Source organism: Urocitellus parryii, chromosome 4, assembly GCF_045843805.1.
Source record: "Urocitellus parryii isolate mUroPar1 chromosome 4, mUroPar1.hap1, whole genome shotgun sequence".
Taxonomy (NCBI): Eukaryota; Metazoa; Chordata; class Mammalia; order Rodentia; family Sciuridae; genus Urocitellus; species Urocitellus parryii.
The window spans coordinates 10277773-10349861 of NC_135534.1; the positions used below are offsets into that span (position 1 = coordinate 10277773).

General features: G+C 36.6%; 1 protein-coding gene across 1 annotated transcript; it reads right to left on the reverse strand.

Annotated features, from left to right (window-relative positions):
• Positions 1-308: 308 nt before the first annotated feature.
• Positions 309-57467, reverse strand: LOC113177698 (organic anion transporter 7-like). The gene is made up of 10 exons (XM_077797443.1): positions 57066-57467; positions 56312-56415; positions 54757-54911; positions 54489-54657; positions 11101-11224; positions 5600-5715; positions 4706-4920; positions 3069-3177; positions 1530-1733; positions 309-617 (listed from the first exon to the last, which is right to left on the reverse strand). Exons 1-10 carry the CDS (start codon positions 57465-57467, stop codon positions 557-559), a joined length of 1659 nt encoding a protein of 552 aa, XP_077653569.1. The 3' UTR covers positions 309-556.
• Positions 57468-72089: the final 14622 nt, after the last annotated feature.

A 72089-nucleotide genomic window follows, 5' to 3' on the forward strand; every position in this document is an offset into this window, starting at 1 on the left:
TCCCCAATATAATACTTTCCATTCCCATAGACCCAAGGCAGCAGGGCAAAGCAAACATGGAAAGAAACTTCTGAAACCATTGCCAATATAAATTTTTCCTTGAATTAAGTCATTTAACTCAATTTATTTTGTTGCTGAGACAGAAAGCTGACTCACATACTGGTATTTACATGTATTTGGAACTACTAAGATTCAAGTCTTTTCAAGAGTGTTGGATTCTTCATTGTAATTATACTCTTAAGAGTATTCTTAAGTAAGAATACTCTTTCTATAAATTCAGAAAGAAAAATGTTTTAAAGCTAGTTCTATCTCCCTATTCAGAAACATTTTAGGTATCTACACTATATAAATATTCTCTCATGTATTTCAAAGTACTGTAGTTTCTTTCAACTTCTTGTGATTCATAAAGTATCTTGTATACAATAATTTAGATTCACCATTATAAATGGGAATTTTCTGTTGCTTCTATTTATTTTAATTTTTGCTGATGTCTTGGAGTAATCTATATATTTCTTCTTTTTCTTGCTCTTGATCAGTATCCCATTTGTGAAATTCCTTAGAAGTGTGTCACTTTGATGGAGGTATCTTCCTGCTCTGTTCTTCTTGAGGCTTTCCCACTAGAACAGATATGGAAAAAAATACATGATGAAAGAAATACAAACAAGAAAGGACATGGAGAAAGCATTATCTCCTGCATTCTTTACAGCAAGCTGATCCTTTCCCCACCATCCTTGGTAAAAAAAAAAAAAATGACACCTGCCCATGGATTTCGGTAAATATTGTGAAGTAAAATTCAAATATTCCTATAATATTTGGAAGGAAGCTTTGATGGTTTCTATTCCATCCTTGGCCACCATGTCATTCTCCACAGAAGTCTTTGGAAAAACCAGGGAAGTACAAAAAATTTAAAAATCTTTCCAATCATTCATCATTTTAAAATTCCTTTATTTACCATTGCATTTTTCTCTTTTCTGAACACTTTCATTCCTGGTGAAAACAAGATAGTCTGAATCTCACAGGCAACACAACAAGACTCCTCCCCTAAAATGTATTGTCAGCTATGGAAGGGACCCTAGTCTTGTAATGATCACCCCTGGGTTCTTCAGTGACCAGGGAAGAGCTCAAGCCTATAAGAAATGACAGTGCCAGACAGCTACCAGCTGTCATTGGGCTACAGGATAGTAGGACATAGAGAGTGAGATTTGTCATTTGTATATGTGCATGTTTGTGAAATACCTTCAGTTACACTGTAGCAGCAAGGACTGAGTAGACCTAATTGTGATGTATTTACTACTAAACCTACTGGGGCAGTTTGGGAAAAACTGGCTGGCATGATCTAGAAATCTTCAGGGGAACATCTGAGATCACTGGTTAAAGCCTATTGCTTTTACTAAACCAATGGTACTGACCACATGGAAAGAGAGTAAATCTATAATTTCCAGAGACATATGGCCCCAGTAGAATCTGTCTTCTCATCTCAGATCTATGGTACATAATTCTTCTAAGGGACCATGAAAGGGTTCACTCACTCATTTTCTATATCTTGGAGGGAATCAGGCAGTTGATGATTCCTAGTTTCTGGAAGGAGGAAGACAACAAGGCCAGCAAAAAAGCAGGAGGCTCCATAGATGATCCAGGGCAAGGGTTCAGCATATGTTTCCAGGGTCATCAACAGGGGAGCCACAGCTGCCCCCAAACTACTGCAAACTCCAATGATTCCAAAAGCTGTTGCCCTTGGAGCACAAACAAAAAGGCATAATAAATCTGTTGAGAATGCACATGGGTTTGTGTCACCTTCATGCATTAATTATGGGAGACAATAAGGGATGTGCTTTGTCATGAGAAGATTGATGATATGCTCTTGTGATATACCCAACCTGATCTTTTCTTAAAATTGGGAGCCATCTTGCCACAAAGCCATGGAAAGATAATTTTGGCTTTACTATAAATTACTGCAGATTCTGAACCTACTTGGAATACCTTCCCGTGCCTTGAACTCACCGATGCCTGGCTCTCTGACCAGATAGCAGCCCTCTCTAAAACTTTAGTGATGCCTCACAAATCTTGGCCTTCCCTGGCCAGATAAAAACCCTCTCTGAGACTCTAATAATCTTCATAAATTCTGGATGTCAAGGCCAGCAAAAATGTAAACTACGATTAGTGTTATGCTCCTTAGAGTTTTCTTATCTGTAACCCCCCTTTGTGTAACTTTCAGGGCTATAAAGCTGGGCTGCAGGAAAGCTGTGGCTGCTGTCTTGTTCTCACGGTTTTCTGTGGGAGAGGCAGCCCAGCCGGTCAAAATAATAAGTTTGCTTTAATTTGATTTTAATTGGAGTCAGTGGTCTTTTCTTGTGTCATGGTCTAACACTTGCTTTTGAAATTTTTGTTGGTTTGCTAGCAAATTTTCTCAAGTTTACAAAGTATTAAGACATGTTTTATCATTTAGAAGTACTATTGTTCATTTATTTAATTTTGCTTTATTTCTCATTTATTTTATTTTCTTATTCATTTACTTTGTTTTTTTTTGCTACTTTTCAATTATACAAATTATACTATTGTGATACAATTGTATATGAACATAATTTTGTCAAGTTCATTTTACAATTCCTCCTCTAGCCTGTCTCTCTCCAATATGAGAAAACATTTCAACCCTTCAGTTCCTGAGTCTGGCTTATTTTACTCAGCATGGTCTTCTCAAATTCCATCCATTTACCTGCAAATTACATAATTTTCTTCTCTTTATGCCTGCATAAAACTCCATTGTGTATATTTACCATATTCTCCTTATGCACTCATCTGTTGATGGACACCTGGGCTGGATCCATAACTTGGATATTGTCAGTTGCAAAATAGCATCTCAAATTTAGGTGAATCCAAAGAATACATGAGATGTACGTTGGTGGTATATTACCACACCTAAAAGTACCTAGCAAAAAGCTAACTTTGAGTAAACTGTGGCTGTAATTGTTATCATCACCATTGATCATTTGTGTTTTCTTTGCTTGAAAAGTCAATGATTTGGAAATAGGCCCTTTTTACCCTGATAGAGAACCTGTGAGATTTTTTACCTGATGACAGTGGGGAGCAGTTCATTTGCCTGGGTCAAACAACAGGTAATAGAAGCAAAACAAATTCCTCCTCCCAAAGTTGTCAGAACCATACGCACAGTCGACATTTCTGGAAAGATGATCCAGGAGAGTCAGGATTTTAGATGAAGATATCGGCATCCCCCAAATCCAAATGGAAAACACCCTTATTGGAGATATTCACAGAGTAAAATATACTATAGATAAACTGCACAGAGGTGAAGTTTGTGACCAACCTAAGGGACTTACCTGAATGTTTTAAGTTATGGTGAATAAAATGTTTTCAATAATTTAATTTATTCTCCTTGCCTTCTCAAGTTTGTTAAACAAGGAGAGAGGATGCTGAATGCAGAAGGAACTCACATTCTTTTTCTTTCCAGTGTCTCTTGTACCATTTATGTGGCAGATAGGACAATCATATAGGAATTACTGAAGGGTGTCAGAATTACTGAAGGGTGTCTTGCTCTTTTATAAAACACAGTTATAAAAGAACAAGAATATTATATTAATGGACAAGCTGCAGAATAGCCTGATCTAGTAAAATTTATCAAGACTCAAGAAAAAGGACTTCTCTTATGGAAAACATGTCACACTTTGGAAACCACTGAAGGAAACTTTCATAGATTCAGTTACCTACTCTAAGAAGAAAATCTCATGAGAGCTTGAAATCTTGGAGAAGGTTTTCTTGCAGAGCAGCAAACTGACATCATTGTCCACATTCAAGAGAAGTGGAGCCTATACATGGGTGTGATGGCACACACCTGTGATCTTATTTTCTCTGGAGGCTAAGACAGAAGGATGGAGAGTTCAAAGCCAGCTTTAGCAACTTAGCAAGACCCTAAGCCATTTAGCAAGACCCTGTCTAAAAATAAAACAGGCTGGGGATGTGGCTCAGTTGTTAAGTGCCACTACAGTCAGCTCCTGGTACGTACCAGAGAGAGAGAGAAAAAAGAAGGAGGAGGAGGAGGAGGAGGAGGAGGAGGAGGAGGAGGAGGAGAAGGAGGAGGAGGAGAGCCCAAAATTGTAGGATTTGTAAAACACATTACAACACAAGGAGTTCAGCAATGCATGATGATGGATATATAGGTGCTGGTGTACACCTCTTCTCTACTTGAACACAAGGAGTTTTATTTCCTTAAGTCAAGACAACTCTCCAATCCAAGGTTGCATTCTGGTGACCTACCATGAGACTCATGTATAGACACACAGAGTTCGGGAATAAATTGTCACTGAAGGTGAAGTAATAAGACAGAGCCAGGCAGAGGAAGTGATAGTACAGTGCGGCTCATGATGGTAAGTCTAGACCCTTCATGTTTGCAAGAAAATGTAATTGGCCAATGGGTAAATGTTGTATTGCTGACCTAGAGAAATTCAGAACTCAGTGGCACCATATTCCAGGTACTTAACTGACAATAATGAAGAGAAGCAGGCATCTGAACAAACTTTACTGACCTTTGGCTGTTTTCCTAGCAACCTAATGGCAGAATCTGTCCTAAATGCCCAACTTGTGTAAGGGAGACCTTAGAACCCAGTTTTTCTGATTCCTGTAGGGGCTACCTGAAAAATCCTGAGGGAAGTGGGTAATATATTTCCTTTTTCACCCTGTGCTCTTTCCTCACCTGCAGGCACAAATATGATGGCCAGAAAAGTGATTCCCATCATGGACATGAAAAAAAATATGCTTATACGACGGCCCCTGTGTTTCAGTGCCCAAAGTGAAACATAATTGGCTGGGAAGTTGACTACACCAAGGAGAACCTGGACCAGGAAAACATTGCTCCCCAGGTGCTGGAGGTGGAGAGTCAAGCCAAAAGTAGGCATCATTGTTGCAAATCTGTAGCAAACACACAGGAAAGACACATGCCACAAGGGTTAGCACTTATATCCTTTAGATAATGGTAATACTGGCTCAGTCATTTGTTGGTGTTGAAACATACAGGCATATCTCTTCTTTGGAATATGTGCCTATGGGTGATTATTTTAATTATTAACTGTACTAAAACAAATATATGATGCTGGAGGCCATCAGTGATGTTTAGTTTGGGGAGATGTGAGGGATATTGTGGAAATACAATACAATCCTTAAGGGTCTTTAGGATTTTAGAGTTTTTTTCAGCTCTTGATCTGAGTGTTGGAAATATCTTTACATATGTAAATATACAGTGAATTACATATATTTATGCAATTCACTCTTTGAAATTTTACCTCCATTAAAGCAAATAATGAAAGCAAGCAATGAAGAAAATCAGAGACAACGTCTGTTCATAGTTGGAGTTTGCAGCATCAGTCTCTGGTGTGAGCCTCACTGTGTGATATGATAAACAGGACTCCTCACTGTGCAATGGTTCTGTGTCAGTCTTTACATGACCCTCTGACTCTCCACAGCCATCGTGGTGCTCTTTATGTCTTCCTCATCTTTTATCTCCAAAGCTGTGCTCACCACATATTGTACACTTTGAAGGAAGGAATAAATACTTTCTCCACTCTTTCTGTAAGCATGGTGTGAAGCCTACCTCACCAAGGACAGGAGACAGATCCGTTTACACAGGTTGGGTGTGTGGAACAAGTCGCACAGAGTAGGTTTTGTCTGTGTTGCCTTCAGCTCCTCCTTCATGGCGGATCTCACAGCCTTCAGTTAATAACAGAGACAACAAATTGTTCCCTTGTCAGAAAATGATGGGTATTGAGGAAGCACTAAGCAAACACAGAAAGCAAGTTCAATAATTTCATTATCTAGTGGAAAATATAGACATTGAAATAATAGAAGGTATAAAAGCAGTGTGCTAGGCGAACTCAGTAGTTCACAGAACCTCAGGGAACTTGTGCAATGAAGACACATTAGCAGGAAACTGGAGAGGATTATACAGCATTGAAAAGAGAGTGTATGTTAGAGATTTATATGAGGAAGGAAACCAAATGATGAGTTAGGCTACAATCCTACAATCCAAAGCCCCATTCATACTAGATGGCTATAGAAGTGTAGGTAGTAGAGTTTTTTCTCCATTAGTTACTAATGATGGGGAAATAATTCTTCTGTCTCAGGAAGATGAATTATTTCCTGGCAATTTATTTCTTTATTTTTATTTCTTAGTTTTTTAGTCATCCTATTTTATAAAATAACTTGGATGGTGTGTCCCCATGAAAGAGGGACCTGTAATTAAACTTGAGTTGGAATCATGGATGATGTTGGTTTAAATTGATTTAACCTCAGGCTGAGTTTTATACTGAAGTGCTACATTGGACTTTCCAATTGCTTGTTGTGTACCCTGGGCAAGGTGACTGATATAACTTTACCTCAATTTCTTTGTCATTGAAAAGATGAAATAAAAGAGTCAGGATCAGGAAAAGCAGGGGAAAACGCCCTTCTCACAAACATTTTCCAGGCTCTTTAGTAGTAATTTATAAATATACATAACAAACTACTTCTACCAGAACTCTTGTACTTATTAATTTATTAGTTATTTGGAGATATTAATTATATTGCCATGTCTCCTTTACAAATGTGATAATACTATAAACGTCATCAGAAAACTTTAGAGAAGAAGGAAATTCAGAGAATTGGATCTACTCCCGTGACTGGGGAATTCTACACCACTGGGAATGGCCCGACAGCTTTCAGCCCTAGCTTCAGTAGTGGAAACAGGATTTATGCTTGTGTTAGAGAGGCATCTGTGGTGATACCCTCTGCACCAAACACATAAACCCATGACCACTGGCCATTGTTCTCGTGATATTAATAAGAATTAGCTGCAAGAAGACCTTAAATCTGTCTCACATGAGAGCTACAATGCCTGAGAGTGACTTTCAAACTCTTTCATTTTCCAAGTCAAACATCAGGGCATGCTGGCTTAATTTGGTACCAGTTACAAATTTTTGATGAGCTTACAGAAATGAGTGGAGTTTCCAGAGATATTTAGGTGGGCAATGCTTGCTGACATTGGGGCCTTTACAAGTGTGTCCTTCCTGGTAAACCTTATTTGGGGAAGAAGCAGCACCTATTCAAATGGGGGTATGCTGGTTCTTCACATTTTATGAATGTATCTTTCTCTGTGACTTCCCTTCTATGCCCATCATCACACCATGATTTGGGGAAAAGCCTAAAATTGTCTCAGTTTTCCCTATGTGCCAACATAGGTGCCTTGAAGTCAGTTCATACTGATTTATAAGAGCTCTCTGTTAAGTTTTTAATGATTAAGAGCCTGTTGACATCATAAGGTTAGCTTGAATTTGACTCTGGTGGAATTTAGCAATCCACAGAAAGTAATAATTGCTACAATTCTGGACTCTAGGATTTTTTCAAACCTTTGAATGTTGGAGTTAAACATTTACCAGGACACCAGTTTGCCCTTCTGAAGTCATTTGGACTCTACTCAAATGCAAATAACCATATACCCTGACTGTTGAAACCTGGATGGTTCCACCCTAATCTCAAAGACACATTTCAGACACTAAAATTTTCAAGATGCATTCAAAGCCTCCATCTCTACATTGAGGTTAGGTTTCCATCTTTGGGATTCACTTTGCCGCATTACTTGACTGCTCAAAGGCTGCATCAAGCCCACTGACCTGGTGAGGATGGGTGATCCTTCTGAAGACAGGAGCTGGAAATGCTTCTGTCCCCTATCTGTCAAAGAATTTGTCACAGGGAGTTATGGAACATGCTCAGAAAGGAAGTGCAAGAAAGGAAAAATGCAATGGGGAAAGAGGGCAAAACAGAGACCCAAGGCAGGATGCATTTGGAAGCTGACATTCCAGTGCCAGTTGAGTAATAAAACAAATCATTTGAGCTTTGGGACAATGTTTGTGAACTTGTTCATAGATAGAAGATGATGATAACTATTTTCTGCTTCTCAAATTTCTTTTTAATATATGATCAATATTGAAAAATCTGCCCATATTTAACAATGCATCTTAATGATTTTGGAAGTAACTGCATACCTGTGAAGTTGTCACCAAAACCTATCAATATACTGAGTCCCTTCAAAATTTCTTCCTCCCCTGTGTATTCATTTTTATTGTTTATTTTGGTAAGAACAGTTAGGACAAGATCTGACCTCTTGGACATTTTGAAGTACATAATATAGTATTGTTTATTATTGTCAGAATGCCATACAGTGGATTTCTAGAACTTACTTATCTGATGTATTTCCACAATGAATATGGGAATTCAGAGATCTCCTCGAGATCCAAATTTGAATTCCTTTGGATATATACCAAGTTGTGGGATTGCTGGATCAAATAATTCTATGCAAATTTTTGAGGAATTTCCATATTGTTATCCACAATGGTGACATCAATTTACATTATTATCAGCAATGTGTATAAGGGTTCTTTTTTATCCACATTCTCATTATTAGTTGTCCTTAATCTAATAAAAGCTCTCCTAACAGGTACAGGTAATATCTCAATGTGGTTTTGATTTCTACTTCCCTGATGCTTAGAGATGCTAAGCATTTTTTACATACCATTTTGTCATTGTGTCTTCCTTCACACATGTCTACATTTCAAGACAAAAGAAACAGAAACACAAAAAACAACTTACAGAACACAGTAAAATCTGTATTAAGGACGTACAGGAAAAGCATCAGATGAAATTCAGCATCCTTTCATCATAAAACATCTCAACAAATTAGGTATTCAAGGATCATATCTCAACACAATAAAGCCCATTTGACATGCTGGAAAAAAGTCAGACCTATGTCTTTACTACATAGGCAAATTGATCCAAAATAGACTGCAGACTTAAATGGAATTCCCCCAAACAATTACACTATCAGAAGAAAACTTGTAATAAAACTACATGACTGTGGTGTGGGAAAGAATTTTTAGATGAGACTGCAAAAAGGAACAAGTCAAAATTGACAAGAAGGATTAGAAAAAAATTTCTGCACAAAAAGGAAGCAAGGAACATATGGAAGAAACAAAATACACAGGGAGGAAGATATTTGTCAACTATGCTCTGATAAGTCATTGTTCTCCAAGATGGATGTATGAGAAACTCAAATGACTCAATAACGAAAAATTAATTAAAATACCAAAAAAATCTGAAATTAAGATAGGAAGACAATCTTCAGAATCACCTGGAACACTTCAAAATACAGATTCCTAGGCTGCAGCATCCACCTCCCTAACACTTACACACAGGGATCCTTATAAGCAGTAGTGGGAACCGTTGATTTAAAAAAAATGGGCAAAATATCTGAACAGACACCTCTCAAAGGAAGACCTGTGAATGGGCAATAGGTAAAAAAATAAATACTCAATATCACTAAGCACACAGTAAATGTACAACAGTTCTACAATGAAGCAGAACATGGTGGCATGTGTTTGTAAGCCCAGCTACTTGGGAGACTGAGGTAGGAGATTATAAATTTGAGCCCAACTTGGGCAATGGAGTAATTCCCCTCTCCCAAAATAAGAAAGTGGAGGAGATACTGGGGATGTAGCTCAGTGATGGAGCAATCCTGGGATCAATCCCTAGCAAAAGAAAAAAATATTACAATGATATATTTACTTCTTCCCGCTTGGAAAGGCTATTATTTAAAAAAACTACGAAGGATTACAAGTGTTAATGAGAATGTGAACAACAGAGAACCTTTGCACACTATTTATAGAAATTCAAATTAGTACAATCATGGGAAATAATGTGAAGTTTCTTCAATAAGTAAAAACAGAATTGCTATATTCAGTGTATATAAAAGAGCCAAGTTATGGAACCAACTCAAGTGTTCATCAACAGATAAAGTGAATAGGTTGGGCTTGATGGTGCATGCGTCTAATCCCAGCAAATCAGGAGGCTGAGGCAGGAGCATCACAAGTTTAAGGCTAGCCTCAATAACTTAGTAGGACCCTGTCTTGATATAAAAAGACTGAAAATGTAGTTCAGTGGTAAAACACCAGGAGGTTCAATTCCCAAAATTAAAGTTAATAAATAAATAAAGATGAGTGTGTAAATAAACTTGATTATATCACAACTAAAGATTATTTAACTGTACCAGAGTAAAAGTACAATATACTTTCTACAGAAATACATTTTGAATTTTGATCATTTCCTGTGGGATTCTGCATGATATTCTTTCAACATGTTAGGCAGCTGCAGGGAGCCATAGTTCTCATCAACATGATCTTTATGGTAACAACATACACTCCACCAGGTATTGTGTGTGTATATATACAGTAGATTATGCATATTAAATGCACTTTTGACTTGTAACATTTAAATTTATTATTGGTTGTTATGGTTTGGATATGAGGGGTCTCCCCCAATGTTCCACTGTTATTGGGGGAGGTGAAATGATTAGATTATGAGTATCATACATAGTGAATTAATCCTTTTGAAGGATTCAAAAATTTGAATGGGTTGCAAAGTGGTTTACCATAGGCAGGTGGGGTGTAGATGGAGAAGTGGGTCACTAGGGAAATACCTTGGGGATTATATGTTTGTTTCTGTTTCCTTCTCCTCTATTTTGGTTTCCTGATTACCATGAAGTGCACAGCCTTTCTCTACAATGCACTCTGCAAAAAATGGTTCATCTCACTTCTGGAGTTATAGAGTCAAATGACGATGGACTGGGACCTCCAAAACTGTGAGCACAAAGTAAAATGTTCCTGGGCAAAATCATTCTTCTCAGGTATCTTGGTCACTGACACCAAAAGCTAACTAACATGTTGGTTAGTTGGTTATTGAGACTTTTATTAATTAGTTTACTTAATTGATTTAATTGGCTAGACTTAACCATTCCACCTTGTAGGCCTCAAAACATTACATTGTAAAGATAAAAACATACAGTGTTATCTGTCAAATTAAAGACTAGTCAAATAAAAAGAATAAAATCCTGTGAAGGCAGTTGTGTGAATTAATTTTGAGGACCAAAAGGAAGAAAAAATTGGAACTCTTTGCCTCCTCTGAATAAAATCTCTGTGCCCAGTCTTTTCAATTACACCACATTGCATCTTTGGACACCTATTAACAGTGTGTCTTCCCTGTCTCATAAGTACCCCCCATACTGCTCACCTCTATGGTTAGGGCATCTGCAGAAGTCTTCATTCCATTCACCCGTGCAGCTTTTTTAAGTTCCTGTAAGCCCGCCTCGGGTTTGTTGTTGATAATCAGCCACCGAGCTGACTCTGACATCCACCTGATCAAAGATGATGGAAGTGTAGTCAACTCTCACATGGTATTTACCACATCACCTTCATTCTCCTTCAATCTAATACCTACCAGTTACTCAATTAAGCCAAGAAACACACTGTCATGTTGCCTGGTACCATAACTAGGCAAATGGGAAATGATGCCTGCATGCAGTACACCTGCACAGCTGGGATGGTGCACATGGAGTCCTTCCTATTCGCAGCCTTCTTGGGTGGACACACCTTGACTATGGCACCCATAGCACTGGAGCACGAGGGACACTTGGCTGTTCAGACCTTCTTCAAGTTACTTGTAAGGGCAAAAGAAATGCTGATTTATAAAGCGTTCTTTTCCTAAAATAAGCACCCCCAAAATATTTTTGCTTACTGAAGGTCCCATGCAGACTGAAAGCACTCCTACTTCTGCCACTGTGGTGGAATCTGATACACAAACAGCTCAGTCTGCCTGGACACTCTCATCTATGTAATGGGAACAGCAACGTCACCAGTTTGCAGATTTGTTATGAGAATGAATGACATCATGGATGAGTACACCACAGGGTACACCCTCTTGTCTGCCAGAAATCGTCTCACTCTCTTAATCTGTAATCATCTGTCTGAGAGTCATTCCTCACCAAATGGGCCTCCTCCACTGAGCCAGCTTTTTGGGAGGAGGAACACCAAAGCCTATCTTAGGCTTTCTAAAGACAGGAAAGGAAGGGGCTGGGGATGTGGCTCAAGCAGTGGTGCGCTCGCCTGGCACGCATGCGGCCCAGGTTCAATCCTCAGCACCACATATAATCAAGGATGTTGTATCTGCCGAAAACTAAAAATAAATAGTTCTTTCTCTCATCCTTTATCACCTCCAAAGTTGCAAATCCCCCAAATATTCTCTGTTGGGCATTTTTCTTTTAAAGCTACACACAAAAATACGTGACATAGTTGTGGCTATCTAATCTTCAAGTGCTTCTTGATGTGATGGAAAATGTTTTATTGTTTTGTCATTTTATGTTTATTAAATACATTTAGTTTTCATTAAGCATCTTCATAATCACTAAGTATTTTAATTTTTAAAAAAGTACAGAGAGAGAGCATAACAGTGGTTGTTACCACAAATTGTACTAAAAATCATACTAATTTTGTCAGATCCCTAAAATAAGAAATAACAGAATCAAATTAAAACTTAGTTTTAAAAATTTTTATTAATCTATTACAACTATATATGATACTGGTATTCATAGATGCACACAGCATAATTTGATCTACCTTATTCCCTAGTATCTCCCCTTCTCTATTCCCTGCTCCCTCACCATGATCCTCTTCCTCTCCTCCACTGGTCCTTCTTCTATTATATTTTAATTAGTGATTTTAATTATATATATATATAAAATGGAATCATTGTGGTACCTTTTATCATGGCAATATCATAATTTGGTTGATTTTATTTCCAACTACATACATCTCCTTGTTTACTTTTACATTTCCTTTCACTACTCTATTGGTCTCATTTAAATTTTTGTGGATCCCTTTTTTATTTCTTTTTTCCTCTCCCATTTCTGCATATGAGAAAGAACATTTGACCATTGATCTAAGGATGGTTTATTTCACTTAGCTTGATGTGCTCCAGATCCATCCATTTCCCAGAAAATGACTTAATTTCATTTTTGTTGTTGTTGTTGTTGTTCAAGTAAAACTCCACTTTGTATATGTATCACATTTTCTTTATCCTCTTATCTGTTGATGGACATCAAGGATGGTTCCATAACTTGGGTATTGTGAATTGTGTTGCCATAAAGATGGGTATACATGTATCACTATAGAATGCTGATTTTAGTTCCTGTGGATAGATAGAGAAGGGTGGAATATCTGAGTCACATGGTGATTCTTTTTCTAGTCTTCTGAGTGATCTTCATACTGGTGTCCACAGTGGTTGTAGGAATTTACAGTTACACCAACATTGTACAAGTATACCTCTCCCCCTCATTCTCATCATCATTTATTGTTATTTGTATACTGATGAATGCCATTCTAACTGGGGTGAGATGAAATCCCAGTGTAGCATTGATTTGCATTTCCATGATTGCTAAGGATATTGAACTTTTTTATGTACTTGTATTTCTTCTTTTGAGAAATAAGCCTTATTTGTTTTGCTCAGTTATTTATCATGTGTTTTTCTGATTTTAAGGTTTTGTGGGTTCTTTATGTATTATGAATATTAATTCCCTGTAAGAAGAGCAGTTGGCAAACATTTTCTCTTATTCAGCAGAATCTCTCTTCATGTTCTTGTTTCCTGTGCTCTGCAATTTGTTTTTAAAATTTCATACCATCCCACTTATTGATTCTTTGTTTTATTTTTTATGCTATAGGATCAATACGTGCACTAATATATTGGAATGTTGAACTAATGTTTTCTTCTAGCAGTTTCTGAGTTTCTGTTCTAAATTCTATGTCCTTGAGCCACTTGACTTGACTATTATGTCAGATGAGAGGTAAGGATATAATTTCATTCTTCTACATATGAATATTCAGCTTTCCCAGCACCATTTCTTCAAAAGAATATCTTCTCCACTATATGTTTTCAGCACCATTGACAAGGATCATGAGTGTATCTTTGCAGATTTTTCTCTGTGTCTTCTATTCTGCTTAATTGGTCCTCATGTCTACTTATATGCCAGTTCCATACTGGTTTTGTTACTATAGCTCTGTAATATAATTTGAAGGACATTTTGATGCCTCCAGCATTGTGCTTATTGCTCAAAATTTTTGGCTATTCTACATCTTTTATTCTTCCAAATGAATTTTAGGACTGTTTTCCCAGTTCTGTGAAGAATTTCATTGGCATTTTGATGGGGATAGCATTGAATCTGTAGATTCCTTAAGCAGTATGAACTAGTCTTCTTTGTCTCTTCTGATTAATTTTGCTTTTCAGTCCTTTTTATCTGCCATGATACACAGCAAGGATGTTGGCCTGCAGTTTTTGTTCCTTTATTTGTCGTTATCTGGTTTTGGTATCAGGATGTTTCTGCTTTCATAGAATAAATTTGTAAATATTATCCCCTTTTTATCTCATGAAACAAGTTAGAGAGTCTTGAGAAGTTTTCTTCTTTAAAGGTCTTATAGAATGCAGCCAAAAATCCAACTAGTACCAGAATTTTCTTTGTCACAAAGGTTTTTATTGTTAATTCAATATTACTGCTTTTTTTGTCCACTTAGCTTTTCTATACCCTTTGGCTATCGTTTGTGTAAGTCACATGTTTTTTTACAAATATTTAAATACCATCTGGATTTTCCAATTTATAGGAAAATAAGTTTTTAATTTTCCTTAATGGTCCTTTGTATTTCAGAAATGTCTGTGGTTATATTGTCCATGTAGCACTAATTTTCTTTAGATGGTTCCTACTTTTTTTCTTATAATTAGTTTGGCTAAGAGTTTAACAGTCTTATTTATTTTTTCCAAGAATTAACTCTTTGTCATATTAATTCTGTGAGTTTAGGGGGGGTTCATTTTTTATTTCATTGGTTTGTATTTTGATTATTTACTATCATCTAATGAACATAGAAGTAGTTTGATCCTCATTGTCTTTGGCCTTGAGATCTAATATCAGATTTTTTATTTAGGATATTTCTATCTTAAATGTAGGCACTTACTACATTATATTTATTCTTAGATCTGGTATGCTGTATCATTATTCTTGTTTGTTTCTAAGAATTTTTAATATTTCTCTTGATTTTTTCTCCTATCCCATCCTTGTCCAACAGTGTGTTGTTCAGAGGCTCCCAAATGGTGGGAAGAGGAAGGAGGCACTTCCCACTTGCTCTGATGTTTGGAATTGAGGAAACAGTATTGCTTCTTAATTACAAGGTGGGTGTATGAAGAAAATCATTAAAAATCAGTATTTGTCTGTCAGAGATTCAGAGAAGCCCAGAAATTCTGGTGTTGTGAACGAAGGATATAAGGAAACATACCAGAGCCTGCACCACCACAAAGGGAGGGACCACACAAGGGGAAAGAGAAACACAGTGAACAAATTGGACACATAAACACCTTTAAAAGGCAGTCTAGACTTGGCAGACACAAACACCCCTGAGTGAACTGGTGTTTAAATGTGCTCCATGTTTCTCAACATGTAAATGAAGAACAGAAATGGAGATCTAACTGTAGGAGTTTAAGCTGAATCTTGTTCCTGTAGGAACTTGAGAGTTCTTTACAAAAACATCCACTTTTGTCTCAGCCAGTGCTTACTGTGTCATCTCAAGTTCGCCTGAAAAATCATGATCCCAACATGATCATAGTGAATAGCAGAACCAGGGAATTCAGGACAGAAACAGAGGAGAGTACAACCTACTCTCCCTTTGGGCCCTGTGGTGTGAATGATCAGTTGAAAAGGACAGGAAAATTAAACAGGTGGGCAGGATACACTTAGGGATGGAGAATTTAAAGTTCATATTTGGTGATCAGTGGAGGGGGGCTACAGAAATCTTTCCATTCACCATCTACCCATAGTGGTCTGCTACCAGGACCTATGGGTAGAACTCTTCAGTGATGTTGGAAATCCCCATGCCTACCCGAGAACTTCATCTACTCAATCCTAGGGGCATGAGAATTTAGCATGCAGGATAAGACCCCCCACAAAGGTTAGAAGCCAAATACAGTTTCAAAACATTTTTATTTTCTTATTAACTAATTTATCAACCAATTAAATAAAATCACCCCCATTTACCACTCAGACTAGTGGATTTCTGGAGAACATTTGTAAGAAGTTCTTAAAAGATTTATTAGTATGAAATTGTTCTGAAGTGGTTGTAACTACTTGAAATTAATCTCTCTCCTCTCAGTGTACTGTTAGAGATTAGACCTAATAGGAAATTTAAATTGAGTGAAGATGTGGAACTCAAGGCATTCACCCAACCCACAGCATAACAAGAAAATGTCCTTTATATAAAAGTAAAAGAGATAACTATCCCTTAAGGAATACTAACAATATGGAAAGCAATGAATCAAGTCATTCCAAATACCTCACAATACAACTAATCCCGTTGATATCATAATGGAGGAAATGCCAGAAAAAGAGTTTAGAAAATTTATGTATGATTTGGATGTGAGGTGCTCCCCAAAATATTATGTGTGAGAAAATGAAAAAAGGTTCTGAGGAGAAATGATAGGGTTGTGAGAGTCTTAACTAACCAGTGAATCAATCCCTTGATAGGTATTGACTGAGTGGTAACTGCAGTGGTGGGTTGTAGCTGGCTAAGGTGGGAATTGAGGACATGGTTTGGGGGTATATATTTGTATCTGGCAAGTGGAGACCACTCTCTCTGCCTTTTGTTCATCATGTGAACTGCTTACCTTTGCAATGATGAGTAGTCTCACCTTGAGCACTGAGGATGGGAGCCTGCTGTCTATTGATTGAGACCTCTGAAACCGTTGGCCCCCAAATCAAGTTTTCCTCCTCTAATATTTTTTTTTGATGGGTCTTGAGTTCACAGTAGCAAAATAAGCTGATTAAAACAGCTGCTAATTAAATTTTTCAGTGTACTAAAGGCATAACTATGAAATGAACTAAGAGATAATATACCAGAAATGATATAATATTGAAATAAACAGAAATTTTTGAAAATAACAAATTCTGGAACAGAAATAATAAATCAAATAAAAAATTCAGCTGAAAACATCACCAATATATTAGACCACACACAAGGCAAAGTTTCTAATATCAAAGATGAAGTATACAATTTTAAAAGCAAAGTCAACAATAAATAAAAGGTAACAAATCATGACCAGAATATACAAGAAATCAGAGATAGCATTAAGAACTCAAATCTAAGACTCTTTGTGTACAAGGCACCAAGACATAAACTAAAGAAATGTATAAAATTTTCAGTGAAACTATATCAAAAAGTTTTTCAAACTGTAGTAATGAGGTGGAAATCCAAATACAAGAGGAATTTACAACCCCAAATAGATAAGATGAAAAAAATCCTTCCCAAGACACATCATAATTAACCATCTACTATACAGAACAAAGATAGAATTTTAAAAGCTGAAAGAGAAAAATGGCAGCCCACATTAGAAGTAAGTTGAGATTATTTTTAAATTCTTCTATGGGTAGTATTTTTTTAAGTATTTCATGTAGTGCTACCTTGTAGTCATGAATTCTTTTAGTATATTCTCATTTTTGGAAGTTTTTATTTTTTATCTGATTCTAAAAGATGGTTTTGCTGTATATAGTGATCTTGGTTAGAAATTTTCTTTCAGAGATTAGATTACCTCATTCTATGCCTTCCTGGATTTAAAATGTTGTGAAGAACTGAGGAGTTGTCTGCACCGGTTTACCTCTAATGTGTGCCGACATGTTTCTCTCTCTCTCTCTCTCTCTCTCTCTCTCAATCTCTCTCTCTACTGGGGATTGAACTCAGAGGCACTTAACCACTGAGCCACATTCTCAGCCATTATTTGTAATTTTTTAAGAGACAGGGTCTCATTAAGTTGCTTAGTGCCTTGATAAGTTGCTAAAGCTAGATTTGAAGTAGCGGCCTCTTGAGCCACTGGGATTAGAGGTGTACCACTGTGCCTGGCTCTGACATTTTTCCTTGCAGTTTTAGAATTCTATTCTTATTCACTATATTAGGCATTTTGATTATGATGTGTCAGAGAGGTTTTTTTTTTGCTATTGTATATGTTTAGTTCTATATGACTCCTACATGTTCACCAAATACTTAAAGTTTAAAAAATTTTCTTCTGTTATTCGACTGAAAAGTTCTTAGTACCATTAGCTTGTATCACCATTCCTTTTTCAATTCCAGAGATGTTCTTTTCCTTTGTTCTTTTAAAGTATACATGACATTAGAATATATTTTGACATATTATACATACATATAATATAATTATTCTAATCAAGAACTCATCCTTTTTGTTGTACATGATGTGGAGTTTCACTGGTCATGTATTCATATATGAACATGGGAAAATTATGTCCAATTCATTCTACTGCCTTTCAGATTCCTATCTCCTCTCCCTTTTCTTTATTCCCCTTTGTCTAACTGAACTTTTATTCTTCTTTCCTTGTTGCATGTTTCCATCTGCATATCAAAGAGACATTTGAGTTTGCAGTTTGGGGGACTGGCTTATTTAACTTAGCATGATAATCTCAGATCCATCTATTTATCATCAAATTTACAAAGTCAGTTTGGTCCCTTAATGCTTTCCCATAGTTCTTGTATATTCTGATAGTGATTTTATTTCTATTTTAGTGCCTATAAGTATTCAAGTTCATATAAACTCTCTTCAAGGCCTGAAACTCTGTTTATACAAAATCTAATCTGTTGTTGATTCTTCCAAATTAATTTTTATTCTATTTATTGTGTTTTTAATTTCCAGGAGTTCTGGTTGGGTGTTTTTCTTAGTCAATCTCCCACTGAAATGGTTTTTCACCTCCTGAATTTTCTCTCACTCTGTTCCTTAGATCTTCATTTAACTCATTAATCATTTTAATAATCATTTTATTATCTCCTTCTGGAATTTCATCCTTTTAAATATGTGTGGGTTTTTTTATTTGGGAAATGCAAATTCAGATGGAGACTTGCTGGCATTATTCCTCACATGTTCAGAAGTCCTAGACTTGTGAGTCTGTTGAGATAAACTCCTCTTCCTCTTTGATATGGAGGATATTTTGGTGAGTAGTTATCTTTTTGTAATAACTCTTAATCTGCAGATATATCTTAGCTTTAGCATATAAGCTCAGAAAAATTCCATTGTTAATTTTAACTTGTAAAGCAACTTTGAAAGCAGAAAATAAGAGTGATAGATTTAAAGTAAGCCATATGTCCACATCTACTAAAAATGTAATTTCTAAAGATCTCTATGACTCTGCTTCTTCCTGAAGACTGTCTATGAATGGCAAAAGAGAAGAGCATGAGAGGGCTACACATTCATAATTATATATTCCACTAGAATCTAAAATGTGATACAAAAAAAAGAAATAGAAAAAAATGAGAAGTCAATGAAGGAAGATGGTGGGTAAGGGAGAAAATACAGAGGTTCAAATGGTTACAGTAAAGTTAGAGCACAAAAGAAAACTACAGTGGAATAGTTATATGGTGGAGATATTAGGTATTCATTATTATCAGTCAGTTATTACATAAATTATCATAGAGAAGTTAAGATTATTTGTTGATGAAGTTTTAAAAACTTAGTTCTTTTGACATATACATAAAAGAAGAGTGTATTTTGACATTATAAATACATAGAGTGTAACTTATCCTACTTAGGATCCATTTCTTCTAGTTGTACATGATGGGCAGTTTCACTGGTGGTATATTCATATATGAACACAGAAAAGTTATAACCAATTAGAAATTATTGAAACATACTTTTGTATCTGTTTCAAATGTTAGAACCTACAAACTGTGAGAATATTATTCAAATGCAAATCTAAGGCTTTATACTGATTTTGACTCTAACTCAAGCCAACCAAACTTGTTAAATCACACATAAAGGCCAATGGAAAAAAAAATAGAAGACACAGAGATAAACCCATGCACACACATCTGATTATTGCCAAAGTTGTCAAAAACATACACTGGAGAAAAGACAACATTTTAAACACAATTTTCTGGGAAAATTAGATATCCTTATGTAGAAGAATAAAATTATATTTCTATCTCTCACCCTGCACAAATGCAACTCAAAACGATCAAAGACCTAGGAATAAGACCAGCAATGTTGCAACTGAGAGAATAAACTATAGGGTTCACATGGCAACATTCAAGAGCAGGCAGTGACTTCCTTAATAAAGCTGTAGGTTTCGGTTCTTGGCTAACATGAGTTGGGCCCAGTAAACACATACTACACAACACAGTGTGTCCTTAAGTGTCCAGGAGAAAATCACACATGGAGAGAGGTTTACACAGAGGACAACTGGTTGGGGAAACCCACCTGGCTCTACCCCTCACCTTCTGCTGGCTGCTTGCAGAACTGGCTGCTTGCAGAACTGGCTGCTTGCAGAACTGGCTGCTTGCAGAACTGGCTGCTTGCAGAACTGGCTGCTTGCAGAACTGGCTGCTTGCAGAACTGGCTGCTTGCAGAACTGGCTGCTTGCAGAACTGGCTGCTTGCAGAACTGGCTGCTTGCAGAACTGGCTGCTTGCAGAACTGGCTGCTTGCAGAACTGGCTGCTTGCAGAACTGGCTGCTTGCAGAACTGGCTGCTTGCAGAACTGGCTGCTTGCAGAACTGGCTGCTTGCAGAACTGGCTGCTTGCAGAACTGGCTGCTTGCAGAACTGGCTGCTTGCAGAACTGGCTGCTTGCAGAACTGGCTGCTTGCAGAACTGGCTGCTTGCAGAACTGGCTGCTTGCAGAACTGGCTGCTTGCAGAACTGGCTGCTTGCAGAACTGGCTGCTTGCAGAACTGGCTGCTTGCAGAACTGGCTGCTTGCAGAACTGGCTGCTTGCAGAACTGGCTGCTTGCAGAACTGGCTGCTTGCAGAACTGGCTGCTTGCAGAACTGGCTGCTTGCAGAACTGGCTGCTTGCAGAACTGGCTGCTTGCAGAACTGGCTGCTTGCAGAACTGGCTGCTTGCAGAACTGGCTGCTTGCAGAACTGGCTGGGAGAGACCTATCTGTCTAGGAACTTAGAAGGGCAGGGGCAAGAGTGATTGAATTTGGAAACTGAGACCAAGACAAGAAAATGCATTATCTCAAGGTGACATAATGTACTAAGAATTTGCTCCCTGCAACACACATGTGGAACCCAGGGGAGTTCCCTGGGTTACAGTCCCCCAGATATAACAGCCATTGCTGGACACTGGAGGTGTACTGTTTAAATCTCTGGACAAACTGGCATTCAGTGAAGAGCCCGAAGCCTACCTAAGCTTAAAGCCTCTCTCCAGGCATTCCACCTGTGGGATTACCTCTCTCACTCCAGCAGTTCAGAGGGTGGACTATAACACTCCAGATGACCACCTAAAACTGCTGAGAACAAAACCTGAGAATATTCTGAAGTTCAATTCTTTAACTTTTTAAAACCTTTCATTATTCTTTTCTTTCTTTTTTCTTTCGTTATTTATGTGTTTGTTTGTTTCTTACTTTCTTTCATTTTTTTTCCTCTGTTTAATACTGACCTTAATGGTTCATGGACATATATACATATTTGATTTTCCTCCTTATTCCTAGCATTTTTTTCCTTTTACTTATTTATTTATTTATTTATTTATTTATTTATTTATTTATTTATTTATATTGGTTATTCAAAACATTACAAAACTCTTGACATATCATATTTCATACATTCGATTCAAATGGGTTATGAACTCCCATTTTTACCCCAAATACAGATTGCAGAATCACATCAATTACACATCCACATTTTTACATAATGCCATATTAGTAACTGTTGTATTCTGCTACCTTTCCTATCCTCTACTATCTCCCCTCCCCTCCCCTCCCAACTTCTCTCTCTACCCCATCTATTGTAATTTAATTCTTTCTCTTGTTTTTTCTTACTTCCCTTCCCCCTCACAACCTCTTATATGTAATTTTGTATAACAATGAGGGTCTCCTTCCATTTCATGCAATTTCCCTTTTCTCTCCCTTTCCCTCCCACCTCATGTCTCTGTTTAAAGTTGATCTTTTCCTTCTGCTCTTCCTCCCTGCTCTGTTGTTAGTTGTTCTCATTATATCAAAGAAGACATTTGGCATTTGTTTTTTAGGGATTGGCTAGATTCACTAAGCATAATCTGCTCTAATGCCATCCATTTCCCTGCAAATTTCATGATTTTGTCATTTTTTAATGCAGAGTAATACTCCATTGTGTATAAATGCCACATTTTTATCCATTCAACTATTAAAGGGCATCTGGGTTGGTTCCACAGTCTAGCTATTGTGAATTGTGCTGCTATGAACATCGATGTGGCAGTATCCCTGTAGTACGCTCTTTTAAGGTTTTCAGGGAATAGTCCAAGAAGGGCAATAACTGGGTCAAATGGTGGTTCCATTCCCAGCTTTCCCAGGAATCTCCATACTGCTTTCCAAATTGGCCGAACCAGTTTGCAGTCCCACCAGCAATGTACAAGAGTACCCATTTCCCCACATCCTCACCAGCACTTGTTGTTGTTTGACTTCATAGTGGCTGCCAATCTTACTGGAGTGAGATGGTATCTTAGGGTGGTTTTGATTTGCATTTCTCTGACTGCTAGAGATGGTGACCATTTTTTCATGTACTTGTTGATTGATTGTATGTTGTCCTCTGAGAAGTGTCTGTTCAGGTCTTTGGCCCATTTGTTGATTGGGTTATTTGTTATCTTATTGTTTAATTTTTTGAGTTCTTTGTATACTCTGGATATTAGGGCTCTATCTGAAGTATGAGGAGTAAAAATTTGCTCCCAGGATGTAGGCTCCCTATTTACCTCTCTTATTGTTTCTCTTGCTGAGAAAAAACTTTTTAGTTTGAGTAAGTCCATTTGTTGATTCTAGTTATTAACTCTTGTGCTAAGGGTGTCCTATTAAGGAATTTGGAGCCCAACCCCACAATATGTAGATCGGGGCCAACTTTTTCTTCTATCAGGTGCAGAGTCTCTGATTTGATATCAAGCTCTTTGATCCATTTTGAGTTAACTTTTGTGCATGGCGAGAGAAACGGATTCAGTTTCATTTTGTTGCATATGGATTTCCAGTTTTCCCAACACCATTTGTTGAAGATGCTATCCTTCCTCCATTGCATGCTTTTAGCCCCTTTATCAAATATAAGAAAGTTGTAATTTTGTGGATTGGTCTCTGTGTCCTCTATTCTATACCATTGGTTCACCTGCCTGTTTTGGTACCAGTACCATGCTGTTTTTCTTGCTATTGCTCTGTAGTATAGTTTGAAATCTGGTATGGCTATACCTCCTGATTCACACTTCCTGCTTAGAATTGCTTTTGCTATTCTGGGTCTTTTGTTTTTCCATATGAATTTCATGATTGCTTTATCTATTTCTACAAGAAATGCCATTGGGATTTTGATTGGCATTGCATTAAACCTATAGAGAACTTTGGGTAATATCGCCATTTTGGTGATGTTAGTTCTTCCTATCCATGAACAAGGTATATTTTTCCATCTTCTAAGGTCTTCTTCTATTTCTCTCTTTAGGGTTCTGTAGTTTTCATTGTATAAATCTTTCACCTCTTTTGTTAGGTTGATTCCGAGTATTTTATTTTATTTGAGGATATTGTGAATGGGGTGGTTGTCCTCATTTCCATTTCAGAAGATTTGTCACTGATATACAGGAATGCCTTTGATTTATGCGTGTTGATTTTATATCCTGCCACTTTGCTAAATTCACTTATTAGCTCTATTAGTTTCTTTGTAGACCCTTTTGGGTCTGTGAGATATATTATCATATCATCTGCATATAGTGATAATTTAAGTTCTTCTTTTTCTAATTTTATGCCTTTAATTTCTTTTGTCTAATTGCTCTGGCTAGTATCTCAAGGACTAAATTGAATAGAAGTGGTGAGAGAGGGCATCCCTGCCTTGTTCCAGATTTTAGAGGGAATGCCTTCAGTTTTTCTCCATTCAGAATGATGCTAGCCTGAGGCTTAGCATAGATAGCTTTTACAATGTTGAGGTAAGTTCCTGTTATCCCTAGTTTTTCTAGTGTTTTGAACATAAAGGGATGCTGAACTTTGTCGAATGCTTTTTCTGCATCTATCGAGATAATCATGTGGTTCTTATGGTTAAGTCTATTGATGTGGTGAATAACATTTATTGATTTCCATATATTGAACCAGCCTTGCATCCCAGGGATAAATCCTACTTGATCATGGTGCACAATTTTTTTGATATGCTTTTGTACTCGATTCGCCAGGATTTTATTGAGGATTTTTGCATCTAAGTTCATTAGAGATATTGGTCTGTAGTTGTCTCTTTTTGAAGTGTCCTTGTCTGGTTTCGGGATCAGGGTGATGTTGGCCTGATAGAATGAATTTGGAAGAACTCCTTCTTTTTCTATTTCTTGAAATAACTTGAAATGTATTGGTATTAATTCTTCTTTGAAGGTTTTGTAAAACTCTGCTGTATATCCATCCTGTCCAGGGCTTTTCTTGGTTGGTAGTCTTTTGATGGCTTCTTCTATTTCCTCCTTTGTTATTGGTCTGTTTAAATGTGTGTATCTTCCTGAATCAATCTGGGAAAATCATATGACTTAAGAAATTTATCGATGTCTTCACTATCTTCTATTTTATTGGAATATAGGGTTTCAAAATAATTTCTAATTATGTTCTGTATTTCTGTAGTGTCCGTTGTGATATTGCCTTTTTCACCCTGTATGTTAGTAATTTGAGCTCTCTCTCTTCTTCTCTTCGTTAGCATGGCTAAGGGTCTGTCAATCTTATTTATTTTCTCAAAGAACCAACTTTTTGTTTTATCAATTTTTTCAATGGTTTTTTGTTTGTTTGTTTGTTTCAATTTCGTTGATTTCCGCTCTGGTTTTAATTATTTCTTGCCTTGTACTATATTTGCTGTTGTTTTGCTCTTCCTTTTCTAGGGTTTTGAGATGAAGTGTGAGTTCATTTATTTTTTGTTTTTTTCTTTTTTTGAGGAATGAACTCCAGGAAATGAATTTCCCTCCTAAAACTGCTTTCATTTTGTCCCATAGATTCCAATATGTTGTGTCTGTATTTTAATTTATCTCCAAGAATTTTTTGATTTCCTCCTTTATGTCTTCTGTAACCCATTAATCATTCAGTAACATATTGTTCATTTTCCAGGTGATGCAGGATTTTTCCTTTCTTCTTTTATCATTGATTTCCATTTTCATTCCATTGTGGTCAGATAAGATGCATGGTATTATCTCCACACCTTTATATTTACTAATAGTTGCCCTATGGCATAATACATGGTCTATCTTTGGGAAGGATCCATGTGCTGCTGAGAAGAAAGTATATCCACTTGATGATGGTTGATATATTCTATATATGTCAGTTAAGTCTAGGTTATTGATTGTGTTATTGAGTTCTATAGTTTCTTTATTCAGCTTTTGTCTGGAGGATCTGTCCAATGGAGAGAGTGGTGTGTTGAAGTCACCCATAATTATTGTGTTGTGGTCTATTTGACTCTTTAACTTGAGGAGAGTTTGTTTTATGAACGTTGCAGCACCATTGTTTGGTGCATACATATTGATAATTGTTATGTCTTGTTGGTGGATGGTTCCTTTTAACAGTATATAGTGTCCTTCTTTATCCCTTTTGATTAACTTAGGTTTGAAGTTGATTATATTCGATATGAGTATGGCCACTCCTGCTTGCTTCTGAGGACCATGTGAGTGGTATGATTTTTCCCAACCTTTCACCTTCAGCCTGTGTATGTCTTTTCCTATCATATGAGTCTCCTGAAGGCAGCATATTGTTGGATTTGTTTTTTGAATCCAGGTTATTATCCTGTGTCTCTTGATTGGTGAATTTAAGCCATTAACATTTAAGGTTACTATTGATATATGGTTAGTTCTACCTGTCATGCTTGTTTATTTATTTATTTTAATATGGCTTGTTTTTCCTTTTTGGTCATTTTTTTCCTTCCCTTTACTGAGTTACCTCCCACTGTTAGTTTTTGGTGCTGTTTTTCAATTCCTCTTCTTGTAGTGTTTTGCTCAAGATGCCTTGCAGTGCTGGTTTTCTGGCTGTGAATTCTTTTAACTTTTGTTTATCATGAAATATTTTAATTTCATTGTCAAATCTGAAGCTTAGTTTTGCTGGATACAGTGTTCTTGGTTGGAATCTATTATTTTTTAGCGATTGAAATACGTTGTTCCACGATATTCTCGCTTTCAATGTCTGTGATGAAAAATCAGCTGTTAACCTAATTGGTTTACCCCTGAATGTAATCTGCCTCCTTTCTCTCGTAGCTTTTAATATTCTCTCCTTGTTCTGTATGTTGGATATTTTCATAATTATGTGTCTTGGAGTTGGTCTATTACAGTTTTGAGTGTTTGGGGTTCTGTAGGCTTCCAGGATTTGGCAATCCATTCCATGTTTCGTATCTAGGAAGTTTTCTAGGATTATTTCATTCAATAGATTGTTCATTCCTTTGGTTTGAACCTCTATTCCTTCTTCTATCCCAATGACTCTCAGGTTTGGTTTTTTTATGACATCCCATATCTCTTGGATAGATTGCTCATGTATTTTAAGCATCCTTTCTGCATTGTCTATATTCTTTTTGAGTTGGTAAACTTTGTCTTCATTATCTGATGTTCTGGCTTCTACTTGATCTAGTCTATTTGTAATATTCTCGTTTGAGTTTTTAATTTGGTTTATGGTTTCCTCCATTTCTAGGATTACTGTTTGATTTTTTTTATCTCTATTTCCTGGTAGAGCTCGTTCTTTGCCATTTGAATTTGCTTATTTAATTCGTTTTCAAAATATACTTTCATTGTTTGAACTTGTTGTCTAAAGTCTTCTCTAAGATTCATTCCATCTGAGTTAGGTATGCCTTGAGTTCTTTCTCTGTCCATTTTTCTGATACCTCTAGGTTCTCCTGTGTATTTAAATTGTCCTGAATTGTTTGTACTCCTTTTTTCCTTTGTTTTTTCCTGGTGCTCAAGTTAGTTTCCAACTCTGTTTGACTGCTGTGTTTCTGTTTTCTCTTTTAAATTTGTTTTGGTTTTTATAGTTCCACTATCTCTCCTTTGTATTGGGAGACAATGTTTAGAGATATTGGATTTAATTGTGATTTAAGGTAAATTCATTAGTTTTATTAAAGGCCTTCATATTTTGATGGCATATAGAGAACTGAGGTTTGGACTTAGGATTTTATGTTAAGGTCCGGCAATTTGATGGTATGGAGGTTAGTATATGTTAGCTTCTTTGGGGGGTTGCTCAAATGCAGGCAGATATTAACAAGAGAATAGACAGGAGTACTTGGGGGTAGTTAAGGGCTTAGGTGGACTATAGACCTATTCGTAGTATTCATCTATTTGAATTTAGTAAGTTATATGTAATCTGGGTGTTCATGCTTAAGAGGAAAGATGGGGAGAAGGTAAGGATGCAAACCAAGAAAGAAAGAGGGAGAGAAGAAAGAAAGAGAAAAGAATAGAAAAGAAAAGAAATGATAAAAAAAATAATAATAATAAAGTGAAGTAAAATAAAAATTACAATTGAAAAAAAATAATTAACAAAATTTTAAAATTAAAAAGTTAAAGAATTAAAAAAATGAGAAAAGAGAAAAAAAAAGGCACTGTTAGGCTTCTATTTTCTTCGCTTCCAGTAGGTGGTGCTGTGCCTTCCGGGCCAAGATTTTGCCCTCTGGCTGTAGGATACAGTCCGTGTGAGGCTGCTCCCTCCTCCCCCACCCCATGTCTCTCATAAACCTGTTAGCTTAGGTTTATTCCTGGCCTCTCGTCCCCTGGCTTCTCCTGCTAGCCAGGCTTTCCCCAGTGTGATGCCTCTCGGCAGTTCAAACTGTACTCTGGGCCTGCAGTTTGCTGGGTGTGGAGGGTGGCTATTGGGAACCGGCACCTTATTGTTTTGATTTCTTTGGCTTGCCCCTCCCCCAGAGCTGGCGAGACAGGTTTCGTTTTGGCCACTGATGGGAGGGGGAGTGGAGGTCAGGTGCCTTTACCTTTCCCCACGTCTCTATTCAGGGTCGTTCTGATAATCCCTCCCCCGGAAAGCCAGGGAGAGATTTTATTCGAATTCCCCACTGTATGGGAGATGGGCTGAATAACACACACCTGTTTTCTTGTTGCAATCTGTCAGAAACTGGCGATGGTGACATCAGCTCTCCAAGATGGTGGCTGCTGGCTTCCTTGGTGGACTGTCCAGTGTGGGGGACAGAACTGGACCGCTTCCTTCCCCTGTCTCAAGCCCAGAACTCAGCCCAGAGCTCAGTGAGGGCACAGCCAGCAGGACTCCACAGAATCCAGAGCGCCATTTCTCTCTGCGTTGCTGGCCGATTCTTGCGCCCCGCCTTCTCCAGTCAGCCTGGATCTCTGGTCGCACTGTTCACTCACGTTTGAGACCCAGTAACCGGTCCTTGGTGATGGAAATCCTTCCTCTAGGTTTTGGTGCATGCCAATTTTGCTGGAAATTCCTAACAAGATAGCTTTTGGTTGTTCTAACTCATTATTCACCTGTACACAGGGGTGATGCACTCTATTCGCCACCATCTTCCCCTTCTCCTATTCCTAGCATTTTTGGAGTCACTTATTTTTGATGGCTCAGTTTGTTGAGGACTTGGATGTTTGATTAATATGTTTTAGTTTTGTTTTTTATTATTTTATTTTATTTGTAATTTTTAAAAATTTTTACTCTCTATATATTTTTTCTCTTACCAAGGACATCCCTTGATTCTGTTTCTCTATTTTCTTCCATTAACAGCCAATCAGTATTGTTTTTTGACACTTCCTTTAAGTTTTTTACTTCTATCATTTCTCCTCCCCCTTCATAATCAAAACATCCTATATCACTCTCTTCTTTTCCTGTCCACCATTTGAAATTATAAACCCTTGTGCAAACTTGCTGTTTTTGTTGTAGACAATCACTAATCATATGATTTATGTTTATTGTGATAATTAACATTGTAGATGTCATAATAGGAATTATTCAGTCAGGGACATCATAAGTCCACAGAGTTGAAACTCCACTACCTCAAATTCATACTGTTAGACGGGTAGATGCACAAACAAAATGAAAAAGCAAAGTAACAAATCACACCACACAAACCAAGATACTCCAATAACAGAATGCATCCACACCAAAGTGGAAGAAATGCCAGAGAAGGATTTGAGAATGTACATAATTAAACTTATCTGCAAAGTGAAGGATGATATAAGGACAGAGATCAAAGAGAAAATGCAAAAAGTGAAAGATTGCTTCAATAAGGAGATAGAGATTCTGAAATAAAAAGTAGAAATATGTAAAATGAAGGAATCAACAAACCAAATTAGATATTCGTTGGAAACATCACAATCAGACTAGATCACAGACATAGAAACAACCAGTATATATATATATATATATATATATATATATATATATATATATATATATTCCATATATATAATGGAATATTAATCAGCCTTAAATAAAAATGAAATTATGTCATTTGCCAGTGAATGGATAGAGCTGCAGAATATCATGCTAAGTGAAATAAGCCAATCTTCCCCCACCCCCACCCCCCAAAAAACTAAAAGTTTTCTTGGATATGTGAATTAAAATTCACCATGGGGGTGGGTACTAGGGAAGTATAAAGTTATTTGACAAAACTTATTTGACAAAATGCCGCATCCATTAATTTTCAAAACACTAAAAAACTAGGGATAGTTTTACGTTGACATTGTAAAACTTACCTATGTTAAACCCAAGGCCAACATCATTCTAAATGGAGAGAAATTGAAAGCATTCCCTCTAAAAACTGGGACAAGACAGGAATGCCCTCCTTCACCACTATTATTCAACATCATCCTGGAAGCTCTAGCCAAATCAATAAAACAGAAGAAACACATTAAATGGGTAAAAATAGGAAAAGAAGAACCAAATTATGACTGTGTAGAGATGACATTATTCTATATTTAGAAGACCCAAAGCACTCCACCAGAAAACTTCTAGAACTAGCAAATGAATTCAGCAATGTACCAAGATATAAAATTAACACCCATGAGTCAGTTGTGTTCCTATACATCAATGATGAATCAACTGAAAAAAGAAAACTATCCAATTCATATTAACCTCAAAAAAATATTTAGGAATCAATTGAACAAAGAGCCAAAAGACCTCTTCAATTAAAACTATAGGACACTAAAGAAATAAATTGAAGAAGGCATTAGAAGATAAAAAACTCTTTCATATTCTTGACTCAGAAGATTTATGCTATCAAAATGGTCACACTAACAAAAGTTCTATACAAATTTAATCCCATTTATATTAGGGTCCAATGACATTCTTTATGCAATAGAGACAACAGTAATGAAATTAATTTGAAAAAATTAGAACCCTAGAATACCAAAGTCATTCTCAGCAAGATAAATGAAGCAAGAAGCATCATGATATCAGACATTACATTATACTATAGAGCTATAGCATAGTATTGACACCAAAACAGTCATGAAGACCGGTGGTACAAAATAGAAGATACAGAAATAAGCACACTAAAACAGTTATCTCATACTATACAAAGGCACCATCATTGGAAAAAAGATTGCCTCTTCAATAAATGGTGCTGGGAAAACTGAATATCCATATGTAATAAAATGAAATTATACCCCTGCATCTTCTAGAAGAAAAATGTGGGCCCCAGTATTTATCATGTCAGCTTAGAAACCAATTCCCTCAACTAGACTACTAAAGCACAAGAAGTAAAATCAAGAATCAACAAATGGGACTGTATCAAACTAAACAATTTTTTATTGATTTTATTATTTTTTAAATACACAACAACAGTGGAATGCATTACAATTCTTATTACATATGTAGAGCACAATTTTACATATCTCAGTATATAAAGTATGTTCACATCAGTTTATGCCATTACATGCACTTTTTTGCATTACAATTCTTAATACACATATATAACACAATTTTTCATATCTCTGATTGTATATAAGGTATGTTGACACCCAATTCAAATCTACATACATGTACTTTGTATAATGATGACCATCACCTTCCACCATCTTTGCTAATCCCCTTCACCCTCCCTTTCCCTCCCACCTCTCTTCCCTATCTCAAATTAATCTAATACTCCCATGCTCTCCCTCCCTACCCCACTATGATTCACCCTCCCCCCTTATATCAGAGAAACATTTGGCATTGGGGCGGGGGATTGGCTGACTTCACTTAGCATTTTCTTCTCCAACGCTATCCATTTATCTGCAAATGCCATGATTTTGTTATTTTTTAATGCTGATTAATATTCCATTGTGTATAAATGCCAATTTTTTATCCATTCATCCACTGAAGGACATATAAATTGGATCAATAGTTTAGCTCTTGTGAATTGTGCTTCTATAAACATTGATGTGGCTGTGTCCCTGTAGTATGCTGTTTTTAAGTCCTTTGGGTATAGTCCGAGAAGAGGAATAGCTGGGTCAAATGGTGGTTCCATTCCCAGATTTCCAAGGAATTTCTATACTGCTTTCCATATTGGCTGCACCAATTTGCAGTCCCACCAGCAATGTATGAGTGTACATTTTTCCCCACATCCTTGCCAACACTTATTATTGTTTGTCTTCATAATAGCTGCCATTCTGCATGAAGTGAGATAATATCTTAGAGGAGTTTTGATTTGCATTTCCCAGATTGCTAGAGATTATGAGCATTTTTTCATATATTTGTTGATTGATTTTATATCCTCTTCTGAGAAGTGTCTGTTCAGGTCCTTGGCCCATTTATTGATTGGGTTATTTGGGTTTTTTTGTTTTTTTTGTTTTTTTTGTTTTTTTTTTTTTTTTTTTGGTGCTTGGCTTCTTGAGTTCTTTATATACCCTAGAGATTAGTGCTCTATCTGATGTGTGAGGAATAAAAATTTGCTCCCAGGATGTAGGCTAATAATAATAATAATCTGTTCACCTCACAGATTATTTCTTTTGCTGAGAAAAAAAACTTTTTAGTTTGAACACAACCTATTTGTTGATTCTTGGTTTTAATTCTTGTGCTATAGGAGTCTTATTAAGGAAGTGGGGCCTAATCCCACATAATAAAGATTAGGGCCTATTTTTTCTTCTATTAGATGCAGAGTCTCTTGTTTAATTCCTAGGTCCTTGATCCATTTTGAGTTAAGTTTTGTTCATGGTGAGAGATAGGGGTTTGATTTCATTTTGTTGCATATGGATTTCCAGTTTTCCCAGCACCATTTGTTGAAGAGGCTATATTTTCTCCAGTGCATGTTTTTGGCACCTTTGTCTAATATAAGATAATTGTGATTTTGTGTGTTATTCTCTGTGCCCTCTATTCTGTACCATTAGTCTACCAGCCTGTTTTGGTGCCAATACCATGCTGTTTTTGTTACTATTGCTCTATAGTACAGTTTAAGGTCTGGTATAGCGATACCACATGCTTCACTCTTCCTGCTTAGAATTGCTTTAGCTATTCTGGGTCTCTTATTTTTCCCGATGAATTTCCTGATTGCCTTTTCTATTTCTATGAGGAATGCCATTGGGATTTTGATCAGAATTGCATTAAACCTGTATAGTGCTTTTGGTAGTATGGTCATTTGATAATATTAATTCTGCCTATCCATGAGCAAGGTAGATCTTTCCATCTTCTAAGGTCTTCTTTGATTTCTCTTTAGGGTTCTGTAGTTTTCATTGTATAGATTCTTCACCTCTTTTGTTAAGTTGATTCCCAAGTATCTTTTTTTGAGGATATTGTGAATGGGGTAGTTTTCCTCATTTTCTTCTCAGAGGATTTGTCACTGATATACAGAAATACCTTTTATTTATGAGTGTTGATTTTATATCCTGCTACTTTGCTAAATTCATTTACTAGTTCTAGAAGTTTTCTGGTGAAGTGTTTTGGGTCTTCTAGGTATAGAATCATATCATCAGCAAATAGTGCTAGTTTAAGTTCTTCTTTTCATACACTTATCCCTTTAATTTCTGTCATCTGTCTAATTGCTCTGACCAGTGTTTCAAGAACTATGTTGAATAGAAATGGTGAGAGAGGGCATCCCTGTCTTGTTCCAGATTTTAGAGGGAATGCCTTCAATTTTTCTCTGTCAAACTAAACAATTCTTCACAGAAAACGAAAGAATCAATAACATGAAGGGTTAAGTTTTGTTCATGGTGAGAGATAGGGGTTTGATTTCATTTTGTTGCATATGGATTTCCAGTTTCACACTATAAAGTGGGAGAAAAATCTTTGAATATCTGCACCTCAGATATTGCATTAATCTCCAGGATATATAAAGAACTCTAAAAACTTAACACCAGAGAAAAAATAAAGTTACAACCCAATCAATAAATGTGCTACAGAAGTGAATAGATGCTTAACAGAAGAAAAAACATGAATGCTCAAAAAATACATTAAAAAGTGCACAACATCTCTAGCAATTAAAAAGATACAAAACAAAACTACATTGAGATTTTTATCTTACTCTAGTCAGAATGACAATTATCATTTATACAAATACAGTAAATATTGGCAAGGACGTGAGAATAAAGGTACACTCCTACATTGCTGGTAGGGCTGCAAATTGTTGCCACCACTCTGCACAGCAGTATAGAAAATTTCTCCAAAAACTTGGAATGGAGCCACCATTTGACCCAGTTATCCCACTCCTTAGAATATACTCAGAGGAAAAATAAGCATGCTATGGAGACATGGCCACATCAATTTTCAAAGCACCTCAATTCACAATAGCTCAGCTATGGAACCACCCTGGGTACCCTTTAATAGATGAATGCATAAAGAAAATGTGGTACATACACAAAATGGAATATTACCCTTACATAAAGAAGAATAAAATTATGGCAGTTTCTGGTAAATGGATGGAACTGGGGACCATGATGCTAATGAAATATGCCAGTTCTGAAGGAACAAAAGTCCAAATGTTCTGTCTGGTATGTGAATGGTGACACATAATTGGTGGTGGGCAGGGAGGAATGGGGATAGATGGGAATGGGAAAAACAGTAGAATGAATCAGACATACTTTTTCTATGTGCATGTATGAATTCACTACATGTGTAACTCCACATCATGTACAATCACAAAAATGATAGTTGTACTCCATATATGAATGATATGTCAAAATACATTCTACTGTCACATATAATTAAAAAGAATAAAAACATGCTCATAAATCCATAAAACATAACAGTATAATTGAGATGACTCTCATTCAATTTTACTGGCTAATACCTTCCTTCCTCTAAGCCATAGGTCCCTTTTCTTTAATGTACTGGTCTGTCTTCTATTTTCATATTTCCCCAGCATTTTTTCCCTTTTATGGTCTTTATCTTCCACATCTAAGAGAAAACATGACACTTGACTTTCTGAGGTTGGCATATTTAACATAGCATGATGTTTCCCAGTTTCATCCACTTACCAAAAAATGACATAATTTTACTCTTTATGAGTTGAGTGAAGCTTCATTGTGTATATAAAACACATTTTCTTTATACACTCATCAGTTGACTGGTTTAATAACTTGACTATTGTGAATTTCATGGCAATGAATACTGATAGGCATGTATCATGTAGAATGCTGATTTTAGTAATTTTGGGTAAATCCAATGACTTGTGAGAGCTGAATCATATTGTGGTTTAATATCTAGTTTTTGAAGAATCTCAATACTAATTTCCATAGTCATTGTATGACCTTGCAGACCCAACAACAATATATAAATGCACCCATTCACAGAAATAATTTCCAGTGCTTATCATTAGTTTCATTCTTGATGTTTGCATTTTGAATTGAACTAAGATGAAATCCCTATGTATTTTTGATGTTCATTTCCCTGATGTCTAAAGGTGTACAAAAAGTTTAAGTATATATGTTGGCCATTTGTATTTATACTTTGAGAAATATTTTTTTATATCACTGGCCCATTTAGTCACTGTTTTTGGTTGGTTGGTTGGTTTTGTTTTGTTGTTTTCTAGGCTTTTTATACATTCTGGATATTTGTCCCCTATTAGAAGATACAGCAAAGATTTTCTCCCATTCTGTGGACTCTTTATTCATGTTAAATTGTTTATTTTGCTGTTCAGGTACTTTTTAATTGGATGCCATCCCACTTATTGTTTTTTGGTTTCATTTGATGAGCTTCATGAATCTTATTAAGAAAATCTATGCCTATATCAATAGATTGAGGGTTAACCATAGGTTTTCATCTGTCATCTGCCAATTTTTGTTCTAATTATAGGGTCTTTGATTCATTTTGAGTTGAATTTTGTGCAGGGTGAAGAATAGAAATCTAATTCTATTAATTCTTCAGATATTGGGTTTTGTTGTTGTTGTTTAGTTGTTTGTTTTGGTGGGGGGAATAATAGAGATTTTTAGTTAGGCATGATCTACCACTGAACATTATCCCTATCATTTTTTATTTTCTTTTGAGACAGGGTCTCACTAAGTTGCCTAGGCTGACCTATAACCTTTAACTATTCTATTTCAGACTCCCAAGTCAACTGAGATTGTAAATATGCACTACTACACCCAGCCTAATTCTAAGAATTGTTTATTCATTTTGCTTTGTTTTTGAGCCTATAGCAAATGGATTTGTTTTCCTAATCTCTTTTAACAACGTCATTATTAGTGTTTAGGAAAGTTATTGATTTTCTAAATACTGATTTATTTTCCAGCAGCTTCACTGAATTTTTTTATTAGATCTAGATGTTTTCAAGTGAAGTTTTTGAATCTTCAAAATACAGCATTATGTTAATCTTCAGACAATGAAAATTCGACCACTTCTTTTCCTGTTTGCATTTCTATTATTTCCTCCCTTTTCCTAACTGAACTGAATAGTTTCAAGAGCTATACCAAATATGAGTTATGGGAGTGGCCATCCTTGCCTTCTTCTTTATTTTAGAGAAAATGCTTTCTATTTTTCTCCACTCAGTATGATTTTGCATTTGGATTATTTATATGTAGGCTTTGTGGTGTTGAGGTAAATTTCTTCTATCAATACTTTAGTCAGTGTTTTATCATGAATGGGTGCTGAATTTTGTCAAAGATTGATCTTCATCTATTGAGATGACTGTCCTTAATTCTCTGTGGTAGATTACACTTGTTGATTTGCCTATATGAACCATCATTTAATTCCTGGAATTAAGTCAACTTGTTCATGAGCACAATCTTCTGAATGTGTTCTTGAATTCAATTTGCTAATACGTTTTGAAGATTATTGTTTCTATGTTTATCTGGAATATTGGTCTGTAATTTTCATTCATTTGTGTGTTGTTCTTTGGTTTTGTTATCAGGATGAAATTGACTTCATAGAATAAACTTGGTAGTGTTTCACCTGTATCTACTTTATGAAATAATTTGAGGCACTTGGCATTCTTTTTTTAAAAAAGTCTAGTAGATTTCATATGAATTCCCATGTGGTCCTAAACTTTTCTTTGTTGGAAATATTTTTACTACTGCCTCGTATTTTAGTTGTTATTGATCTGTTTGGGTTTTATGTATGCTCTTGATTCAATTGTGGCAGGTTATATGTGTCTAAAAATGCATCCATTTTTTCTAGATTTTTCAATTACTTCGAGTATAAGTTTTCAAAATTGTACCTAATGATCCTCTGTATTTAGGTGATGTCTTTGGTAATATCTTCTTTTTCAGTATGATTTTATTAATTGGTGTCTATTTTCTTTATTTTGTCTAGCTTGGCTAAGGGTTTATCATTTTGCTTATCTCTTCAAAGAATCAAGGATTAATCTCATAAATACATTTTATTTTCTTTTTTATTGGATTGGCTCTGATAGTATTTCCTTTCTTCTATGGGTTTAGCAATGGGTTTGTTCTTGTTTTTCCAATACTGTGGGATGCATCATTGGATTGTTTGGGATCTTTCAGATGTTGTTTTTTAGGCACTTAGAGTTATAAACTTTGTCTTATAACTCCCTTCATATTGTCCCAGATGATCTCATATTCTTTATATCTATTCTCATTTCATTCTAGGAATCTTTAAATTTCCCCCTTGTTTTCTTCTATGATCCACTTATCATTTGACAGTGTAGTATTTACTATCTGTGTGTTTCCATAGTTTCTGTAGTTTTTCTTGGTATTTATTTATAATTTTATTCCACTATAATATAATAAGATGAAGTAATTATAATTGATATTTTTGTAGTTTTTAAGAGTGACTCTGTGGCCTAAAACATGAAATATTTTATAGAAAGTACATTGATCACTTGAGGAAAAAAATTAATTTGTGTGTTGTTGTATGAAATATTCTATTGATGTCTGGTAAGTCCACTCTACTTTAGACCTAAAATATATCATTATTTTTTAGGTCTGAAGAGGCTTTCCTGAGTTGATGTCCAGATGATCTATCTATTGGAGAGAGAAGTGTGTTGAAATTGCCCAGTATTTTTCTTATATTAGGGTCTATTTGATTCTTAAAGTCTAGTATTGTCTGTTTTTTATAGTGAGGCACACTGGAATTTGGGACATAAATATTTATTATCATTATATCTTTTTTATTGGATTAATTTGACCTGTTTGAAGTGACCTGCTTTCTCTTCTGACAATTTTTGTTTGAAGTCTGATTTGCTGGATATGAGCATTGCTACTTTGACTTGTTTAGGGACTCAATTTGAATAAAATATACTTTTTCATCCTTTCTCTTTAAGCATTTTGCTATCTTTTCCTATAAAATTAGTCTCTTGAAAACAACATATAGATGGGTCTTGTCTTGTAAACCATTCTGACAATATTTATCTTTTACTTAAAAAGTTGAGACTTCTTACATTCAATGGTATTGTACAGAGGTGTTTATTAACATTTGCCATTTTTTCTATATGTAATTTGATCTTATTTCTCATTTTCTTAGCTGTTCTTTAAATGAGATTTGTCCATATTGAGCTCCTAAGTTTGTGTCTGACTTCTGTTTGTGTACCATTTAAGTATTTTTGTAGTTCTCTCTTGGAAATTATGAATTATTTTCTGCTTATCTTGAAACATTTTAATTTTTTAAAATTCTGAATAATAGCTTTCTTAAGATATCACAATCTTGGTGAACAGGTATTTTATTTAACATTGTTCAAAGTCATTCTGGATGTTAGCTTTTATGCTAAGAAATTGGAAGTGACCTGATGATTTTTTCTTGAGGATTTGAAAATTTTATTATTTCTTTATATTTTAGGCCTTTTAATTATAACATGTTGTGGAGAGATTCTATTTTGATCCTGTCTATTTGTGGTTCTGAATGCATTCTGTATCTGAATGTCCAACTCATTTCCAAGATTTGGAAATTCTTCTATTAATATTTCCCTTAAGGGTTTCTCCATGTCATTAGCGTGCATCTCAAAACACTCCCCAATTCAAATAAGTCTTAAATTTGCTCTGATAATGTCTCAGAATTCTTATACATTCTGTTCATGGTTCCATTTTATTTTCCTTAATACTATCTGAGTGTTTGAGGCGAGACATTTTTTCTTCCAACTCTGAGATTCTGTCATCTACATAATCAACTCCATTGGGGAGACTTTCATATGAATGTTTTATATGATTTAAGGTGCCTTTCATTTCCAAGATTTTGATTTGGTTCTTTCTAAATATCTCTATCTCTTTGCTAAATTCATCATTCATATCTTTTACTGCCTTCCTCAATTCATTCAGTTATTTTTCTGTGTTCTTGCATAATTTGTTGATCATTTTTATAATTATTCTTTTGAATTATTTATATGGTATTTTGTTCACTTTAGTATCATTGGGATAATTTGCTGGTGAATTACTAACGTTAAGGGTGTCATGTTATCCTGTTTTTTGGTTTTTCTTGTATTCCTATGTTGGATTTTTTTTTCATCTATTGGAGTAGATTTTCCTTCTACTCGTATGCATTTGCCTTTTTAAGGCACAGCATTCTCCTGAAAGGGGGTTCTGTAATATCCATTTGTTGTGAACTGTTCCATGTACTTCCAATTGAGATTTGCAGTAGAGTATCCCTACTAGTTCTATTGTAGTGTAATTTGTGTACTTTATATCAAGTGCATTGATTAGTGGCTTCAGAATTACACTTTTCTGTAGGTCTCACGAGAATGACATCCTTCTATACATGGCAATTGGTTGTATATAGCAGGGTTCATGGTTTACACCCCCATGAGTTTTTTTTCTTGATTTAACAACTCTGTGTATTCTAAAAGGGTATAGGAAAATTATATTGAGATGCTTTTTCCACAGTCTTTGTGTTATTTTCTGTGTTTGTGCTTAGGGAGCAGTAATTCAGGAGTGGCACCTGAGTCCCTACCTCCAGCCATTCCTACTTAGGACCTAATTATCAGATTGAGGATTTCACCTCCTTTACTCTTTGTATTAAAGAGTAAGTGTTATCTGTGAAATCCATACTACTAATAAACACAACAGTAAGAGTAGCAGGGGTGACAATTTTGTGAACTAAATAGTTCTAAATGGTGATAAGAATACATTTTATTTAAAGGAAATAAAATGGAACAAGAAGAAAGTTTGGAATAATCAGTACATAAACAGAAGGAAACAAGATAGCATGTGAGGGCTAAAGTAGGTGTAAAAGAAAAACATAGAAAAGAGAACAAAAAATAACATACAGCAAGATCATCTGGCTATTAGATGAAGAAAAAAGGAAAGAGTAACAATGAAACAGAAACATAAAAAGAAAGATTGAACAAAACAAACACAAACCTTAATCCTCAAAAAATAAAACAGAGGAAAATAACAAATGTACATTTTTTTCAATGATAAACATGAAAAAGGAAAAAGAAGCAAATATATGTGTGTGTTTATTCATAAAACTATCAGCAAATAAACACACACACACACACATGCACACACACACAGAGAAACATTTTCATGAAACTTGAAAGAATATTCTCTGTGGAGAGGGTCAAAATTTGACAATGATAGATGTTCTCTGCCTATGACAGACTGACCTTCTTTCCATTAATTCCTGGACTCTCTCCCCCTTAGATAGAGCAAGAAATAGATAAACACTTCCTTTTTTGTGTTGCTCACCAAGCTTCCAGCTAGATTGTCCTGGAACCAAAACTGGTTGAAATAGCTCTCATCTTTTCTTCTCACCAGTCTAAGGTAGCACTGTCAGTGAGGGAGGGAGAACTGTCAGTGGTATTTCCAGGGTGGAGATTATAGAGTTTAAAATGGGAATTTCTGGTGATTGGAGTTTATCTCTGCTCCAAATTTTGGAGCTTTGTCTGGTGGTATTGTTAGGGGACAGACTGATGAAAATGGTGGGAACTTGACATACTTTCTTTTCCAAGAAGCAATTATCAGTAGCACTATCTGGCCAAAGTGGACAGGATATGTCACATTCCTCAGCAAACTACCTTTTATTTCCAAGATTTTACCTACCTTTCATTTCCTTTTTTAATTTTTTTATTGGTTGTTCAAAACCTTACAAAGCTCTTGACATATCATATTTCATACATTAGATTCAAGTGGGTTATGAACTCCCATTTATACCCCAAATACAGATTGCAGAATCACATCCATTACACATCCACATTTTTACATAATGCCATATTAGTAATTGTTGTATTCTTCTACCTTTCCTATCCTCTATTATCCCCCCTCCCCTCCCCTCCCATCTTCTCTCTCTACCCCATCTACTGTAATTCATTTCTCTCCTTGTTTATTTTCCCATTCCCTTCACAACCTCTTATATGTAATTTTGTATAACAATGAGGGTCTCCCTCCATTTCCATGCAGTTTCCCTTTTCTCTCCCTTTCCCTCCCACCTCATGTCTCTGTTTAATGTTAATCGTTTCTTCCTGCTCTTCCTTCCTGCTCTGTTCTTAGTTGCTCTCATTATATCAAAGAAGACATTTGGTATTTGTTTTTTAGGGATTGACTAGCTTCACTAAGCATAATCTGCTCTAGTGCCATCCATTTCCCTGCAAATTCTATGATTTTGTCATTTTTTAGTACTGTGTAATACTCCATGGTGTATAAATGCCACATTTTTTTATCCATTCATCTATTGAAGGGCATCTGGGTTGGTTCCACAGTCTAGCTATTGTGAATTGTGCTGCTATGAACATCGATGTGGCAGTATCCCTGTAGTACGCTCTTTTAAGGTCTTCAGGGAATAGTCCGAGAAGGGCAATAGCTGGGTCAAATGGTGGCTCCATTCCTAGCTTTCTCAGGAATCTCCATACTGCTTTCCAAATTGGCCGCACCAATTTGCAGTCCCACCAGCAATATACAAGTGTACTCTTTTCCCCACATCCTCACCAGCACTTGTTGTTGTTTGACTTCATAGTGGCTGCCAATCTTATTGGAGTGAGATGGTATCTTAGGGTGGTTTTGATTTGCATTTCTCTGACTGCTAGAGATGGTGACCATTTTTTCATGTACTTGTTGATTGATTGTATGTCCTCCTCTGAGAAGTGTCTGTTCAGGTCCTTGGCCCATTTGTTGATTGGGTTATTTGTTTTATTATTGTCTAATTTTTGAGTTCTTTATATACTCTGGATATTAGGGCTCTATCTGAAGTGTGAGGAGTAAAAATTTGTTCCCATGATGTAGGCTCCCTATTTACCTCTCTTATTGTTTCTCTTGCTGAGAAAAAACTTTTTAGTTTAAGTAAGTCCCGTTTGTTAATTCTTGTTATTAACTCTTGTGCTATGGCCCACGTTAACTGCAGGAGAAATGCAGGCCCAAGATAATATCAATGAGAGGAACCAAATTTACCCTGAAGGGGAGACTTTTTTGACCAGATCCTGAAACCCTGGAGATAAAATTAGTTCCTTCTACCCTAAAAACTGTAATAATGTATCATTAAGTATCCAATTAGAGTTTCAAGGACTATGTTAAATAGAAGTGGTGAAAGAGGGAATGCTTTCAATTTTTCTCCATTTAGAATGATGTTTCCCTTCGTATAGACAGCTTTTACAATATTGAGCTATGTTCCTATTATCCCTAGTTTTTTTTAGTGTTTTGAACATGAAGAGGTGCTGTATTTTCTCAGTGTTTTTTCTGCATCTATTGAGATGATCATATGATTCTTATCTTTTAGTTTATTGACGTGATGAATTACATTTATTGATTTTTGTATGTTGAAAACTTGCATCCCCTAGAATAAATCCCACTTGATCATGGTGCACTATCTTTTTGATGTTTTTGTATTCAATTTGCAAGAATTACATTGAGAATTTTTGCATCTATGTTTATTAGAGATGCTGATCTGAAGCTTTCTTTTTTTGATATGTCTATCTGGTTTTGGAATCAGGGTAATATATAATGAGTTCTGAAATGTTCTTTCTTTTTCTATTTCATGGAATAATTGAGGAATGTTGAAATTAGTTCTTATTTGAAACTCTTGTAGAACTCAGTTGTGAATCTGTATGGTCCTGAGCTTTTTTAGGTTGGTAGACTTTTGATGGCATCTTCTATTTCATTGATCAAAATTAATCTGTTTAAATTGTGTACATCATCCTGATTCAGTTTAGGTCAATCATACAACTCTAGAAATTTGTTGATGTCTCTTCTATTTTCTATTTTATTGGAGTACAAAGTTTCAAAATAATTTCTAATTATCTTCTGTACTTCTGTAGTGTTCATCATGATATTTCTTTCTTCATTACACATTTTAGTAATTTGAGTTTTCTCTAACCTTCTCTTCATTAGCATGGCTAAGAGTTTATCAATTTGTTTTCAAAGAACCAACTTCTTATTCTGAGAACTTTTTCAATTATTTCTTTTGTTTCAATTTCACTGATTTCAGCTCTGATTTAAATATTTCCTGTCTTCTATTACTTCTTTTTTTTTCTTTTTTTCTTTTTTTTTATTGGTTGTTCACAACATTACAAAGCTCTTGACATATCATATTTCATACATTAGATTGAAGTGGGTTATGAACTCCCAATTTTACCCCAAATGCAGATTGCAGAATCACGTCAGTTACACATCCACAATTTTACATAATGCCCAATTAGTAATTGTTGTATTCTGCTACCTTTCCTATCCCCTACTATCCCCCCTCCCCTCCCCTCCCATCTTCTCTCTCTACCCAATCTACTGTAATTCATTTCTCTCCTTGTTTATTTTCCCATTCCCCTCACAACCTCTTATATGTAATTTTGTATAGCAATGAGAGTCTCCCTTCATTTCCATGGAATTTCCCTTTTCTCTCCCTTTCCCTCCCACCTCATGTCTCTGTTTAATGTTAATCGTTTCTTCCTGCTCTTCCTCCCTGTTGTGTTCATAATTGCTCTCATTATATCAAAGCAGACATTTGGTATTTGTTTTTTAGGGATTGACTAGCTTCACTAAGCATAATCTGCTCTAGTGCCATCCATTTCCCTGCAAATTCTATGATTTTGTCATTTTTTATTGCTGCATAGTACTCCATTGTGTATAGATGCCACATTTTTTTTTATCCATTCATCTATTGAAGGGCATCTGGGTTGGTTCCACAGTCTAGCTATTGTGAATTGTGCTGCTATGAACATCAATGTGGCAGCATCCCTGTAGTATGCTCTTTTAAGGTATTCAGGGAATAGTCTGAGAAGGGCAATAGCTGGGTCAAATGGTGGTTCCATTCCCACCTTTCCCAGGAATCTCCATACTGCTTTCCAAATTGGCCGCACCAATTTGCAGTCCCACCAGCAATATACAAGTGTACCCTTTTCTCCACATCCTCACCAGCACTTGTTGTTGTTTGACTCCATAGTGGCTGCCAATCTTATTGGAGTGAGATGGTATCTTAGGGTGGTTTTGATTTGCATTTCTCTAACTGCTAGAGATGGTGAGCATTTTTTCATGTACTTGTTGATTGATTGTATATCCTCTTCTGAGAAGTGTCTGTTCAGGTCCTTGGCCCATTTGTTGATTGGGTTATTTGTTATCTTATTGTCTAATTTTTTGAGTTCTTTGTATACTCTGGATATTAGGGCTCTATCTGAAGTGTGAGGAATAAAAATTTGTTCCCATGATGTAGGCTCCCTATTTACCTCTCTTATTGTTTCTCTTGCTGAGAAAAAACTTTTTAGTTTAAGTAAGTCCCATTTTTTTATTCTTGTTATTAACTCTTGTGCTATGGGTGTCCTATTAAGGAATTTGGAGCCCGACCCCACAATATGTAGATGGGAGCCAACTTTGTCTTCTATCAGATGCAGAGACTCTGATTTGATATCAAGCTCCTTGATCCATTTTGAGTTAACTTTTGTGCATGGCAAGAGAAAGGGATTCAGTTTCATTTTGTTGCATATGGATTTCCAGTTTTCCCAACACCATTTGTTGAAGATGCTATCCTTCCTCCATTGCATGCTTTTAGCCCCTTTATCAAATATAAGATAATTGTAACTTTGTGGATTAGTCTCTGTGTCCTCTATTCTATACCATTGGTCCACCCGCCTGTTTTGGTACCAGTACCATGCTGTTTTTGTCACTATTGCCCTGTAATATAGTTTGAAATCTGCTATTGCTATACCGCCTGATTCACACTTCCTGCTTAGAATTGCTTTTGCTATTCTGGGTCTTTTATTTTTCCATATGAATTTCATGATTGCTTTATCTATTTCTACAAGAAATGCCATTGGGATTTTGATTGGCATTGCATTAAACCTATAGAGAACTTTTGGTAATATCGCCATTTTGATAATGTTAGTTCTGCCTATCCATGAGCAGGGTATATTTTTCCATCTTCTAAGATCTTCTCTCTTTAGGGCTCTGTAGTTTTCATTGTATAAATCTTTAACCTCTTTTGTTAGGTTGATTCCCAAGTATTTTTTTTTTTTTGAGGATATTGTGAATGGAGTGTTTTTCCTCATTTCCATTTCAGAAGTTTTGTCGCTGATATACAGAAATGCCTTTGATTTATGCATGTTGATTTTATATCCTGCCACTTTGCTGAATTCATTTATTGGTTCTAGTAGTTTCTTTGTAGACCCTTTTGGGTATTCTAGGTATATAATCATGTCGTCTACAAATAGTGATAATTTAAGTTCTTCTTTTCCTGTTTTTATGCCTTTAATTTCTTTCGTCTAATTGCTCTGGCCAGTGTTTTGAGAACTATATTGAATAGAAGTGGTGATAGAGGGAATCCCTGTCTTGTTCCAGATTTTAGAGGGAATGCCTTTAACTTTTGTCCATTCAGAATGATGCTAGCCTGAGGCTTAGCATAGATAGCTTTTACAATGTCAAGGTAAGTTCCTGTTATCCCTAGTTTTTCTAATGTTTTGAACATAAAGGGATGCTGTACTTTGTCGAATGCTTTCTCTGCGACTATCGAGATGATCATATAGTTCATATCTTTAAGTCTATTGATGTGGTGAATAACATTTATTGATTTCTGTATATTGAACCATCCTTGCATCCCAGGGATGAATCCTACTTGATCATGGTGCACAATTTTTTTGATGTGTTTTTGTATTCGATTCGCCAGAATTTTATTGAGGATTTTTGCATCTAGGTTCATTAGAGATATTGGTCTGTAGTTTTCTTTCTTTGAGGTGTCTTTGTCTGGTTTCGGAATCAGGGTGATGTTGGCCTCATAGAATAAATTTGGAAGAGCTCCCTCTTTTTCTATTTCCTGAAATAACTTGAAAAGTATTGGTATTAATTCTTCTTTAAAGGTTTTGTAAAACTCTGCTGTAAACCCATCTGGTCCTGGGATTTTCTTGGTTGGTAGTCTTTTGATGGCTTCTTCAATTTCATCCATTGATATTGGTCTGTTCAAATTGTGTGTATCCTCCTGACTCAGTCTGGGCAAATCATATGACTTAAGGAATTTATCAATGTCTTCACTATCTTCTATTTTATTGGAATATAGGTTTTCAAAATAATTTCTAATTGTCTTCTGTATTTCTGTAGCATGTGTTGTGATATTGCCTTTTTCATCCCATATGTTAGTAATTTGAGTTCTCTCTCTTCTTCTCTTCGTTAGCATGGCTAAAGGTCTGTCGATCTTATTTATTTTTTCGAAGAACCAACTTTTAGTTTTGTTAATTTTTTCAATAGTTTCTTTTGTTTCTATTTCATTAATTTCCGCTCTGATTTTAATTATTTCTTGCCTTCTGCTACATTTGCTGTTGTTTTGCTCTTCCTTTTCTAGGGCTTTGAGATGAAGTGTGAGCTCATTTATTTGTTGGTTTTTTTCTTTTTTTGAGGAATGACCACCAGGCGATGAATTTTCCTCTTAAAACTGCTTTCATTGTGTCCCATAGATTCCAATATGTTGTGTCTGTATTTTCATTTATCTCTAAGAATTTTTTGATTTCCTCCTTTATGTCTTCTGTAACCCATTGATCATTCAGTAACATATTATTCATTTTCCATGTGACGCAGGATTTTTCCTTCCTTCTTTTATCATTGATTTCCAGTTTCATTCCATTATGATCAGATAAAATGCATGGTATTATCTCCACCCCTTTATATTTACTGAGGGTTGCCCTATGGCTTAATATATGGTCTATTTTTGAGAAGGATCCATGTGCTGCTGAGAAAAAAGTATATCTATTTGATGATGGTTAATATATTCTATATATGTCAGTTAAGTCTAGGTTATTGATTGTGGTATTGAGTTCTATAGTTTCTTTATTCAACTTTTGTTTGGAGGATATGTCCAATGGTGAGAGAGGTGTGTTGAAGTCACCCATAATTATTGTGTTGTGGTCTATTTGATTCTTGAACTTGAGGAGAATTTGTTTTATGAATGTCACAGCACCATTATTTGGTGCATAAATATTGATAATTGTTATGTCTTGTTGGTGAATGGTTTCTTTTAACAGTATATAATGTCCTTCTTTATCCCTTTTGATTAACTTAGTCTTGAAGTCGATTTTATTTGATATGAGGATGGCCACCCCTGCTTGCTTACGAGGACCGTGTGCGTGGTATATTTTTTCCCATCCTTTCACCTTCAGCCTGTGTATGTCTTTTCCAATCAGATGTGTCTCCTGGAGGCAGCATATTGTTTGATTTGTTTTTTAAATCCATGATACCAGCCTATGTCTCTTTATTGGAGAGTTTAAGCCATTAACATTCAGAGTTACTATTGATATATGGTTTGTACTTCCATCCATGTTTGATTATTTATCCTTTTTAAAAAAATTTAGTTTGTTTCTCCATGATTATCTTTCCCCTCTCCCTCTGTCTTTACTCAGGCACTTCCCTCTGATGGTTTTGGTTATTGTTTTTCATTTCTTCCTCGTGTAGTGTTTTGCTCAAAATGCTTTGCAATGCTGGTTTTCTGGCTGCAAATTCTTTTAACTTTTGTTTATCATGAAAGATTTTTATTTCGTTGTCATACCTGAAGCTTAATTTTGCTGGATACAGAATTCTTGGTTGGCAACCATTGTCTTTCAGTGTTTGAAATACATTGTTCCATGACCTTCTTGCTTTCAGTGTCTGTGATAAAAAATCCGTTGTTAACCTTATTGGTTTACCCCTGAATGTAATCTGTCTCCTTTCTCTTGTAGCTTTTAATATTTTCTCTTTGTTCTGTATATTGGATATCTTCATAACAATGTGTCTTGGCGTTGGTCTACTGTAATTTTGTGTGCTCGGTGTCCTGTATGCATCTTCAATTTGTATATCTGTTTCCTTTTTTATTTCTGGAAAGTTTTCTGTAATTATTTCATTCAGCAGGTTACTCATTCCCTTGGTTTGAATCTCTGTACCTTCTTCTATCCCGATGACTCGTAAGTTTGGTTTTTTTATGTTATCCCATAACTCTTGGATGTTTTTCTCGTGATTTGTTACCAGCCTTTCTGAGTTGGTTAGACTCTTTTCAAGATGATATATTTTGTCTTCATTATCTGACGTTCTAGCTTCTACTTGCTCCACTCTGTTAGTGATACTTTCAATTGAGTTTTTAATTTGGTTTATCGTTTCCTTCATTTCTAGAATTATTGTTTGATTATTTTTTATAATCTCAATCTCCTGATAAAGATGCTTAACTTCTTCTTTTATCTGTTTATGAAATTCGTTTTCAATGTGTTCTTTCACTGTTTGAATTTGCTGTCTCATATCCTCTTTAAGGTTCCATTCCGTCTGTCTAAGGTGTTCCTTGAGTTCTTTATATGACCATTTTTCTGATGACTCTAGGTCCTCCTGAATATTTAGGCTGTCCTGCATTGTTTGTACCCCTTTTCTTCCTTGCTTTTTCATGCTGCTCATGTTACTTCTTGTTCTGTTTGCTGAGTTACTGTTTACTCCTATAAATTTATTTGATGCTTGGGAGGAAAGGTATTAGAAGGGAAGGGAAGAAGTCACTAAAGAGAATGAGAGTAAGCAGGTAGAATTCAAGGAAGGGGGAATAACAAAATTGAAAAGAAATGAAAAGACAAAAGAAGAAAAAATAGGAAAGAAAAAAAGAAAAAAAAATTTTTTAAATAATAAAAATGAATTGAAATTAAAATTGGAAGAAAAAAATTTTTTAAAAAATTGTAAAAAAAATTTTAAAAAACAAGAAAGAAAAACGAAAATGAAAGAAAAACCCAATCAAAAAAAAGAGAGAAAAGAAAAAAGAAAAAAAACTAATAAATGCAGTCTTAGAGTTTGATTAACTTCTCTTCCAGTAGGTGGCGCTGTGCCCACCAGGCCAAGTTTCTCCTGTCAATAAGCGGGAATCAATCACTGTGCAGCAGCTCCTCCTCCCAGACTGGGCGAGTCTCCAATCCTGAGTGCCTAGGGCCTCCTCTTGTGTCTAGTCACTTCCCCACTTTTCCTCTAGCCAGGCCCCTCTCACCGGTGCCGCTCACCACAATACTGGGTACACGCCAGGTCTGCTGCTCCCAGGAGCCCTGTTTTCATGAATGACTGGGCACACTCTTCCAGTTTGCCATTCCCTCAGACCCTAAGTTTGTAGAGCTTGGGGCTGAGAATCCTCAGCGAATTTTACTGCCCCTAATTTTACTGTCCCATGCCACCTCTAATTCCCTTGGTCTGGCTACCACGCTCACGGGAGAGCTGGGACGGGCCCTTAAGGTTTCCCCGATGTGTGGAGAGGTAAGGCTAGGGAATTACACACCTGTAGCCGCAGGTTTCAATGAAGTTATCTCCTCCACTGCAGTCTGATGATGTCAGTTCTCTGCCATGGTGGTATCTCTTGCAAATGGCGACAGTTTGTTTCCCTTTGCCGGGTGACCAATGCAACGGGTGGGTCCTTACTGTCTCTCCCAAGCCCCGTTTCAAACCTGTGGCCACTACCTATGAAGGCTCGGTTGGCATTACCTCCGTAGGATCAGAAGGGCTGACCAGTTGTTTCAGCCGGATGGATTAGTGCTGAGTCACAGCTGTTTGTCTGCGGGAAGCAGGTGAATGGGAGCTTGAATTCAGCTGATCCGGGCTCAGTGTGTGTTCTGAGAGGCCCAGACTGTTCGCCCCAGATCCATGTCAGCTCAGCATTGCCTAATGATCTTGAGCAAACAGATTTAGGCTGTTTACGACTCCCTATGCCTGCACAGCTGAAGAGGTCAGAGACTTGATCTCTCCGCGCCCGCCGCCATGTTGGAATTCTATTACTTCTTGGTATTGATTTATTCTTCATTTTCTAGGGCTTTGAGATGTAATGTCAGTTCATTCATTTGTTGACTTTTTCTTCCTTGAAGAAATAAACTTCATGCAATCAACTTTCCTCTCAGTACTGCCTTCATAGTATCCCAGAGATTTAGATATGTTGTACCAGTGTTCTCATTTACCTCTAAGAATTTTTGAATCTCCTCTCTGATGTCTTCTGCAAACCATTGTTCATATTATTTAGTCTCCAGGTGTTTGAGTAACTTCTATTTTATCATTGATTTCTAATTATATTTCACTATGATCTGATAGAATGCAGGGTGGTATTGTGTTGTGGTCTATTTGACTCTTGAAATTGTTTGATGAATACAGATGCTTCATTGTTTGGGGAGTATATATTTATAATTATTATATATTGTGAGTGTATGATTTCATTAATCAGTACGAAATATTCTTCTTTATCCCTTTTGATTAGCTTTGGCTTGAAGTCTATTTTATTTGATAAGAGGGTGGAAACGCCTGCTTGCTCACACAGTTCATGTGAGTACTATGTTGTTTTTTTTCCTAAACTTTAACCTTCAGTCCATGGATGTCTTGTGCTATGAGTCCCTGGAAGGCAGCATATTGTTGGGTCTTTTAAAAAATCCAATCTGCCAGTCTACTTAAAAATTGGACCAATGAAATAAATTAAAGGGATACGGATAGGAAAAGAAAAATTCAAACTCACTATTTATGATTTTATACATAGAGGATCCAAAAAATCCACCAGAAAATTTCTACAACTAATAAATGTATTTAGTAAAGTAGCAGGATATAAAGTCCACACCCATAAATCAAAAACATTTCTGTACATCAGAGATGAAATCTCTGAAATAAAAACTCGGAAATCTACCCCAATTACTATAGCCTCAAAAAAAATTAAAACCCATGGGAATCAATGAAAGAGATGAAAGAGCTCTACAATGAAAATTACAGAATGCTAAAGAGTTAAATAAGACCTTAGAAAATAGATCTGCCTTGTTCTAGGATAGGCAGAATTAATATTGTCAAAATGACCATACTACCAAAAGCACTATACAGATTTAACGCAATTCCAATCAAAATTCCAATGACATTCCTCATAGAAATAGAAAAGGCAATCATTAAATTCATCTGGAAAAATAAGAGACACAGAATAGCTAAACAATCTTTAGCAAGAAGAGTGAAGCAGGTGAACTCAAAATACCAGGCCTTACAGTATACTACAGAGCAATAGTTTAAAAAAAAAAAAACATGTTATTGACAGCAAAATAGACTTGTAGTCCAATGGTACAAAATAGAGGGCACAGAGACAAACCCACATAAATACAATTATCTCATACTAGTGGAAGCACCAAAAACATGTATTGGAGAAAGTATAGACTCTTTAACAAATAGTGCTGGGAAACCTGGAAATCCATATGCAGCAAAATGAAATTGAGCCCCTATCACTCACCATGTACAAAACTCAACTCAACTCAAACTGGATCAAGGACCTAGGAATTAGACCAGAGACCCTGGACCTAATAAAATAAAAAGTAGGATGAAATCTTTGACATGTTTGATTAGTCCCTAACTTCCCTAACAAGACTACTAAAGCATAAGAAATAAAATCAAGAATCAGTAAATGGAATGGATTAAAACTGAAAAAGCTTCTTCTCAGCAAAAGAATCAATCAGTGAAGTGAATAGATCTGTGCCTACAGAATGGAAGCAAATTTTTACCACATGCCCATCAGATAGAGCATTAATCTCCAGAATATATAAAGAACTCAAAAAAACACCAAAAAAGCAAATAACCCAATCAAAAAATGGGCTAAGGAACTGGAACTGAACAGATACTTCTCTGAAGATGATATACAATCAATCAACAAGTGGATGAAAAAAATGTTCAACACCTCTAGCAATTAGATAAATGCAAATCAAAACTACTCTAAGATTTCATCTCACTCCAGACAGAATAACAGTTATTAAGAATAAAAGCAACAAAAAATATTATCAAAGATGTGGGGAAAAAACACACTCATACACTGCTGGTGGGACTGCAAATTGGTGCACCAATCTGGAAAGCAGTATGGAGATTTCTCAGAAAACTTAGAATAGAACCCCCATTTGACCCAGCTATCCCACTCTTGTTTTGTACCAAAAAAAAAAAAACTTAAAAACAGCATACTACAGTGACACACCCACAACAATGTTTATAGTAGCAAAATTCACAGTAGCTAAATTGTGGAATCAACCTAGATGCCCTTCAATAGATGAAAGGGTAAAGATACTGGTATATATACACAATGGAATATTACTCAGCATTAAAAGAGAATAAAATCATGGCAGTCAGTTTCTTCTATCTTCCTTCAAAGCTGGCTTTGAATAAAACCAACTTTCCTTCCAATTTGATTCTGAATATTTCTGGGGCAGGACATGTTGCAGCCTGGGTTTGTCCCCCAGCCTGACATTGGTTCCCCTGGTAATAGGAGTCCTTTAGTGTAGTTATCTCTTTATAATAAGCCCTGTGCTGGGGGGATGGCCTAGCTTCAACACATCACGTCAGCAAAATCAAAATGTTAATTTCAACTTCCAATGCCTCTTTGAAAGGAAAGATGCCATAAGTAACAATGGTAGCGTAAGGGTTACCCATATATCAATACACATTATATCTGCAATTAAAAATGATTTCTATAACTCTATTAATCCAGGAGGAATGTGTGCAACAAGTAATACAGAATAAGCTCTAAGATTACATGGTAACAATTGTAGACTAAGTGGAATTTGAAGATGTACAAAAAAGAAGAAAAAGAAAAGAAGAAAGAAAGTATGGGAAGGGATAGAAGACAAGAGTTAAAATGGGGAGAGTATAATGGGTGCAGGATGGGGCTTTCATGAAGATTGGCAAGAAGAACAAAGTTGTGTATGAGAGATTGTGTTGTATATAGGTATTAGTTAATATCAATAAGGTAAGGCAATAATTTTCATAAAGGTGTCCGGATTGCTTCTTTTGCATTTTTGAAATGAGTATTTTGTATTCAGTGTTTTAATTTAAGAAACTGCCAAATGTGAGAAAGAAGAATGACTTTATGACATTTGCCAGTAAATGGATGAATCTGGAGAATATCATAAGTGAAATAAGCCCATCCCCAAAAGCCAAAGGTCAAATGCTTTCTCTAATATGAGGAAGCTAATCCAAAATAACAGGAAGGGGAAAAATAGAGGTTCAGTAGATTTCACAATGGGGATTGGAGGGAAAGCAAGGCAGATAGAAAGAGGAAAGACATTGGATGCACCTGACATAATTTTCCCTATAATATATGAAAACATCACAGTGAATCCCATCATCATATGCATACACTAGAATGGGATCCTAAAAAGAATAAGATATATCCCATAATTACATCAAAATGGATTCTATGGTCACATATAACTAAAAAAAGCCAATAAATTTTTCAAAAAGAAAATCTATATGATACAGACTTCACACCCTTTGTAGTTTTTAACTGAGCTAACCTGCCAAACTTGTTAGGTTAGTCTGTATGCTGAATTCAGCTAGCTCCTTGCCTGGCCACCTGGTTAGAGGGTGGGGGAGGCATGTGACAGTTTTCACTCTCCAAATGGTTTTGTTGTTGTGTCTGCAGGTGGGAATGTAGGTCTGCCAGGTCTCCTGACCAGCTCCTCCACTTGCTTTGTCTATAGACTGACCTGAATTAAATTCCATCCCTCTTTCCAAGAGTTACTGCACATGTGCTAGGAAAAGGTGTGTAGGAACGTCACTCTATCATCCAGCCTCTCCTAGGATTGAAGATATGGGACTTTATGTCTCATCTTAATCAATTCCACTCCCCTACCATGAGTCACACTTTTCACTCAGAGATGATACTGTCAATTTCAAACGGAAGTCCTCTTCGTTCTTCTCCACTCTGCAGACTGATTGACTAGTCACTCTGAGTTTAACCCCACACTGTATTCTCATAAAAGAGTATTCTCTCTTTTTTGCCCAAATCGGCTCTCAATATGGATACTCACAGATATTCAAAATGCATGTGTACCAAGTGAAAGACAAAAATGAAGAAAAAAGAGGGAGAAATAAGGCAAATAAAACAGGAAATGCTATCTTAAAAACAAGGATAAAATTCAGGTATTCCCAGATGTGGGGTCAGGAAGGATAATTAACAAGTTCCTTTAAGCTGTCAGGGCTTCCCTGATCCAAACACCTCTGCTGGAAGGCTCCAAGACCTTTCCGGGGAGTGGTGATTCACTCTCCAGCCAGACACATCTAAAACATTCTCCTGAGTAAACACAGCTCAGCTTTCCTGAATTTATTATCTGTTCTGATTGTGGATATATTGGTCAGTGTCTGTTTTTCTTGAGCTAGGTGGTAGAAAGACTTTTGGCTTCTTGAGAAATGCTTCCCTTCTGCCACTGAGGGATTGCATTCCTGACTCTTCTACTGCCTTTATTATTTCTCTTTCTATCCTGAAAACTACTCATTTTTGTTTTCTCCTGGTTATTAGTTCACTAAGTTGCTCCCTGCTCTTTCCCCTCCTTCACCTACCTCAGTTTGTCACTGCAAACTCTTGAGGACCTGCTCTGACACTCTGGATCCTTCTGAGTTACCAATCTCCAAAGGAAATATGTTTGCAATAATTCTTTCTACACAGTACAAAATGAGGCTTACATCAAGGATGAGCTGAAAGACTCAGAACTTCAGGTAAGGATACATTGATATTTTGTTTTCATGGTTCTTGTTTTAGTAAGCATAGTTGACTTGAATTCCAAATAGTGTATCATATTTTAAAAACTGTATCCCATGCCTAAAACATTATTTGTTGCTTATCTATGATGTAAATATAATAGGATATCTTATATTTTACCTATTAGTAAAAACAGTATATAACAGTTAAAGAGAAATTCACATAAACAGTAAATAATTTTCAGTATATCACTTGCAAAGCTTGGGATAATATTTTACAAAAAAATATTTACTAGTTACAATGAATTGAAAGATTTTCAATGTCCTCAATTTCATCTGACCATCCTACTCGCCCTGCTTCTCAAATTGTACCAAGACACTTGTTCTGAGAGCACATCCTCATGTAGAACCAAGAAGAAATAAATTTTTATGTCCTGATGCCATGTACATTACCATACCATGGTTTTAGAAGAGAAAGACAAAAGGGAGCTCATACCTTGAGGAAATAAAAAAGAAGAACATCGGTATAGACAGAACCAGCTGAAGAGTATGCCAGTTTCGAATAGCAAAAGCCAGGCTTCCCAGTAGGATATTCCCAAAACTAGTAGCACACATTGCCATTGTTGTTCCCATAGCTTGGTATTTGGGACTTGTCCATTCTACAACTGAAAGAAAACATCACTGAATAATTACTTCAAGCAAAGGTAGAATATCAAAGTAAAAGTCAAGTCTCAGTAAATGTCCAAGAGTCAGTGCTGACTTACTGAGAAGAATAGCATTTGTCACAATGGTCATGGTGGACATGCCAGCCAGGAAGCGTAGTGAGCAGTAAACCAGAAATGTGGGAGCAAAGGCAGCACAGGTGTCAGCAACGGCCAGCTGAAGAAGACACCATGTCAGAAGTAACCTCCTCCCAAACCTATGGAAAAGGGAAAGATGAGATTGTGGGAACAATAACAACTGTGGTAAAAGTTGGCACAAAGAAAACACTTCACCCCTATGAAATATTCATAAAGGACCAACATCTGATCTTCTTAAATCAACTCTTCTTCTTTTAACATAGATAGCTTGTCCTCAAAACTACTTCTTAAATTGTTACCAGTAGTTCAACACCAATTCAAGCTATACAAGACATGCTGCAGTGTTAGAAATATTAATACCTCATAAATATTTCTTGTACTGAGCCATACACTTATGATAGTGGAGAGGCAACATTGTGTATAAAATATTAAAATCAGCGCTTGAGACTCTAGAACTGCACAGGTATGGCTAACATGATGTAATAGGAACAGCTATGAAGCAGTACATCAACGTTGCTGATGGGTTGGGTAAGAGTCCCTATCTGCTGAGTTTGGATTTGTTGACCTTGGTAAACAAAACATATTTGTAAAAATATAACATGTATTTATCACAGCAAAAGAACATATAAAGTTGACCTTTTCTTAGGTTTGGGAGGGCAAGCATTGGGTGGTAATCTGGTTGCCCATTTCCCAAAGGTGGCTCAGGAACACTGTTATGGATCTCCACTGTGGACCACTATGTAGCAATTAGAAATGTGAACTAAAAGTACAAATAGGAACATGTATGCATCCCAAAAACAGAATGGTACGTACACAAAAGAAGAAAAGGAAACAACACATTTAAGTTACATGAAAATTAAGATCCATAAACCCAACTGTCTCACTTTGTAAAATATGAATTTACAGATGTATAAGTAACATACTATAATGACCCTTATTGAGAAGAAAAGGTTGGGATGCTTCCATGTATTCTGAAGAAAAATCATTCAATATCCCATTGAAGATTCATTGTATGTGAAAAAGCACTTTTCCTTGCTTCATTGGAACTTCACTCTTTTTACTCTTAAACATTTTTGGATAATGTAGCATAGTGAAGTCCTTTGAGTTTACCTACTGGCATGACACTGACAATGTCTTTTTCCTGTCTACATATTTAAGCAGGCTGAATCTGATGTGGTGACACATCTTCCTGGATCTGATATGGTGACATATCCACCTCTGTGTCCCCATTGTTAACTGTTTTCGATCTTTAAGACCCCATATTGTGGTATCTTCTCTCCAAAGCCTCTGGTAAAACACCTCCAAATATCATGCTGATTTTCTACACACAGGACTCAAGTCTTTTATAAACATCACTCACCACACTGAATGACATTTTGTATTTGTGTTTGTAGATACCTGGGAACAAAGGTACACCCAAGACAGTGTAATTTGTAATAATTTTTTCATATGCATAAATGATTCATAAGCTGATGATGGTACCCAGGGGTAGAGAGATCTGTGAACCAGAGACACTCACCTGTCTGACAAATAGCCATATACAATGTTTCCAACCAACATTCCAGCCATGAAGAAGAACTTAGATACTGAATTCAGTGACTGCGATTCACATACCAGATCCCACTGGAAGACAAAGAAACCAGCATAACAAAACACCTTCACATGACCTATGGTTTTCTTTATGTCAGGCCCCTGTCTTCTTTTTGTAGCTTCTGTTTTCAAAAACACTTCAATTATATCACCCTGTTCTCTGTGTAAAATCTAGGAAGACTGCCTTATACCTATGGGTTCCATTAATGATCACTTTAACCCATACTGAGAAGTTCTCAAATCTGGCCACAGACTACTATCATTCAAGGACCTTGAAGAATTTACTGAATCTTGAATACCACTGCACACTTTCCCACATGAGTATTGTAGAAGTTCATTCTGTGTACTCAGGTTTTGATCAGCCAACCATACATATCTAACTGGCAATCAAGGCAGGGTGTTACTGACTTAGCATCACATTTTTAATAAGACACATAATTTACTTGCTTAAACTGTGATATTCACAAGAATCAAAGTGCCATGACAGTAGGCTCCTATTTATTTTTTATCATTACACTAAGTATGTGCCCTGAATTGCTTTTAAAAAAATCAGTAGTTTCTGAAAAAAAGAAAAGAAGAACCAGCACCCACACAGCAATTAAAGGCTCAAAGCATGTTCATTATTTTCATTGTTTCCACACAACCAAGTCAAATACTTATGAGTGGAAAATCAAGCCTTTTACCTCAGTCACGGTGGTGGAGAGGAACAAGCTCCGGTCATATACCCAGCCATCCATGCAGGGCTCCGTGTCCACCTCACTCATGTTTGAGAAGGTTCCATTCAGATGAAGGAGCTGCCATTGTGGGTGGATGAAGCGATGACATTTGTCTGGCCTCAGGCTTGAGTCTAGTGGGATGGAGATCCTCAGGAGGGCTTCTTGGCTGAGAGTCCCAGTGTCATTGTCAGAGACAGTGGCATTATCGAGCATGTGGACCCAGCAGCGATGACCAAGGATGACTGCAGTGAAATTCTCCAATAAAATATGAGTCTGTGCCATGGCATTGTAGGTAAGAAGAAAAGCCATCTGAATTATCTGAAACCTCCCCAGACTACCAACTTGATCCAGGAGGTCCTGAAAGGCCATGGTGGCTGAATGACCCTCACCAACTGAAGGCAAAATTGTTGTATCTAGATGAGTTCAAAGTACAATGTTTTCTATCCTCTCTCACTGTGACACAGCAAAGGCTGTTGACCCTGACCTCACTTTCTTTTTTTTTTTTAAAGAGAGAGTGAGAGACAGTGAGAGAGAGGGAGAAAGAGAGAGAATTTTAATATTTATTTTTTAGTATTTGGTGGACACAACATCTTTGTTTGTATGTGGTGCTGAGGATCGAACCCGGGCCGCAAGCATGCCAGACAATCACGCTACCACTTGAGCCACATCCCTAGCCCTCACTTTCTTCTTAATGGCCCCCTCTTCACCTCTGTGGCAATTCCACGAAGCTAATATCCTCTAGTCATCCTCATATTATTTGGGTGGCTATTTTCTTTCAATCACTGAGAGAGAGATTTTGCTGAGGTGCCTCCTGCAATTAAATATGTTAATGATCTACTTTGTGAAAATTCTTGTCATGGGCAATGAACTACAGTTAATATTGGACATTGATTTACAAATACTCTGAAAACAAGCCAGAGTAACTGCTACATGCTTGTGATTTTTTTTTTTTTTTTAGAGAACATGTAGTTTGCAATACTCATTGAAGTGTTTGATTTTTCTAGGAGAAATGGAGAGAGAAGATTTTTGGTTTGATTAGTACTAAATCTTGATTGACAGAGGTTGTAAAAAAATCACCCAAATTAAATTAATGCAGTGAAGTGTTATGGTTTGGATGCAAGATACCCCAGAAAAGTTTATATGTTAGACAATGAAGGAAGGTTCAAAGGGGCTGTGATGAGTTTACGAGTGCCCTAACCTCACCACTGGGTTCAGTCATTTGATGGATTAATAGTGAGTGGCTACTTGGTGGTAACTTAGGCAGATAGGGCTTGGCTGAAAGAAGTGGATCACTGGGGGCATTCATTTTAAAACAGAAGTTTTGAGAGCTGACATTCCTGTAGAATTTTATGGGAAGTATTCAACTGTCAGCCTCTTCCACAATGATCTCTGTTGCATGGACTCTCTCTCTCTCATCCAGCAAGGAGGTCCGCAGTACAGGGTAGAGAAGAGTGTGGCTGCAGAATTGCTAACCAAGACCTCTGGAGACCAGGCAATAAGCAGGTCTGATTTTATTGCACAGTGCCATGTATATACACCCAGGTAGTAGCCAAGCAGAATACAGGCAGTGACCAAAGCAATTTCTGCTAACCATCCTTGCAGCAACCAATCAAGGAGTGGGCCATGGAGTAAATGCAAGGACTGCAACAGAAGGCCTCATGCCCAGGGCTGTGCCTATGGGGTAAGCAGCCTGCCACTCACATGCCTAGCACAAGGAGAGTGGCCTACCACTCACACACCCTTAACTTATGCCACGTATGCAATACTCTATGACTTGTTCCCAAATCTCCCCCCTCTGGCCTTTACATAGTTATGTAAGCATCTACAACACAAGAAAAGAAATCATTATTATAAAGAGTAGGGCCAGTAATAGCATTATAAGGATTAGTTAATTTGGCTATCAGGTTTTTCCAATGTTTAGTCAATCCTTAGAAGAAGGAAGAGGTTGTGAAGATAAACACCTTAGTCTCATTGATTTTGACAATTGCCTTAGTAAGTTCATACATAGTCATAACATAGTTTGCATCCCATGTGCCCTCAATATACTGAGAAAAATTGGAGAAATGTAAGGTTACATTTTCAGATACAGCATATTGGGGGTGACACAAATACTATGGAATTCAGGGTCCAAGTGAGCCTTTGCAAGATATACAGAATATCTGTTTTTTTTCTGGTGGAGGTCTAGTTCTTACTGAATGTATAAAATAGTATCTCAGGACAGTTTATTTAAGTCATTTTGAATAACAAAGATTTACGTCATGGCAGCAGACAAACTGTTTACAGTCTGAGTAGTCTGGATACTCTGAGTGAGCAAAGAAGTAGCAGTAGTTGTGGTGGTAATGGCTGCTACCAGGGCAATAATTTCAGTGATGACAAAGCTAACTGCACACCTTATCCAGTGTTGGATCTTATTCAGAAGATTTTTCATCTCCATGTCCCATGGACTCCACCATTCTCTGGACATATTCATTTGAGCCAAATGTGGCTGGCAGCATGCTGAGGATAAATATATGTTTAGCTTTCATATCAGGGGTTAGACAATTTGTGAGCCAGCAGGATATATTGACTGCACAAGAGATCTCTGTATGAGTGATATTTATGTCATCAGCATCATTGATTATTAGCATGGCAAAGGGTGGTATAACACAAGCTTGTGCATAGTAGGTATGGTATAACTTGGCATAAAGGCAAATCCATGGTCAGGGTCTGAACTCAATATAGCCTCATTCATCCAGCCAACTGCTGCCCATTTGATGGGTCTAGCAGCTAGCAATACTGGCATTATATCCATCATGCCATATTTATTTCCTGCATAACTGTTAGTGACAGCTTGTTCCATGTAGTAGGTACTGTAGTAGCCATATGATGGAGATGGGAGGCACATAAGTTACATTCCCTTATGTGCCTGCCCAGGTGCAATAGATGTTGTTCTCCCCTGGAAAAATTCCTCTTATCAAGGAGATAAGGTATGGCAGTGACACATTGATTCCATGGGATGCTATCATTATCTGAGTGGGGGCTTTCCAAAAGGCATTGTTGGGCATGTTGGCAGCAAGAGTTTCTTGCATTTTCCATGGGGGAGTCTATGGCTATAGGTAGCATTAACCAGAACTCTAAAGTCAGAGAGAGACAGGCCAACATATGATTTGTTATAGTTATCTAAAATAGTTTCATGGGCAAGAGCAAACCAAGAGGACTGTCCTGATGGTAGGTCTTATTATCAACTATGGAGAAACAAATGGGAAGAGTAGGTATGGAAATGCTTGGATTCCAGGGTACACTTACCTCCTGGATGAATAACTCAGGATCAATAATGTTGGAATTATTGTAAAAGAGCTTGGGTAGTGCTCCTTCCCAATTGGCCACTGCTAAAAGTTGTGGCTTAGTGACCAAAGCCCAATTTAACTGATGGGAGGCTTCACTGTTAGCAGTGAGCATTGCACACACTATGACCATCATCATAGGCCCAAGGATGGGGTTGCCACCAGGCAAAGGGACTAATCTGGTGGCTTAGTCAACAAGACCTTTAAGGTTACTCCAGGTTACTTTATGTGAGTCCATTTGCATTGTTGAATTCTTTGCTTGTGAGGTTTCTCCTCCAGAGTTAGTTCCTTCATCTTGGTTGGTGGTTCTGAGTGTCCAGGGCTTGACTTCCTGGCAGGCACCCAGATGGAGTGAGGCTCCTGTTAACATATGTAAATCCTCCACCCATGGTTAGGAAGGGTCCTGGACCATCCCATGCATTTGTTATGGGATCCTTTCATGAGACCATAGGTAGATGGGAGGGTCCCATGAGTGGGGCCCAATGCTTATGAGCTGCTATTTCTGTAGAAAATTTTGAAATTGAAAGAAAATTTAAGGCAAATAAGGTTTTGTTCAAGGCATCACAAGGGGACTTGGTATAGTTTCCCCTCTCTATTTTGTAGCATGGTCTTTAAATTCCTTGTGTGTTCTTTCTATGATGCCTTGAGTCTAAAGGATGTAGGGGATCCCAGTTAAGTGCTGTATGTACCAATCATTGCAAACTGCTTGAAATGTCTTGCTAGTATAGGCTGGTCCATTGTCAGATTTAATAGACATGGGAACATCCACAATTCCAAAATATTTAAGTAGATGAGAGATGACCTTTTTGGTGGTTTTTCTTGTGGAGGCTGTGGCCATTACACAGCCTGAATAGATATTAATGATTACTTTAATATACATATTTTTCAAAAGGTGCATAATGAGTGACATCCATTTGCCATAAAGCACTAGATTTTAACTCTTGGGGGTTCACTCCAGCAGGTTGTAAAGGGACAATGGGAAAAAGGGTGCACTTTTTTGCAGTCTCTGACTAGTTGTTTTCAAACCTCCTTAGTCCTGCTTTTATGCAACTGCTATGGCTGAGGCCAGCAGAGAGGCTTGAGCTGCTTGTGTCCCTATATCCTGCGTGGCCAAAATCCAGTCATCCAGTGTGGCATTTTGTACATTGCTTCTCTATGTTCCATATTTATTCCATCCCAGATCATTTCCTTGGTTAGGGTTGCCCTCTCTTTCATGAGACACCTTCCCTTCTACCACCTTGTTTACTCTTTAATAAACTGTGGCACTTCCTCAGTGGCTTTCTGCCTTATGCCCTGTATAGAAATTGTCCTTCCCCAACCTGGTAACTTCCTCCAGGCTCTCAGAGCACTATAAAACATACTAAATAAGAGAGGTCATGAAGAAAAAAATCAAAAATAAAAATGAAAACCAGCAAATGGAGGAAGTACACTAAAAGAACAGTGAACCAATGGAGAAACTAACTCAAAGTCAAAAGCAGAAATAAATCAACATGACAGATAGTAAAAATCACCTCAATAATAGTAATGAATGTTAATGGCATAAACTCATCAATCAAAAGACATAGACGAGCAGATTGGATTAAAAAACAAGACCCAACAATGTGCTGTCTTCACGATACTCATGAAGTGAACATAAAAACATGGGAAAAACACATCATACACATGAATCTCATGACAAGAAAAGATTTATATGCTCATAAGAGATAAAGTGAACTTTGCCAAACTTAACTAGAAGGGACAAAGAAGAACATTTCATACAACTTAAAGGAATTATACATCAACAAAATATAATAACAAATATTTATGCCCCAAATAATGGAGCATCAATGTACATCAAAAAATAATTCTCAATTTTAAGAATCAAGTAGACTAAAACACAATAATACTGGGTGGCTTTTAACATACCTCTCTCACCACTGGATAGATCATCAAAACAAAAACTAAATTAAAAATCTATAGAATGGCAAAATACAATCTAAAATTTAGACTTAACAAACATACATAAAATATTTCATCCAACAAAGGCTGAATCACTTTCTTCTCAGCAGAACACATATCCTTCTCTAAAATAGACCATTTTATAGGCCATACAGCAACTCTTAGCAAATATAAAAAATAAAGGTAATTCTTTGCATATGATCCCATCATAATAAAATAAAGTTAGAAATCAATGATAAAATAAAAAATAGAAGCTACTTAACACATGGAAATAAGATAATATGTTATAGAATGACAAACAGATAGCAGAAGAAATCAGGGATAAAATTTAGAATAGTGATACAATATATCAAAATTTACAGGACACTATGAAAGCAGTCCTAATAGTCTTCATTCCTTAAAAGTATAGAAAGTCAACAAATAAATAACCTAACATTATATCTCAAAGCCCTACAATAAATCAACATCAAAAGCAGTAGAAGACAAGAAATAATTAAAATCAGAGCTGAAATCAAAACCAAAAAATATCCAAAAAATCAATAAAAGAAAAACTTTGTCCTTTGAAAAAAATCAATTAAATTGATAAAACCTTAGCCAACCTAACAAATAGAAAGAGAGAGAAAACTCAAATTACTAAAAACCATGAACTACATCCAAGAATTATGGAACAGCAACAAAAGACCAAATCTAGGAGTTATTGGGATGGGGAAGGCACCGATTTTCAAACCAAAGGAATGCACAATCTCTTAAATGAGATAATGTAAGAAATTTTCTCAAGCATGAAGAACAAATTGGAAAACCAAATTCAGAGGCTTACAGAAAACCAAATGTACAAAATTACAACAGATCTACACCAAGGCACATTATAATGAAAATGCCTAGCATACAGAATAATAATAGAACCTTAAAAGCTGTAAGAGAAAGAAATCAGATCACATATCAGGAAAGACCAATTCATATCTCAGCAGATTTTTCAACCCAGACCCTCAAAGCCAGGAGATTGTGGATATATACCAAGTTCTGAAAGAAAATGGATACCAACCAAGAATCTTATATCCAGCAAAATTAAGCTTCAGATTGGAGGAGAAAATAAAAACCTTCCACGATAAACAAAAGTTACAAGAATTTACAATAGAAAGCCTGCACTACAGAACATCCTCAACAAAGTATTTCAAGAAGAGGAAATGAAAAACAATGATGAAAATCAGCAGAGAAAGGAATTACACTAAAGGAAAATCTAATCAGAGGAGAAAACAAGTCACGTTAAACACCAAAAAACAAAAAATGGCTGGGAATACAAATCATGTCTCAAAAATAACCCTGAATGTTAATGGCCTAAACTCACGAATCAAAAGACATAGACTTGGACTGGGGATGTGGCTCAAGTGGTAGCACACTTGCCTGTCATGCGTGCGGCCCGGGTTCGATCCTCAGCATCACATACAAAGAATGATATTGTGTCCACCAAAAGCTAAAAAATAAATATTAAAAAATTCTCTCTCTCTCTCTCTCTCTCTCTCTCTCTCTCTCTCTCTCTCTCTCAAAAAGGGGGCTGAGGTTAGAAAAAACAAGGGAAAGAAATGAATTACAGTAGGTGGGGTAGGGAGGGAAGATGGGAGGGGAGGGGAGGGGGATAGTAGGGGATAGGAAAGGCAGCAAAATACAACAGACACTAGTATGGCAGTATGTATAAACGTGGATGTGTAACCAATGTGATTCTGCAATCTGTATATGGGGTAAAAATGGGAGTTCATAACCCACTTGAATCAAATGTATGAAATATGATATGTCAAGAGCATTGTAATGTTTTGAACAACTAATAAAAAACAAACAAACAAAGAAATTCTAGCCCATCAAATACAAAATATGTCAAAAATATAGTGCACCATTATCAAGTGAGGTTCATCCCAGGGATGCAAGCTTGGTTCAAAATACAGAAATCAATAAATGTAATTCATCACATGAGTAGAAGTAAAAATAAGAATCATATGATCATCTCAGTAGACACAGAAAAAAACATTTGACAAAATACAGTATCCCTTCATATTAAAAACACTAGAAAAACTAGGGATAACAGGAATATATCTCAACATCATAAAAGCTATCTATGCTAAGCCCCAGGCCAACATCATTCTAAATCAAAAAAAAAAATTGAAAGCATCCCCTCTAAAAACTGGAAGAAGACAGGGATGCCTACTTTCACCACTTCTATCTAATGTAGTACTTGAAACACTGGCTAGAGAAATTAGAAAATGAAAGAAATTAAGGAGATATGGCTAGGAAAAGAAGAACTCAAATTAATTCTATTAGCAAATGATATGATTCTGAACTTAGAAGAACCAAAAATTCTGCCAGAAAATTTCTAGAACTAGTAGATGAATTCCACAAAATACCAGGATACAAAATCAACACCTATAAATCAAGAGGATTTCTGTACATCCGTGATGAATCCTCTGAAAGAGAAATGAGGAAAACTATCCCATTTACAATAGCCTCAATAAAATAAAATACTTGGGAATCAACTTAACAAAAAAGGCAAAAGACCTCTACAATGAAAACTACAGAATCCTAAAGAAAGAAATTAAAGAAGTCCTTAGAAGATGGAAAGATATATCTTGTTCTTAAATACACAGAATTAATATTATAAAAATGACCATACTACCAAAACACTATGCAGATTTGATGGAATTTTAATCAAATTCCCAATGATAATCCTCATAGAAATAGAAAAATTAATCATTAAATTCATCTGGAAAAATAAGAGACCCAGAAAAGCTAAAGCAATCCTTAGCAAAAAGAGTAAAGAAGGTGGCATCATTATACCAGACCTTAAACTATATTACAGAGCAATAGTAACAAAAATAGCATAGTATTGGAACCAAAATAGACTTGTAGACCAATGGTACAGAATAGAGGACACAGAGACAAACCCACATAACTACAGTTATCTTATATTAGACAAAGGCTCCAAAAACATGCACTGGAGTAAAGATAGCCTCTTCAAGAAATGATGCTGGGAAAATTGGAAATCCTTATGCAACAAAATAAAATTGAACCCCTATCACTCACCATGTATAAAACTCACCTCAAAGTGTATCAATGACCTAAGAATTAAACCAGAGAAAAATTAGGCCTAAATCTACATCATGCTGGCTTAGGCATGGACTTCCTTAATAAGACTCCTTTACTGCAAGGATTAAAATGAAGAATCAATAAATGGGAAGAATTCAAACTAACAATCTTTTCTCAGCAATAGAAACAATCAGTGAGGTGAATAGAGAGCCTAGAGAATGGGAGGAAATTTTTACCACAAGCATATCAGATAGAGCACTAATCTCTAGGATATATAAAGAACTCAAAAAACTTAACACCAAAAAAACAAATAACCCAATCAATAAATGGGCCAAGATACTTAAGCACTTCTCAGAAGATGATATACAATTAATCAACAAATACCTAAAAAAAGTTCAACATCTGTAGCAATTAGAGAAATGCAAATCAAAACTAAGATTTCATCTTGCTCCAGTCAGATGGCAGCTATTAAGAATACAAACAACAATAAGTGTTGGCAAGGATGTGAGGGGAAAGGCACACTCATACATTGCTGATGGGACTGAAAATTGGTGCAGCCAATATGTAAAGCAGTATGGAGATTCCTTGGAAAACCGGGAATGGAACCACCATTTGACCCAGCTATCCCACTCCTCAGTCTATACCCAAAGGACTTACAAACAGCATACTGCAGGGACACAGCCACATCAATGTTTATAGTAGCACAACTCACAATAGCTAAACTGTGGAACCAACCTAGATGCCCTTCAGTAGATGAATGGATAAAGAAAATGTGGTATGTATGCACAATGGAATATTATTCAGCATTAAAAGAGACTAAAATTGTGGCCATTTTCAGGTAAATGGGTAGAGTTGAGAATATAATGCTAAGTGAAGTTAGCCAATCCCCAAAAAACAAATGTAGAGTGCTTTCTCAAATTTAAGGATGCTTATTTATAATGGGGTTGGGTGGATCATGGGAGAATTAGATGAACTCTAGATAGGGCAAAGAGGAGGGAAGAAAGTGAGGAGTCATAGGAGTAGAAAGGTGGTGGAATAAGATGGAAATCATTACTCTAAGTACATGTATGAAGACATGGATCGTGTGACTCTACATTGTATACCATCAAAAATATGAAAAATTCTGCTGTATATCTGTAATAGGAATTTAAATGCATTCTGCTTTTATATGTTGCATCTCATAACTAAACACTCAAGGTCACTGCAGATGAACTGGGCTGGCACAAAATAATCACTCATAGACAGAGAAATATCTTTTTCTTTGGGTCTATGATGGCTCCTCTGACTTTATGTGTTTCTGAAAAGAGAAAGAGGAGCATGTGCTGAACCATTTTATTGGGGAGAAGACACTCAAATGAGGCAAGGAGTCAGGTTTCAGGGGGTTGAGTCTAGCTTCATGATGTCTGCTGTCAGGAGGTTGACTGACATCTAGGAAGGCCATGCCCAAAGGCAGAGCAAGAGAAGGGGAAACACACAAAGGGAGTTTCCATGGAACATTCTCTTCCAAACAGGGCAAAGGGAGTAGGATTACAAAGGAATAGGTGAGTATAGCTCAATGCCCGCAAATGATCCCTACACCTGGAGCCATGCCTTGCTATCTGAGCTGGGGTAAAGCCCAAGTTACTGGGAGACCTGGTACTATAGTGCCAGACAGAAGGCTATAATTGATCAGTGCCCAAGGGCATCAGGAATTGAAGGTCTGCCAGCTCCTGACAGTCATATATAACAAATTTAACTTTAAAAAAAAAAACAACCAAAGTAATCTTTTGGTATTTTGAATATTGGGGAACAATTTCACTGTAGTTTTAGGAGGTATCAGTGTTGTAATAGAAAATTTTTTTCAATATTTTTTTTTTTTTTAGTTTTTTGGCGGACACAACATCTTTGTTCGTATGTGGTGCTGAGGATCGAACCCTAGCCACACGCATGCCAGGCGAGCGCGCTACCACTTGAGCCACATACCCAGCCCGAAAAATTTTTTTAAATTTATTTATTTTTCTCCATTTTGGTACTAGGAATTGAATTCAGGGGCACTAACCACTGAGCAACATCCCCAGCCATTATTCGTATTTTATGTAGAGACAGAGTCTTACTGAGTTGCTTAGTGCCTCACTTTTGCTGAGGCTGGCTTTGAACTTGAGAGCCTCCTGCTTCAGCCTCCCAAGATGCTGGGATTACAGGCATGCACCAACACATCCCACCTTTTATTGGTTCTTTTAAATTAAATATAAAATTAGGATTCATTTTGACATAATTTTAACAGTATGCAATATAATTTGTTCTAATTCAGTCCCCACTACTTCCCTTTTCCCTCCCCTCCTCCCTCTGCCTGTTCCTTTCCCTCTATTCTACTCATCTTTCTGCTATTTACTTATAGTTTTTGTTAGTTTGTTTGTTTTTTGTAAGATTAGTGTCTTGTGGATACACATGATGGTGAAATTCACTTTAAGTGGATTTGGAAATAATTTTCAGATTGGACAATGGGATGATACAACTTTGTGGATGGGTCCTTTTGGAATAATAAACATAAAAATGGTGGTGATTGATACAGCTGAATGAATTATAAAAATAATTGTTTCTGCATGTGGATTTACTTCTAGTGATTGTGAGGGATGTTCCCAATGTGAAAATATCACAATTAAAAGAGTGTTAGTGAGATGAATGCACAACCAAATACCATATGTTACCCAACATTGCCATGTAGTTTTTATAAAATGGTTGAGGATGCCACAATGGGGGAATGAGGCACTATAGTGGTCATAAAAGTAATGGCAACAGAGGAGCCTAATGATAAGGGGCACCAATGGCATCCTTTGTTCACTAGAAAACTGGGGGCTTCTAAGAATAGAGTTGGGTGTTGCCATAAAAAAAACCCAATGTGAGAGGGCTTTGTAAACAGATAGTATCTTTGAAGAAGGTGTTAACTAAAAACTTAAAATTGTTTACCTGCTGTTCACAGAATTATTTAAACCTCCGGGTATAAGGCAAATCTGTGTGGCTGATGAAATAATGTAATGATGCCTGCCACCCCACTCTGAAATATTGAAATACAGTTAAGCACTATCTCACTAACAACCACAGTTATGAATATAATAAAATTACAGAGACCATTGTGCATAGTGAATGCACATGTTAAGCAGTGTCACATTGTTAAAGCCTGTCCAGAGACCTTTTATCTTTGCTTCTAGAGTTCTACTGAAATATGAATCGTCCTGCACTGATTTCCTCAGAATAGAACTTCATGATATAAAATCATTTAGTTACAGACTAAAATTTTATGCTCACCTTTGGGGTATCTCATTTTATATTTACTTTGTCCCTTTGATAGTATTCTTGTGGTTTGTTGGAGGACAACAAAAACTGGCAACTGGATACTATTCATTTCACCACATAAATAAGCTAACCTAGCTCATTATCTACACTGTCTATACCTGTCATACTGGGATCTTCTGTTATAAGCTTAATAAAGGGGCTACGATTGGCCTCTTGAAATCGTGACTTTACCAAAAAGTATGGAGGAAAGGGAGCACAAAAATAGATGTTAACAGTATATAGAACACTTTCAGGTCCACCATGCGACCTGCGCAATGGTTTCATTAATGAGGTTCTAGGCATAAAGTTAGTTAGAAGAGATTGAAATAAAACACACAGACTCAGTTACCTTATTTCTATTGCTAGGTCCGAGACAGCTAACCTCTCTGGTTCCCACCTCTAACCGCCAAGCAGGGCAGCAAGGATTACTCAGGGCTAGCAGGAGAGAGAGAGAGTTTGAACACGCCTGGGAGTAGCCTTTTATGGGGGAACAAGAGATTCAGGGGAGAATTCCATCCAATGAAGGTTGAGGGGGGACTGCACTCCCAGGTCAGGGTCAGTGATTGGGTCCCCGGGGTCAGTGGTCAGGCACACCCCCACACGGATGGGCTCTCTCATCAGGAAAGGGCCGGGAAAGCTTTGACACAGCCAAAGCACCTCAGACCCTTAACAGGAGCCACCCAATAACATGTCAGAAATGGCTTCCCACATATCCCCCCTTTCTTTTCTTAACAATGAGGCAGCGGTTCACTCTCTGGAGTTTCTGGATCCTTGATTGGAAGACTCGCCATCCTATGATGACAACACAAAAGAGAATTAACAGCAAGGAGAATAATCCAATAATGTACCAAGCGGAGTGTTTAAGAATATTTCCAGGGTTGAGTCCATTTAACTCCTTCAATATTTGGTTAGCCAAAGAAGAAGGATCAGAAAAATCAGCTCTATTATTTTGAATGTCTTGGATATGGTGATGAAGTTCCAGAATATCCAAGCTATTATTACTATTTTGTCAAATACCTAATAAATGGTTTTTAACCTTCTCCCAATCCCAGAGAGAAGCATTGTACTTGGCAGCTGTAACACATACATACTTATAATTAGCATGGCATTTAAGCCTTTCCTTAAATTTTAAGGCTGAAAGTTCATTACCTATGTCTATAACAGTCGCCTCTAAGGCGTTTAATTTAGTTTCAATCCTTTCATCAATATTTACTTGATTACGCAGAGCCTTGGAAGTATTAAGGAATTCTGCATGCTGAATATTCTTAGACAATGTCAGAGACGCAGAGATAGTTGAGGCAATAAACGAGACAAGCACTAAAACACCAACAATTATGACTCCAATAGCACGTTTAGGTCTTGTTAGCTGGGCATGAATTTGCTGCAAGACTTGTAAACCAGCATCAGCATACCATGGCTCTGAAATATTAGCAGGTAATAAAACGAAAGAGGGTCAATGGAGGAAGGATAGCATCTTCAACAAATGGTGCTGGGAAAACTGGAAATCCATTTGCATCAAAATGAATCTGAATCCCTATCTCTCGCCTTGCACAAAAGTTAACTCAAAATGGATCAAGGAGCTTGATATTAAATCAGAGACACGGCATCTGATAGAAGAAAAAGTTGGTTATGATCTACATACTGTGGGATCGGGCTCCAAATTCCTCAATAGGACACCCATAGCGCAAGAGTTAACAACTAGAATCAACAAATGGGACTTACTCAAACTAAAAAGTTTTTTCTCAGCAAAAGAAACAATAAGAGAGATAAACAGGGAGCCTACATCCTGGGAACAAATCTTTACTCCACACACTTCAGATAGAGCCCTAATAACCAGAATATATAAAGAACTCAAAAAATTAGACAATAAGACAACAAGTAACCCAATCAATAAATGGGCCAAGGACCTGAACAGACACTTCTCAGAAGAGGACATACAATCAATCAATAAGTACATGAAAAAATGCTCACCATCGCTAGCAGTCAGAGAAATGCAAATCAAAACTACCCTAAGATACCATCTCACTCCAGTAAGATTGGCAGCCATTAGGAAGTCAAATAACAATAAGTGCTGGAGAGGATGTGGGGAAAAGGGCACTCTTGTTCATTGCTGGTGGGACTGCAAATTGGTGCAGCCAATTTGGAAAGCAGTATGGAGATTTCTTGGAAAGCTGGGAATGGAACCACCATTTGACCCAGCTATTCCCCTTCTCGGTCCATTCCCTAAAGACCTAATAAGAGCATGCTACAGGGACACTGCTACATCGATGTTCATAGCAGCACAATTCACGATAGCAAGATTGTGGAATCAGCCTAGATGCCCTTCAATAGATGAATGGATTAAAAAAATGTGGCATTTATACACAATGGAGTATTACTCTGCATTTAAAAATGACAAAATCATAGAATTTGGAGGGAAATGGATGGCATTAGAGCAGATTATGCTAAGTGAAGCTAGTCAATCTTTAAAAAACAAATACCAAATGACTCCTCTGATATAAGGGGAGGAAACAAGGACAGGGTAGGGACGAAGAGCTTGAGACGAAGATTTTCATTAACAGGGTTGAGAGGTGGGAGGGAAAGGAAACGAGAAGGGGAATCGCATGGAAATGGAAGGCGATCCTCAGGGTTATACAAAATGACATATAAGAGGAAAGGAGGGGTAAGACAAGATAATTCAAATGGAAGAAGTGATTTACAGTAGAAGGGGTAGAGAGAGAAAAGGGGAGGGGAGGGGAGGGGAGGGGGATAGTAGAGAATAATATAGACAGCAGAATACATCAGACACTAGAAAGGCAATATGTCAATCAATGGAAGGGTAACTGATGTGATGCAGCAATCTGTATACGGGATAAAATTGGGAGTTCATAACTCATTTGAATCAAACTGTGAAATATGATGTATGAGGAACTATGTAATGTTTTGAACGACCAACAATAAAAAAAATAAAAAATAAAAAAAAAATAAAACGAAAGAGGGCTGATGAAGTATCAGCACTCCTTTTCCTCCATTATAGCTAGTAATACAATTGCTTAGGTTGCACTTATTACAAGTAACAATATATCTGTCATCTATCCATTTAACTTTTACATTTCCAATAATTAAAACATAAGGAGATTGGACACAAGCTCGTAAGCCATAGCAAGATCCCTCTTTACAGTTCTTGCTGACAAATTTTGGTAAAGGTTTATCTGTAAAATGCAAAAATTCTGAGGCAGCAATCAAACGCCAAATCTCTTTTTGAATACCTCCTTCACTATAAGTCAAAATATTACTAACAAATCCTGCAGATGTCATAGCAGAATTTCTTCATAATTGTCTCATCAATTTTTGGAGACCAGTCTAA

Excerpts from the sequence above, each read along its gene's own strand:
- LOC113177698 (XM_077797443.1), bottom strand. The coding sequence starts at position 57,467 with ATGGCCTTTCAGGACCTCCTGGATCAAGTTGGTAGTCTGGGGAGGTTT. Across the intron at positions 56,416-57,065 it reads TCTCCACCACCGTGACTGAG|TGGGATCTGGTATGTGAATC; the intron begins GTAAAAGGCTTG and ends TTTGTCTTCCAG. Across the intron at positions 1,734-3,068 it reads CTGCTCCCCACTGTCATCAG|GGCAACAGCTTTTGGAATCA; the intron begins GTAAAAAATCTC and ends TTGTGCTCCAAG.